The sequence below is a fragment of the Lytechinus pictus genome, chromosome 3 (assembly GCF_037042905.1).
Source record: "Lytechinus pictus isolate F3 Inbred chromosome 3, Lp3.0, whole genome shotgun sequence".
NCBI classification, from domain to species: domain Eukaryota; kingdom Metazoa; phylum Echinodermata; class Echinoidea; order Temnopleuroida; family Toxopneustidae; genus Lytechinus; species Lytechinus pictus.
Window position 1 is genome coordinate 20108959 of NC_087247.1, and position 65634 is coordinate 20174592.

Below are 65634 nucleotides of genomic sequence, written 5' to 3' on the forward strand. Positions count from 1 at the left end.
GTTGTAAAGTTAATTACTCTCCCACGTATATTTAATTTGCAAGCAATCACCCCAAAGAATAGAAAAATACCGTAGTATAAGTTCATAATTTTATTATTTTTATATGAGGTTGATCATGTCGATGATTTCACTGAATTAATTTATCAGGTGACATGAACTTTATTTCGAGTGGGGGATAAAAAGTAACATTAAGGCAACAGTAATCGTATTTTCGATTTCCAATCACTTCCATTCTTTAAAAAATAAACAAGACTCATATCTTGGTTTTGTTTGTTTGCTTCTTCGTTGTGGCATTAATGGATTCAATTAATGTGTCATAAGAGTGTCTTGCACATAAACTTTAACGTTGACCTCAAAATAACCTTTGACCTTAACAATGTGACATCCGACTGTACCATAATATGCAGGTCTCGTAAGTACACCTACAACCCAAGTTTGGGTGAAAAGTGACTTGTGGTTGCGGAGTTGTGTGTCATAAGAGAGTCATGCATGTAAACTTTAACATTGATCTCAAAATGGCCTTTGACCTTACCATGTGACCTCCGACTGCACCATAACATGCAGGTCCCCTAAATACATCTACAACCCAAGTTTGGGTGAAAAGTGACTTGCGGTTGCGGAATTGTGTGTCATAAGAGAGTCATGCACATAAACTTGAACGTTGACCTGAAAATGACCTTTGACCTTACCATGTGATCTTCAACTGCAGCAATACATGCAAGTCCCCTAAGTCCATCTACCATCCAAGTCTGGTTGAAAAGTGACTAACGGTTGCGAAGTTATGTGTCATAATGTTTGTGACAGACGGACGGACGATTCACCTCTGGTGGGCGAGACAAAAAGGGAGAAGCGCCAATACTCGGTACATCGTCAAATTAATGCCCAAAGAAAAGGAATTTTGTACAGATTGGACAGAGGCGATACACTTTAAAGTATTACCTATTATTCATATTTTGGATCATGCATGCATGATATCGCAATCATCAACTCTTGATTCTGATCGTCTGAATGTAGCTGTATTATTTTACTCATCTTTAACTTTAGGGAAATCGGATATTAGATGAAAAGTGATCGTAAACAGGAATTTTGCAAACGTCATAAGGACAAACAGACTAAAAACAAGGATTATTACGATGAAAAATAAAACATCTATCAAATTGCGCTCAACAAGTTTTAAATCTTCATAAGGTATGCGATATTGATTTCCGCCATGTTGAAGAACATGATCAATCCAATATACTGCCTTATCTACTGGGGTCATCGGTTTGTCACGGAACATGGCAGACAAGCGCTGGATATTATTCTTGTAAGAGACTCTTGTCATGATTTCACTAAGGGCGCTGTATATGGTGTCTTCTGTAAGGTTGAACTTATCGATGACAATGCCTATTCCATGCGACTCTACCTTGGCCCCGGTGTCGTACTGGTCGCTGTAGAGTGGGAAGACGATCATCGGTACCGCGTGATAGATGGCTTCGTAAAACCCGTTGTTTCCTCCGTGAAACAAGAGGGCGCGTGTCTTCGGGTGACCAAGGAGATCGTTCTGAGGTACCCATGGTAAGCTATAAACATTGGAAGGCAAGTTTATACCAGATGGGATGTTACGCAGTTGAAAGATGACCTTTTGTGGAAGACGACCAAAAGCATTCAAGAGATGTTCAAGAGCATGTGCAGGAATCGAAGTGAGGTATGTACCAGTAGTGCAGACAATGACGCCATGATTTCCAGAGCTCTGCACAAAGTCTTCAATGTCACTCGGAAGTTGATTTGAAGGTCTGGTTGTGAGGCCCCCAACGGGAATCACATTGGGTGGTAAGGCACAAGGAAATTCGACTGAAAAGTCGGTATTGATCAAGAAAAGTTCAGTCTGAGCTACCAGCTGAGGAATAGATGCGTGTGGGGCAATGTTGTATTTGTTTTTTATATTTTCATATTGACGAAAAGAGAATTCGTAGAAGAATTGCATCCAGATATGAGAAAAGAGATTTACCATGCGACCCAAGAAATTCATCTTGTTGGATAGGCCAGTACGTGGTACTGGGATGGAGGCCAATGAAAAGGGCGTGGTCGACCAACCAGTGATCCTGCAGGGTGATGATAGAGCTGACTGGGTGATGTAAGGTATGTCGAGATGTTTGGCTATGAGCAAGGGGCACAACCATGTGATATCATAAATCACGGCAGTGAAGTTGGCACTCCGGAGACGAGACATGATATCAACATCAGCAAGTAACGCTTCGCAGTCTGCTACCGGACCCTCGGTCATGATGCCGGTTGACTTCATATGAAACTTGAAGACGCGATTACTGAGTCCGTCGTAGAGATCGTGAACTGCTTCCACCGAATCAGCATGTTGGAATATTTCGAAATTGAAGAAGTGAGAAAACTTGGTGTCATTTGCACGATGGGCGTAGGCATTGCTGATGAGAAACGTTACATTATGCCCTTGTTGAACCAAGCGTTCACCTACATACGCAGAACATAGAAAATGACTTCCCTCTCCAAAGATAGCATTCATCAAAAAATTATGTCCACTTACAAACTGTCGGCAAAGAGAAAGAAACAAGAGCTGATAGAAAACGGACACCTCCATTGTGATAAAATTACTTTAACAGAAATGATGAAGCCAACCTGGTGGACTGTACTTTAACGGATGATGATGATGATGATGATGAAGCTACGATGCCCATAATTAGGTCTACCGTTGACAAGGGGCGGCGCCATATGAGTTTTCAAGAAGTGAAGAAAAAAATGGGAAAGCAGATGAAGAGTATAAAAGAGAGTTTGTGTCGTTTAACTCTATAGTACCCATATTTAAATGAAAAAAAAATGACGCCACCTTTGCGTCGTCTTGCCACCAGTAACGAAGTCTCCCTGATAATGAATGCATATCCATTTCACATCATGAAATTTCACCACCCACAGACTACTACCAGGATACTTGTCATAAGACTGTTTGATGCAAGGGTTTTATGGAGAAAAGAACGAGAAGGTCGCTTTTCTTGATGAAATTCAAATAGGCCAAAGAAAGTGTTCTATTTAAAAATGTATTTTTAGGGGAGGTTATTTATATATTAGTCAGGTCCAAATTTGAGAAAAGTAGACTGCCTTAGGCAAATCGTGTTAATGCTGAATTGACAAGTGTTTCAGCATAATTTGAGGGCGCTGAGTCCAAATTTGCTGTTTGCCAACCTTGATTTTGATGTTAAAATCCTCAAATTGGCAAAAATAATATGGCCGCCATTCTACACCCTTTTTTGCTCTATTCTGAACCCCAAAACTTGTAACAAAAATGTTTGTCAACGGTTTTTAGTACTATTTGATCTCAGGAATAACATACCAAAAATCTACATAAATCCGGATCCGGGAAAGTGGTTGTTTTCAAGATGGCGTCTAAGATGGCCGCCGTTAACTGAAAATTAAAATAACCGACACTTTATCTACCCTAAACATCTTTTTCGGTGCATACATGTATTCGATGGTGTAGGGGGTAAAAGGAAAGAGTGAACATAAGCACTCCAGGGTACCTGAAAATCCAAGATTGCGTAAAAATGGCTGCCATGGCCTAAAACTTCACAATTCATCTGTTACCTATTTCAGTGTCTTTTATTTGGGTTTTATTCATTGGTGATTTCAAGGGTCCAGAAGTAAACTGGGACAAGTTACAAGGACAGTCAACGGTCCACTATATGTCCAAAAATCCAAGATGGCTTTCAAAATTGGAGTCTAAAATAGCCGTTGTTATCTAAAAACCCTACACAGTTTGTTTAATATCTGCCTTTGGGGATATGATGTTGGTGTCTAACCCATGGTTTAATGGATCAAGAAATATGTTGGGACAAGTAACAAAGAAGTCTATGGTCCTCCATGTCCAAATATCCAAGATGGTTTGCAAAAATGGAGTATAAATGTCTGTCGTTAATTCAAACCGACACAGTTTGTTTAATAACCGCCTGGAGAATATATTTTAGTATAACCCATGGTTTAAAGGGTCAAGTATTACATTGGGACAAGTTACAAGGACAGTTAGTGGTTCCAGTATGTCCAAAAATCCATAATGGCCGTTCTTACCGAAAAGCTGGCATAGTTTGTAAAATATCAGCCTGGGGTATATTATTTTGGTGTTTAACCCATGGTTTAAAGGGTCAAGTAATAAATTAGGACAAGTTACAAGGACTGTCAGAGGTCCAGCATGTCCAAGAATCCAAAAAGGCTTCCAAAATTGGAGTCTAAAATGGCTATTGTTACCTAATAACTGACATAGTTTGTTTTATATTCGCCTGGGGTATATGATTATGTTGTCTAACCCTTGGTTAAATGGTCAAGTAATACATAAGAATAAGTTACAATGGCAATCAATGTCTAAAAATCCAAGATGGCTTCCAATAAAGGAGTCTAAAATGGCTGATGATACTTAAAAATTGACATAATCCTATAAGAATCCATCTGGGAGATATGATTTTGGTGTCTACACTATGTTTTCAAGGGTTAAAACACTTTTGGATTAGTTACAATGGTATGAAGCTGTCCAATTTGCCTATTATTCAAAGATGGCTTGCAAAATGAATCTAAAAAGACTTCCATCACCTAAACATAGTCATAATCAGGTGAACAAAATCTACACTATTGTGGTTTAAAGGCTAAAATAATAAATCGGGACAAATAACATGGATGGTCAGTTTTCCTTTTCGTCGTAAAAAGTCCAAAGCGACTTCCAAAACTGCGTAAAAATGACTGCTATCTCCTAATCATGAAACCATTATATAGGATAGTCCTAAGCACTAAAATGACGTGTCTTGAAATACTTATCAGTGAATTATGGAACTTTTTAGGTGAAAGTGTACCTTATTTTTTAAAGTTTGTTTTTCGGATGTTTTCTCTATCTTGCACCACCATCTAATTATGTCACTAACTCTTGTAAAACATATTTTTAAGAGTCTTAAAAACATGAGTCTTAAGAACAGAGACACCAAAATAGTGGCGCTAGATGGGATATGAAGTATTGTCATTTTTGTATCAATGGTGGCCAATTCGAATGTAATTTTTGGAGCGTTCTTCAATTTTTGGACAAACTGGACAACAGCGTATCCCTGTAATTCGTCTTCACCTATATTTACAAAACATATGGAAAACTAGCGGACAGAAGGTCCTCGCTGCACGCGCGCACCCTTATAACACGCAGAATTCCCTTGCATCATACCCTTTTTTCACAAACAAATGTGTATCAAGGACAAGTGTTGATTCATATAGAATTTCCGCCCCCCTGAAATGAATGTTAACAACTTCTTCTATCAGATGACCATAATTTTTTTTTAATTCAATTGGTGGGAAATGTGGCACTTTATTACATTAAAATCACTCAAAACCATCCATAGTCAGGAATATGTATTGGGATAATGGGTTTGGGGGACATTTTTATAGTACCCGGGTGGATTATATCCGTCGTCACATCGGTGGGTGATGATATCAAGAATTTCCGCCCAGATGATAATAAAGGGCACATTGTAAGGCAAATACTCATTAAAGAACCACGGAGATTGGTTAATAAAGAAATAGTGCACTTTTATCATCAAATCAGAGGAGATTTTCTTTGTGATAGTGATGTCCGAAGAGCAATCCTACACTCGACGTGCATTCAACATATAGGGCTGGACAGAGTTTTTGTGTACGTCGGTATGTTGTTCGAGTCACAGCGGTTTTCTAGCTCTTTCCATTGCAGTGCTGAACATTTTATTAGGTATGTATAAATATATATACATTGTCAGTCCGAACTATAGATATAAATATATCAGATACCGTTATTTTTGCCAACAAAAATCAATTTTATTCTCTGAAAGTTGGATATGTCTCTGAAAACTGTGACGGGTCAATTATGTATACGAGGGGTGCATCCTAGCTTACCACTGCATAGGTAAGTCTGAAAATTAAGTTTTGCTTATTCCTTTCACTTTATAATTATGTTTTAAATGTTCAAACAACAATAATTTATGAAATCGACACAAAATATTGTAAATCAACGCTGAAACATTATTTGTGTATACATTTTATCCCTCTGTAATGCTATCTCCCCCATAAAGCCACAATGGAACATTCTGCACCGCTAGTCATACGATGATCGCGAGGTCTGCAAACGTCGTCTGCTATGTTTTTACATGTCCGCTACACTGTATGCAAGTTTTCGATATGTGTCTCTAGGTAGATAGTATATGCACTTTGCAGCCAAATTTGTAAAATTTTAAGCCATCATATCATTTTTTTGCAAAACTGCACCACTGATAAACCTTAAAATTTTTCCAATGTAATTTTTCCCTTTGGAACCATGGTTTTGTATATGTTTTATTTTTTTCTCGGTAGACCCCAAAATTATTGCCACCAGGTGGATATTATATGAATTTGGCCCATTTCAAATTTACAACGTTCATTATAGACGCCACTTTGGAAGGTCATCTTGGATTCTCTGACACACTGACTATCTTGTAAACATGTCCTGATTTATTATTTGCCTTGAAAGCCTTTTGATTTTGATTTTGATGATTTACTTTAATTTTGGGAGTTGATGGTACAACGACTGCCGTTTTGGACGCTATGTTGGATTCCAGGTACCCTTGACGACCTTTTGTAACTATAACCTGTCTCAATAGACTTTGTTTAATCCTAAGTTTCATGAAATAGACATCTACACCCTAAAAGTTATGAAATTTCAAAAACTTAACCTCGGTTAAGATTTGATGTTGACTTCGCCGCCATGGTCATCGCCACCGTCGGAAAAGCGACGTCCATGACTTGCTTCTGCTATGCAGGCGAGGAAAAAATGGCGGACACGTTAAAGATATCGCAATGTGATTATGCCAGCAGCGCCCCAAAATTATCAAACATTTCATATTATTTATCAATAAGCTACTGTGAATCATGGCTTCCTCTTGGAATTGAAGATGGCTGATGAATAAATCGGACACATTATGTTTGCAACCCTGGGTATCAAAACTAACGCATAGACCCCAATTTCTGAAATGTAATCACCCATAAAATTCGTTTTAATATGGGAAACTGCATTCAAAATGCCGCCATTTTGTTTTTTGCCGATTTGAGGATGAAAACATCGGAATCAAATTTGGCAAACAGCATTTTTGGATTCACCACCCCTGAATTACCTTAACTTAACACTTGAAAAATCAGCATTAAGACAAAATGCCTAAAGCACTCTTTCTGAGCACATTTTTTTAAATCTGGACCTGACTATATATTTATTTTACGCTTGAACATTTACCAAACTGAATAGGCCTATAAATATGTATAATCATGTGATTGATTACATTGAAATGAGACAATGCCAATTTCACGTACTTTTTGAAGTAATTATCTTTATCATGTTAGGGGAGTGGTCGCTTATCGTAGATAAGTGGCGTCCTTTTAAGGAGTGATATTGTTTTGCTTTTTTACTAGCTTGCTTGTCAGGAATTCTGATTGATGAAATCCGCGTGCTTTCCTGGCATCATTCATAATAAAAATTTGGGATTCACTCTTTCTGTTAAAGGGCGGGATAGGGTGTCCTGATCAATTACATGTCCAAGAAATAATTATGCTTGGTGCACAATAAAGAAGCCTCGCCGATTGAATGGCGAGGGTCAATTATTATGGGACCCATGGAACCATTACAGATGTGTAGGATTTTGTCTACGATAGCTATGGTGGGGGTAGAGTAAATGAGAGAAGAGGGGAATAGTGCAAAACTTGAAACACGAGAAAAGGGGAAGTAAAGAAGAACAGACGACAGTGGCGAATCAAGAGGGGTCTGCCCCCTATAGAAAACTGCTTTCCAAATAAGCATATTGGAATGTTTCAAAGCGGAAGAGGTGAGAAAACTAAGGTGCGATCGAAGAATCCTAATATCAAGCTAAAAAATGATAATGCAAATGCAGAGGGGACCGACCGCTGTTGCATTTCCATTTGATTTTTGGCGCGCTCAAACGGTAGCCAGAAGCAAAGGATGCTAACGGTGATTTTATTTCTAAAAACAATTACATTCCCATCCCTACTAGACATGCCAATTTCCTATTCGGAACGACCATTTTACAACATACGGATTTATTTCATTTCACGATTCGTTGTCGTACCTCTCGACTATCTTATGGCAGAAGTCGGGATTTTCTCGGTAATTTTGATAAAGTGATAAATGCAATATTTGTTAAACAACACGAGTTGAATGTTATATAGGAATAGGAACCTCTCAGTAAATTAAAGAAAAGAAACAAAGGTATCTGCAAGGTTTTTTAAGAGTAGAAGGAGGGGTGGAGAGCAAAAAAGGTAAATGAGCGATTTTACAACATTCGGATTTGTATCGTTTCCCGATTCTGGGTCGTACCTCTCGACTTTTACGGCAGATGTTGAGGGTTTTCGGTAATTTGATAACGAGTGATAAATGCAATATTTGTTGATCAACGCCTACTGAATGCTGGGAATTATAAGAAAAAGGGAAAGGAAAGGACAAGACCCTTGACAATTAATTTATAAAAAAAACAAAGGAAGCAAATAAGTACCACTACCAGTAAGAGGGATCACAAATTAAAAAAATAATAATATATACAATTTTCCAAAGTGGTGTTACGGCACATTTCAATTAATTGCAAATTTTGGTAAATTGACAAAACGTTTCATAATAATGCGAAAACGTTAGGGAATGGATAGCTAAATGAAGAGAATCGTAATTCCCAGAAAAAAAACATTGATAAGGAAACAAGTTTGGAAGCGGAGCATTTTTCATTCGGAAGAGGGGTGGGAGTAACTTTCGCAAAATGAGATAAAGAAAGAAAGAAGTATGGGAGAGAGAAATGGGAAGATCCGGTTACGAGAACAGAATGAATAAGATTAAAGAAAGAAAAAAGGAGTAAGAGATATAAACAAATCAGGGATAAGCGAATTCAGTGGAGAAGATGGAAGAAAGAAAGAAGGACTGATGTATAATACGGGAATTAGAGAAACGGGAGATGATAGATATGACAGTAAACAAAAATCATGTAAACAGGTAAAAAAACAAAGCAAAAGCAATTTTGTGTCTCGCCCACTTATGAAAATGACCAGAAATATTGCGATTTGCGAGGGCACGCAAGAGAATTATATCGAAACTTCATTGTGAAATGACTGGGATGGAATAACACTTGTCATAAGAGCCTTGCACGTAAACTTTAATGTTGACCTGAAAATGATCTTTGACCTTACCAGGTGACCTCTGACTGCAGCATAACATGCAGGTCGCCCAAGTACATCTACCATCAAAGTTTTGTTGAAAAGTAACTTACGGTTGCGGAGTTAGGTGTCATAAGAGAGTCTTGCATGTAAACTTTAACGTTGACCTCAAACTGACCTTTGACCTAACCATGTGACCTCCGACTGCAGCATAACATGCAGGTCCCCCATGTCCATCTACGATCCAAGTTTGGATGAAATGCGACTTACGGTTGCGGAGTTAGGTGTCATAAGAGAGTCTTGCATGTAAACTTTAACGTTGACCTGAAAATGACCTTTGACCTTACCATGTGACCTCCGACTGCAGCATAACATGCAGGTCCCCCAAGTCCATCTACCATCCAAGTTTGGTTGGAAATCGACTTACGGTTGTGGAGTTATGTGTCATTAGGTTTGTGACGGACGGACGACATTTGGATCCCTAAGTCTCGCCTTCACCTCCGGTGGGCGAGACAAAAAACTAGAATATTAGCATTGGATATTGCAATAGAAAATTTTACGATTGGTATTCTAAATTCAATATCAAACATTCATATTGTTAAGTGTCCAAATGAATAATATATAGAATGAAGGCACAAAATCATTCAATTGAGAAAACTTGACCCCCCCTGTTACACCCACAAATGTAATAATCGCCCACAAATGTAATAACGCCCACAAATGTAATAACACTTTACCCACAAATGTAATAACGCCCACAAATGTAATAACACTTTACCCACAAATGTAATAATTTCACCCACAAATGTAATAATGCACTTTACCCACAAATGTAATAATTTTTGATCGCCCACAAATGTAATAATGACTTTACCTACAAATGTAATAAATTTGAAGGGATTTTGGGCGAATCTGTTCCAAACTGAAATCCTATAGTAATGCGTTTATATAGCACAAAAGTGCAAAGTCTTTTTTCCATACCCGGTTAATAAAACATTATAGTACAATTCCAAAGTCTTTTTCCAGACCCGGTTAATTCAAAAATTATAACATACGTCCAAATTCTTTTTTCCAGACCCAGTTGTTTCAAAAATTATAATGCAAGTCCAAAGTATTTTTCCAGACCCGGTCGTTTCAAAAATGATAATATACGTCCAAAGTCATTTTTCCAGACCCGGTTAATTCAAAAACTATAATATACGTCCAAAGTCTTTTTTCCAGACCCGGTTGTTTCAAAAATTGTAATATACGTCCAAAGTCTTTTTTTCAGACTCAGTCGTTTCAAACATTAGAATATAAGTCCAAAGTCTTTTTTCTAGACCCGGTTGTTTGAAAAATTATGATATACGTCCAAAGTCTTTTTTCCAGACCCGGTTAATTCAAAAATTATAATGCAAGTCCAAAATCTTTTTTCCAGACCCGGTTGTTTCAAAAATTATAATGCAAGTCCAAAGTATTTTTTCCAGACCCGGTTGTTTAAAAAATTATACTATACGTCCTAAGTCTTTTTTCCAGACCTGGTAGTTTCAAAATTATTATAAGTCCAAACTAAGATAATGATATTGTAGTTGAATAAAATGAGAATCGAGCTCAGTCTTTTCTCCAGACCCAGTCAATTAAAACTGGTGGAAATGTAACAAAGACCCCAACTCTTTTGTAAATGTTAAATAACATGGAAATAAAGCGTAGTCTTTCATCCAGACCCATATCTTTCAAATAACAAATGAATAATAATAATAATTAATTATTAATAATAAAAAAAAAAACAACGACCCACGATCTTATTTATGTTGAATAACATGGAAATATAGCGTAGTCTTTCCTCCAGACCCAGATCTTTCAAATAACAAATGAATAATAATAATAAAAAATTAATAATGATTAAAAAAAAACAAAGACCCACGATCCTATTTATGTTGAATAACATGGAAATATAGCGTAGTCTTTCCTCCAGACCCAGACCTTTCAGATAAGAAATGATGAATAATAATAATAAATTAGTAATAATAAAAAAAAGCAAACAAAGACCCACGATCCTCTTTATGTTGAAAACATGGAAATATAGCGTAGTCTTTCCTCCAGACCCAGTTATAAAAGTCATTTAAAACACAACAAAAACACAACAAAGATCCTGCAATCTTATCATCATTGAATAACATGGAAATATGGTGTAGTCTTTCCTCCAGACCCAATTATTTCAAAATAATCAAAATCATTAAAAGAGAATAACAGAATCTAAGGCCCAACTATCCTTCAAACTAAGGACCTTCAATAAATAAAAGTTTAGAGAGTTTTCTTTATTCCAGACCTTGTCATTAAAAAAATAAGATAAATTAACTCCTCATGACTAAGACTCAATCATATTCTTGTGCCTGTTCAACATGAATAAGATGATTGGGGGAGTATTTCATCAACATTTATGTTCGACAAGTTGTCAGATCTGACAACTGTTCTTGATGTTGATTGGCTAAGAAGCAATGCTACCAGTGTCGGATAAAACGTCAGACAACTCCTTTCATGAAATGCTCCCCGGGCTCTAAGTTTTGATGTTGTTTTTTTTATTATAAATTTATTTGCCTGGAAGAAAAAATGAATGTTTAATTGCATCATTTATTATAGGATGTTAGGCTGGAAGAGGGTTACATTTTTTTTTTTTCTGTTTTTTTTTTAATAAACTGGTCTGGTCAAATTTAGTATGCGTTATCACAAGGGTTTATAGTTTGGAAGATGCTGGGGTCTAAGTTTTAAGATTAATCTTTCGCTTAATTTGTATTCTAAAGAGAAATGGGTGAGGGGTAAAGACAACACTCTAAGCCCAAGCATTTTAAGTTGGTTTAATTTTGAAGATTGGTCTTAGCTGTGACTTTTTTTCAATATTTGTTTATCTTTTAAATAACCGGGTCTAGATGAAAGACTAAGCATAATACTCGTCTTATTCCACAAGAATAAGAATATGACAAAGTCATATTCTTATTCTATTTTAAGGTTGTTTAAATCATTTTTAAATTAGTGGGTCTGGAATAAAGACAACGCTCTAAACATGTGTTTTTCTACGTGCATGGTCTTAATTTGGAGGAATGTTGGTTCTAAGATTCGTTTTGGGGGTTGGGTTTTATTGATTTTTTATTCTTGAAATAATTGTGCCTGGAGGAAAGTCGATCTTCGACAATCGGTCTTCATGTTATATCACAGTAATTAGATTATTGGGTATTCGTTTTAGAATATTTGTAAAAACTACTTTATTTTTTTCAAATAATAACCTAGTCTGGAGAAAGGATGTTTGCTTTACCCATGCATTATTACAATGTTATGTAGGGGTCGTAGTATTATTTTTAAAAAGATGGGTGTGGGGTAAAGACTTTTTTTTTTTACTGGGTGAAACTTTGGAAAAATGGTCTTAGATTTGAAGTTTTTTAATTCATTTTTTAATAGCCGGGTCTGGAGGAAAGACTTTGGACTTTGGTGCTATATGAACGCATTGCTATAGGGTTTATTTTTTAGTTTTAAGTAACCGGGTCTGGAGAAAAGACTTACTCTTAGTGCATATATTCACAATATACGCCGTATAAGTTGAAACAACAACAAAGACATTAATTCCGCCAGTTTTAATTAACTGGGTCTGGAGAAAAGACTAAGCTCGATTCTCTTTTTTTTGTCACTGGAATATCATTATCGTATCTTAGTTTTGACTTATATTATAATTTTTGAAATAACTAGGTCTGGAAAAAGACTTTGGACTCATATCAAATTTTTTTAAACAACCGGGTCTGGAAAAAAAGACTTTGGACTTAAATTATAATTTGTGAAATAACCGGGTCTGGAAAAAGACTTTGGACTTATATTATAATTTTTTAAACAACCGGGTCTGAAAAAAGACTTTGGACACATCTTATAATTTTTTAAACAACCGGGTCTGGAAAAAGACTTTGGACTTATATTGTAGTTGTTTAATTATCCGGGTCTGGAAAAAAGACTTTGCACTTTTGTGCTATATGAACGCATTGCTATAGGATTTAGTTTTTAGTTTTAAGTAACCGGGTCTGGAGAAAAGGCTACGCTTGATTCTCAATTTACTCTTAGCGCATATATTCACAATATATATATATTATAACTTTTTAAATAACCGGGTGTGGAAAAAGACTTTGGACTTATATTAAATTTTTTTGAAACAACCGGGTCTGGAAAAAAGACTTTGGACTTGCATTATAATTTTGGAATTAACCGGGTCTGAAAAAAAGACTTTAGACTTGCATTATAATTTTTGAAACAACCGGGTCTGAAAAAAGACTTTGGACTTGCATTATAATTTTTGAATCAACCGGGTCTGGAAAAAAGACTTTGGACGTATATTATTATTTTTGAAACAACCGGGTCTGAAAAAAATACTTTGGACTTGCATTATAATTTTTGAATCAACCGGGTCTAGAAAAAAGACTTTGGACTTATATTATAATTTTTTAAACAACCGGGTCTGAAAAAAAGACTTTAGACTTGCATTATAATTTTTTAATTAACCGGGTCTGGAAAAAAAACTTTGGACATATATTATAATTTTGAAACAACCGGGTCTGGAAAAAGACTTTGGACTTGTACTATGATGTTTAATTAACGTCTGGAAAAAACACTTTGCACTTTTGTGCTATATAAACGCATGACTATAGGATTTCAGTTTAAAACGGATACGCCCAAAATCCTTTCAAATTTATTACATTTGTGGGTAAAGTCATTATTACATTTGTGGGCGATCAAAAATTATTACATTTGTGGGTAAAGTGCATTATTACATTTGTGGGTGAAATTATTACATTTGTGGGTAAAGTGTTATTACATTTGTGGGCGTTATTACATTTGTGGGTAAAGTGTTATTACATTTGTGGGCGTTATTACATTTGTGGGTGCAACACCCCCCCCAAAAAAAATCCCTCTCCTTAGGCTAATTGAAGTTCGTTTTGAAGCTTGACAGTTAAATCGTTATACGATGAAATATCTCCAAGTAAAGAATGTAATAATACTCTTTTTATGGTGCAATATAGTGGTTAATACTGTGATTCGGGGATGGATTATTGCAGGCAATATTTTATTGAAACTATGTTTTGAGTAGCACCATTTTCAACTCCAGTGGACGTTATTGGATTTCATGGGATTAAAAAAATTTGCAGTTTATTTTCACTTGCCCAAACACTATTCCATTTCATTTGTGAAAATAGAATTTTAGGACATGGCAATATATATATTATACATAATCATTGGCAAATTCAGCATTGTCATCTCCAACACAAATTTACTATCCCATGTGGCTTGTAATGGGGAGTGGAATATGTATTGGACTTCATTTGTCATCATCAAACAAGTCATACACGTTACCTGCCAAAAAAGTCCCCTATTGCACCCCCACCGAAAATCTCTCTGATCTCTTTTCCCTACCATTTATTTTCATCACCCTGTACTAATTCCCATTCTCTTTATTCATTCCCATGCCCTTTGCCCCCCCCCCCCCCCCATGCACCAGTACATTATCTCTCTATATACATCTCCCTCCTTCCCACGCTTCTTGCTCTTTTTTTTCTTTATCTTTCTCCCTTTCACCCCACACTTCCTTGATTTTCTCTCTCCTAATTTCCCTCTCTCTTTCTTGTATTCACCCCCCCCCCCTCTCTCTCTCTTTCATTTCATGTGTAGGTATTACTATTGTAAATACAGAAGTTTAAGACAAATGACAAAACACAAATACAAATATATTGAGAAATAAATCTAAATATTGCACATTTCAATTTCAAGGATAGTTACAATTTTTTCCTGGCCATATACAGGTTTACCTCCAATTTCTAGTATTTTAGTTACTGCCCCCAACCCTTTGCCCATTATAAATAAAAAAATTGGTTACATTTAGTGTGACTGGTGTCAATGGAAAACTTCATATTATTAACAATTGACTCGGTATTCTCTTATTTTCCCCCCCAGCTTATCAAGAACACCTGTATGTAATCGTTCCCGCCTCAATTCTTCCAAAAAGGGTGGAGAATAATATACAGTTAGACTTGAAAAATACCACTACCTTTAAACTTTAATAAAACAGAATTTTAATTTTTTTTAATCCTAATTAACTACTTAATTGAAAAACCAATTTTTTTACATTTTATTACCTACAATGTATATTATTTCATTGAAAACAGAAACTTGGCAACAACTATGATTAATAATTCAGCATAGTGTTCGACACAGTGACACAGAATCATTTGAAATAGTACAGTAATTACAACAGCTAACCACATCTTACCCCCTGTCCCCGCCCCATAAAAAGTGCAATTTTTGAAAACAATACAGCACAGCTGGTCAAAACAGTGGAACCACAATTGCATCACTAGCAATGATATGGTAAATTTGGAACTAAGATTGTATTTCTCTAACACTCATTCAATATAAATTTCAAATATTAATTGATATAAAATACGAAGGTTTCATTAGTTGCACATTTTTCAGCTTCAAAACTAGAAAGTGCTGTTCTGAAATAGAATTTTAGTACAAAAGGATTCATCCATACCACTAAAATAAACTATCTTCTGTTTATCCTAGCTTCATGAAAATTCCGACTTTAGCACAGCCGCTTTTACATGTATATCAGTTGAACACGTTTTATTCACAGTGTTCGAGCCTAGTCAAATGACATTCAGTGTCTAGCTGGAGATGGATGGATGAATGATGGACAAAGATAAATGTGGAGCAACCAACAGCTAAATTTATTTTAATGTAAAATTTTCCTCAGTTTTGTCTTGTTAAATACACTCTTTTGGTACGGTGTTCGATTAGTCACAAAGTATGGAAATTTTACCACCTACTGAGTTTCTCCGCTGACTACGTGGTCCGGTTATTTTATCATTATTAATGCTTATGAATGTTCCATTTTGTATAAAATGAAATCAAGATTCCTTGTTATATTGATATGTTTAACTATGATTATATAATACCTTTTCATTCAGTTCTGATTTATTCAATCTTAGGGCCTTTTCACACGAGAATCTTGAATCATCATTGTAATGATGATTGCAATTCGTCTTTAGAATCATTGTACCATTCCCATGTTCACTCGAAACTGTGATTTAAATTGGAATTCCTGAGCAAAGGCGGTATTGTGTCCTTGGTGACTTGTAAATCAAACCCAATCAAAGCACTGCATCGCAAAAAAGAAACTACGATGAGTGCATGACAATTGTATCATCTACGGAAGTGCTTGAAAGGTCACGTAAATTACGCCCCTCAAAAGATGTTTTGGAGCTCAACCCTTTCAGACGTAAAATTTGTACCATAATTTGAGTGAAACTTAATTGGAATTCACCTCCAGAGTAGAATTTTAATTTGTGATTAGCGTTTGTGATTCTAGTTTGGTTTCACACGTGCTAAAAATTCATCATTAGAATTATTTTTCACTGGAATCATCATTCAAATTACGATCTTTGTACCTTGTGAAAGGGCGGTTAGTTTCTCTATATATGCAAAGTAGCCATGTGAGGCAAAGCCCCTCCAGGTAAATCAGTATGCGTGACTTGCACCTGAATAGCCACCATGAACATTAATTTTGGTGGTATATTCAAGGCCGTCCAGGGACTGCAGTTTGTATGTGGCAAACATTATTATTCATAACTCAAGCCACTACAAATGCTGTCATAATTCCAAGTTTTGCGTCAAGCTGTAACCTTGTACCTCTCTAGATACACATCACATTTTACCTGCCCAATGACTTGGGGTCTCTCATGTTTGTCAACATACATGAAAGAAATCACCCAAAATCACATCTCAAGACTTCCACATATTGTTTCAGTCAGGCTCATTAATGAATTGAGGAGCCTATTTCCAGGCCTATTTCAATATCTTTGACTGCATCGATGGATGGATGAATGGATGGATTAATAGATGGATGGCTGGACAGATGGATGGATGGACGGAGGAATGGATGGATGGATGGACAGACCTCATATGTCTTGAATCCTTTTCTGATAACCCGCACGGCATACAGGACAGATCTTATGCACTCCTAAGGACAGTTCTTCAAAGGCTTCTAAGCAACAGAGATGAAAGACATGGGTGCAGGAGAGAAGGACAGTGGTTCTCTTCCCCTTTCTTGGTGAGTCCACATCAACATTTCCCTCTGATATGTTTCCAAGGGACATAATGCAGATGGGACAATCTTTCTCACCTCTCTCGACGGCCTGCAATTAGTAAAAGAACAGAAAGACTGTTAATGTTAACTATTTTTATGAAATTATAAACAAAATTCAGCAAATGAAATGGTGGTGACTCTCCTCTACATGTACAAGGGGGCCTCCATTTAACATCCTATCCAAGAGGAGTGTCTTTCACACTGCAACATAGCCTGTGTCTATGAAACAGGAAGGGGTATGTAAACACACAACTCAGACTACAGTCATTCCTCTGTGTTGGACTCGAACCCACAATCTCCTGTTTGACAAGCAGGCGCTTTAATAACCGAATGAGCAACTTGCTCCCCTTGATAAAAATAACAAAGTGTCAAGAATTTTTATCTCATATTATACACAAATACAGTTATTTTTCCAAATCACTTAATATTTTATGGTTATTAGAATTCAATAAATTCTATACAACAATGCACTTAAAAAAATAAATACTTCATAAAACTCAAATGCATATTTCCAACTATATAATGAAAGGACAGGATTATTATCATTTATTCACTCACTCACTCACTCTCAAACTTAATCATTCACACAGTACAACATGTGTCAGTCCCTTTATCATAATCCACAGAGCTAGAGGCACACTTCAGAAACCATTGACTGTTTTCCCCATCTCACATTTCAACACATGATACTACATAGCTTCAGTTCTCAACGCCACAGGGCTAGATACATTGATTGACTTGATTCAACATTGTGGAACCCCTTCATATTTCCACCATCTGACGCGTTTCTCTCACAGCTCGTATCTGTTTGGCGCCATGGGTTCATAGGCTCCATGAAAAATGATATGAATCAAAACCTTTCTTCCCAAAATCAAACGATGCAAAGGTTTAAGTAGCTACATGTTTACATGTAAATCTGCCTAAAGTATCTTCTAACATGTACAAATAAAAATCAATGTTGCACGCTTTCTATTGCATTTATTAAAAGTAGAAGAGGGATGATCTTCAAACAAGTACAGCACGGTTGATGCTTAAAAATAAAGGATTAAAAGTTTGAAGCTTTATTTCCAAATACATGTAATAACTGCATAAATCACAATGAATATAGGCAACTCATCCTCTTCCTTGTTAACTTAATAGGCAATGAGGAATGCAATTTATCCTTTAATGTATATTATGCAACATCATATGTATAGATTGTAGATAATGGCCCGTATTCTGAAGTCGGGTTTAACTTAGACCATGGTCTAACTCTGTGCTAAAATTATGTGAAGCAAAACATTTCAAAATTTAGTTTACAGTGAATGCTTCTCATGTTTTTTTTAGGTTTACTAATTATTTAATGGTGAAGACATTTGTCATACTTATCCTTCCCTGGCAGTTAAAGTGATTGGTTAACATTAGTTTGACTTTTAAAAAATCTGAGCTAGAAGGTCACACTTGTCACCTGTGTCTGTGATATGTTACAAAAATGAAGCCCAGAAAAAATTGCGTTCGAAAATAATTATTAAGTGCTTCAAAAATTGAAATATAAAGTGACCAAAAACACCATCTTAATTTCATCCCATACACTTATGTGTACTATTTAGGCGTCTATAAGACGCCTATTTACAAAATCAGGGTTTGCCTTGTAGTTTTAGCTTTTCATTCTCAATAATGATTGTTTTCAGGGTTTATTAGTTCTAATACATGCACTTGTACACATGTTTCATCTTGGTTTGATAATTTTTTAAATCGGCTGCTCACAAAGTTAAACAATACCTTTAATAATGTTTTGGGAGTCAAATGAGCTGATACATTGAACCTTTACTGTAGGAGATTTATGTAATAACTGGCTTTCCATAGTTAAACCACAACTTAAATTCAGAGTTTAAACTAATCCCGACTTTAGAATACGGGCTAATGGGTCTCTCTTTATTAAAAGGAAAATTGATCATGTTCAAACAACTTGGGTCAATATTCATACAGAAAAAAATCACAATCTACATGTAAAACTTAAAATTATCATTGAGCTAGTTTACATGCATGAATGCCTAAAAGCAATGCATATTGTGTTAACCCAGTTACAATCAATTATTGAATATTAAAAAACTAGAGGTGGGGAAACATAAAGCTCTTGTGTGCTATCCTTCCCTGGCCAACACTTTCTTAACAAAGTACCAGACAAATAAAGGAAAAGAGTAACATCGTGTGATTGAAAATGGAGATAATTTCATACAAGTACTTTCATATTAAAAGAGGCCTATACCCCGAGGATGAAACACACCAAATTATCACAAGTGCCATCACTACTCATGTTTACAAGCTAAAGTGAATATTCTAGGCGAATGGCACACTTTCCAACACTGGCTGGCCTAGAGCACTCACAGTGAATAGCCTACTTTAGTTTTCAAAGCAAAGAACCTGGCCACCGTAAGCCAAATTAAGTGAATTAAAAATCTGATGTAATGGAAACCCAGGGGCTAACATCTATACAGAATTGATAAGTTAGGACTTACAATGTAGTGGGTTGTTCTTATCTCCTTTTACAGGAGCTGACAATCAAAGTTATTGACGTCACAGCTAAATTTTGCAAGATGTGACTGAAAGGAGAATAGATTATGCTTGCTGATTTTAATGAAGGGAATGAATAATAACTGAAGCAAGGAGGAATAGCATCAATGGTCATGATTGGAGTGACAATCCGTCAAAGGAATAAAAGCTCTCTACAGTTATCAAAATTTTATTCAAAAACCCTTTAAACTTTAAAGCAAAAATAATATTGACTCTGCATGCACGTGTACCTGTCAGAGCCTGACAAAAAAAATATCTGAGCAAACTTACTCCAACGATGTTGTAGGACTAAGCCTGTTCATCGATCAGTTTATAAAATATTAACACATCTGATGGAGAGCATATGAACCACCACTGCTACAAGCCTTCTGGGTTCTGGGATTGCAGGAATAGTTGCACCATTTGCAATCAAACTGAACTCTAAGATCAAATGCAACTTGATTTCAACCAATCAAAAGATTTAACTCAGGACTTCTGTTGGGAATTTTCATTTCAAAATACAAATATTTCTGCAATGGACTGGGTCTAAAAGGGGGTGGAACTTCCAAGTACTGATTTAAGAACTAGTTCAATATTTACATCTATGGTGAACAATAATGTTTGGGGAGGAAGGGGAGGATGAGTTTCATATTATCAGCATTAGAAAACAAGTGGAGCACCTCTGGCAGCCTCGCCTGCATTCACGCCATTCAACATAGCAGCAGTGCTGACTTTGAAAACGACTATAGAATAATTATTCACAAAAAACACCATTCATATAATAACATACTGTGTTCATTGACCCTAAATTGCATTTGACCTTGATCATGTGACCTAAGACTTGTGCAAGACAATCAGTGATACTTGATTATCCCTATGTCCACATTTCATGAACTATATGTCTATATCCATAAACTTTCAAAGTTATGATGGCAATTCAACAAATACCCCAATATGGGCATAGTTCATGATCACTGACCCTAAATGAGCTTTGACCTTGGTCATGTGACCTGAAATTCAAGCAGGATGTTCAGTGATATTTGATTACCCTTATGTTCAAGTTTCATGAACTAGGTCTATATACTTTCTAAGTTATGATGGCATTTAAAAAACTTAACCCAAGTAGGTTAAGATTTCGATGTTGATTCTCCCAACATGGTCTAAGTTCAATGACCCTTAATTCCCTTTGTCCTTGGTCATGTGACCTGAAACTCAGGCAGGATGCTCAGTCAGTAATACTTAATTACCCTTATGTTCAAGTTTCATGAACTAGTTCTATATACATTCTAAGTTATGATTGCATTTCATAAACTTAACCTCGGTTGAGATTTCAATGTTGACGCCGCCGCTGCTGCAATTGGAAAAGCGGCGCCTTTAGTCTGTTGCTCTACTATGCAGGCGAGACAAAAATATGGATGGCTTACTTATGTGCATAGAAAAGGCTTCATATTCAAAACCTCAGAGACACTGATAGCACATAACATTAGGCAATGTATATACTTTTATAGAGATTTATTTTCTCAATGACAATGAAATTGAGTATGGGCTACATTTAATTGATTTATTAACAATCTTATATGACTGATAGTTATGGAGGTGCAGGTATACAAAAATCAATTTGCATGAACCATACATGGATTTTAGACTTTTATGATATGTATAAAGTTACACTATCAACACAATAATGGAATTGATTTACTACACTCAATATGTAGCAAGTACTGTTAAAAATAATACAGTTATCAATGCAGTAATCAAGATGCAACCTACTGATGGAAGTAACAGCATTTATTTCAAAATTCTGGCATTCTGGGAATCATGATTTTGATTGGCTACTAGTACTGTCATGTAATCACATGATTAATATTCTTGTTGCCGATGGCAGAGTTACCAATTGTAAGTTGTAATGTATATATTGGGCTGAGGAGTGTTTCACCACCCCCTTCCCTCCCTCCAAAAGACAAACATACAATTAATTAAAATAAAACATTTAAACATGTTTCTACCAAGACATCACATCAACAACCACATGAATATTTCAAGTACTCATTTTAGCTTTCATTATCTACATAATAATACCAGCAGCATACCACAAGAGCAAGCATTTCCTTTTAATAATAACCCATAGAGTATTGAATCTCCTTTAATTCCAAAAGACTTTGTATAAGAACCACCTAATTCCATAGATACCAAAACAAAAATAACAAAACATTTGAGGCACAATCGGATACTGTCCCCTCCCTGACTCAAAAAGTAATGCAATCCTCCATCAAGGGACATAGATATTTCATCTAAGGGGCAAAGATGTTCAAGAAAACAGAAGCTTGTTTTCTTTTAGAGTAGATCTAAATAATGCAAACAGCAAGATTTACAATATTTTGAAAAGACCCTCCCTGAGAATACACTACCAGTCAAGAACAAAGGAAGAGATGATATAGACGTCCCCTACTTCTTGATAACCTTTCCATCCTTCCTGTCTTTCAAGGATGCTCACATTTATTATTCAATCTATACTTTATTTACCTTGTATTGTATCGCTTCCCACTCATCTTCCGTGATAGCCCTCAGCAGAGTGGAGGTATCCAGGCTATGGAACACGCTTCGACTGTCGGCCACTGACCGGTCGATCTGTGAAAGAAACTCCTCCACCCTCATGTCATACGATCTGACTAACCGATCTGTGATGGCCTGCAGCTGTATTACCATGGAAACAAGAGGATGGAGGAGGGGTAAACAGGGGTGTGTCAGTTTTCTGCATTTTAATTGGGTGTAGGATTACATGTTTATTAGACATAGATAGCCCTTGTGTTGGTGAAACACACTTGTAAGGTAAGAATAGTGCAATTGAAAGAAATTCACAATTCATGAAAACTTTATTCTTTTCTTCTTTTTTTATTTACCAAAGTCAACAGACCATCAAAATAGTCTGTTGCTAAAAGTTATTAACCCCAAAACAAACAAATTAAAATAAAAACCCAATTACCTTCCACATTTTTATATTGGTTTTTCCCTGCCTAACATTTCTAGGCAATCTTTGTAACAAAGGTAAGAAATAACAAAATATTTGTATACATTGAAACATCAACATATTATAATATAAAGACAATGAAACAAATGTGATTCCTATATCAAAGTATCAAGAGATATCTAAATTGCTGTGGGTATTAACTTTTGAAAAAACAAATTCATCTCAATTTACCAAAAGGTATAATAAAGCAGAGTACCGTATACTTTGCATTGAAGTAAATTACATGTATATATTGTGCAATGTGTTCAATGACAAAAACAGGCAAATTGTATTTTCTCATCCTACATAACTAGCCATGTTCATAATTAGGGAGGGGCAAAATAGATGTCATATGACTACATTTACATATGAAGTATACTTTCTTTGCATAGAAGGCATACTTCAAGAAATCAAAATTATACAAAAACTGTACTTTTTTTCATTTTCAGGGACTTTGTGATATATTGAAATGTATTTTCTATTCTTCATTTTAAAAAATATGATACACGTTGTCTACAGGTGTGATGTTTCATCATCTTCATTCAAAGGATGTCAAACCAGATCACAGAACCAAAATGTTACACCTTTATTGTCTATTTTTTTGTAAAAGATAAACACTACATGAATTTTAAAACAGTCCAGTATATTTCATTTACAGATCTTATTCACAGGCTCTAGGATGAGATAAAAAGGGAAATGTTTAAAAACTTTTGTTCAATGTGTGCAATTGAAAATCCTCAATATATTTTTTTTTCACTCACACCAAGTTTCAAACCTCGACCTGCATTTTGCGACAAAGTGATTAAAAGCAAAGATTGGATGCTTGCCTACGGGTATGTGGTTAGTTAGCTGGGTTGTGATAGGGCAAGTCGGATATTGTGTTATTTGAGAAGATAGTCAGAGCGACAAAATTTCAGATCAAGCCAAACAATAAGGGTAGCCAAAGGCTATTTGCGTCTTTCAATTTTGGAACCTGCCAAGATCGTAGAGAAAAAGAGATGGACATTTTGATGTAACATGACTACAGGTTGTGTGTTTTGAAAATGATATATGATGAATTCCTACTTTAGAGTGAATGATATAATCTTGCGGAACCACAGAGACAATTATGGGGTTTACAAATATTGCTCTTACTTGTTCACAATTTACACAAATAACTTTCAATAAATTATATAAACATTTATAATTATGAATAGAATATACAATAGATGTTTTATACTTATTTTGATTGCTACAAAGTTTACAAGTTAAAAAAAAAAATCTATGCATCGTTGTAGAGAAACCAAGTAATCAAGGTGCTCATACTTTAGAGAGAAAATATAATGTGATATTTTCAGCATAGAATATACTGAAAGTGAATATGTGACTTCATCTTCCAGTTCTATTTCTACAAATCTGTTCTAAATGCATGTGAAGTGAAATATTTGATTTGATTTGATATAAATGTAATTGAATATTGATTATATGTTTGCAGCTCATAACATCACTACTATGTGTTGTTCAGAAAATGTATAGGCCCTTACCATAATATTGATCCTATAATATGTACATGTATGTGAACTATATCTGAGTGGGGGGGGGGGGAAACAAACGATAGGAATATTGGTTCTATTGCATTTAAAAAGCATCTAATTGAAGGCTTCACCATTCCTTTATTTTCTAGGAATTTTTTTTTATATTGTAAGTAATTCATTTACCGGTAAGTGTTCAGAATAATGCAGATCTAAATATTCAGTCTTTGTATATCACAAATGAAATTGAATTGTACAGAGCACAAAGCATTCCACAACGTGTATGGTCAACACAAAATAACAAGTTGTTTTAGATGCTTGCTAAAGAGTGCGGGAACCCCCAGACTGCCCCCTTTCCAGTTTCGCGGCCCCTTATTAGGCATGAATTCAATTTCCTTTCAAAACTCTTCTATTTGTTCAATCATCAAATTCATTGCGTTGATCATTCTATGTGATGTACTGGTGTGATAATCTTTGAAAAAATAGGATGCAAAAAGAAACACATGACTGCAATAAAAGAGGCAATTAACAATAATTCAAATATACAAGTGATATATGATTATATGTGTAGATATATATGTCAGTGCTGCAGAAAGACGATATTTTACCTCCTCTAATCTCTTGATCTGCATATCAGTAAAATATGAGAAACAAACATTAATTTAATGATATTATGATTCTGTGTGACTGTGCATCTCCTACCATTTGTACATTCCAAACCGGTCTACCTATGATTTTTTTTTCATAGGCAGACATCACACAGCAGTTGCTGTGTAATACAATACCCTTGTGGTATTAATGGAGAAACATGAATAACCTTATCATTTGTACATGTATGTGAAATATTTCAAGATTTGGGAACCTTATAATGTACTACCAATGAATGGTGCTACTTACCATAATGTATGCTTTACATCATCATCATCATCATCATCATTATCATCATCATCACCATCACCATCATCATCATCACCATCATCATCATCACCATCATCACCATCATCATCATCATCACCATCATCATCATCATCATCATCATCACCATCATCACCATCATCATCATAATCATCATAATCAACTCATTATCCATCATCCCCATCATCTTCATCATCACTACCACCCTCATCAACATTATCATCATTGTCACTGTCATGTTTTTTTAATAGCCACTAAAAAAATTACTAATAAGTATAAGAGTTTATTGCCAGCTTGATGCTGCCATGTTTATTTTGTTCTTCATTCAAGAATAATTGAAAATTTGTATTGGTAGTACATAAAAGAATAATGTACTCCATGACCATCAAGCACCTTCCAAAATTATAATTATTCATCTGGGTTAGGCTCGAAAACTAATCCTTCACTTTCACACCTTGAATCCATATACAATAAATCATTATGACACCATTCAATTTGATTTATGTGTGTTATGACAGAAAAATCAAGTTCCTTTCCACTAATATAAACATTGTAAAAATATGATGTTCATTTTGAAATAAACATCATCTGCTGATGGCTTTTCTCTGGCTTTGGATGATTCTGAATACTATTTGTGTGAGTTTCATCTTTTTATAGCCACATATTTCCAATTATCTTAGCAGATCACTGGGGATCTTGATTTACATGTACATTTAACTGGTGGATTGGAAAATTCACAGTAAATTGCGCCGGCTGTGCAAAGGAGAGGAACTTGGCTTACGCATACAGTATGTCCTATTATGTCACATTATATACAACTGAATATAGTATGTTTTGTTTTTGTTTTACTAATTTTCTTCCCTACTCATGATAAGTGCACAATGGATGAAACACAATGTGTATGATGCAAAAGGTGCCTGTACATTTCCCCAAGTAATTACACACTTGTTAAAGCAAACTCACTTTTAAGAAAATTAATAATAAAAAAATATTTCAATGAATATGAAATATTCATCATAAATACCAAAAGTATTTGTAACCATATTGATATGTTCATGTCCAAATAGACATTTAGAACCCATTTTTGATGGAAAGTACTTTTATGTAAAGCTTATACCTAATGTCTTGTATCTTGTCCCGTTATAATCATACTTAATCATATAATCATACAATAGAGATTATTCCAAGGGGAGAATGTTAGACCCCTTACATGTAGGTGCAAAACAAAGAGATTCCAAAATAGTACACCTTTTATGATAATTCTTTTAAATTCACAATAATTTATTAATTTAATTTTCAATATGTTTGTCTGTGCAATACTTTTTAACACTCTTTCACCTTCACTCTTACTTTACCTCAGTATTTTAATGTCATTTATGAGTTTTCTGTTCAGATTTTTTCAATCGATGTGTTAACTTTTAGGATTGGTAATTTTTAACAAATATCATCTTCAATTTGAATAATGAATTGATTTTGATTTTTAGAATTTATAATGAAATCTATTTTCCTCATAATGTTTGTATCTGTGTAAGGGTATCATGCTACTGTAATTATCTATATACTGTCTTCTAGTTTGAAATATAATTGTTGAAGAATTTTTGTAAGCATGCTAGAATTTCAGCCATTCGGCTGCCATGTATGCAATTGAATTTGTGAAATGAAATACCATTATTGAATTGAATTGAATTTATGAAAGGACTTCTCGCAAGTTTTATCCGACAAAGTATGTGTTATCCCACATTTATCATAAGAACTGTGCTTCTCAGCTTATCAAACTTAAGAAAAGTTGTCAGATCTGACATGTCGAATGAAAAATGTTGAAGAATTGCGTCCCAGGTATTTTAATAAATTGCAGTCATTCGTTTGATTCTAAAGAAATGTTGACAATTTAAGATCCAATAGTTATTTTTATTACCACATAAGTATTTACTTTCAAAGTTTCTATAGAAATAGAAAAACAGAAGAAACAAGTGGAGCGCCTCTGGCAGTCTCACCTGCATTACGCGATTCAATATAGTAGCAGAGTTGACTTTGAAAACTACTATAAAATAATTATTCACAAAAAACACCATTCATACATGTATAATGATACAATACTATGTTCATTGACCCTAAATGACATTTGACCTTGATCATGTGACCTAAGACTTGTCAGTGATACTTGACTACCCCTATGTCCACAATTCATAAACTATATCCATTAACTTTCAGAGTTATGACAGCAATTTAATAATTACCTCCAACATGGCCAGAGTTCATTGATCTTTGACCTTGGTCATGTGACCTGAAACTCGCATAGGATGTTCAGTGATACTTGATTACTCTTATGTCCAAGTTTTATGAACTAGACCAATACAATTTCAGAGTTATGGTAATTCAATAAATACCCCCACTTGGCCAAAGTTCATTGACCTTAAATGACCTTTGACCTTGGTCATGTGATCTGAAACTCATACAGGATGTTCAGTGATACTTGATTACTCTTATGTCTAAGTTTTATGAATCAGATCCATAATGAAAGTTATCATGGTACTTCAACAAATACCCCCAACTTGGCCAAAGTTCATTGACCCTAAAAGACCTTTGACCTTGGTCATGTGACTTGAAACTCAGGCAGGATGTTCAGTAATTACCCTTGATTACCCTTATGGCCAAGTTTCATGAACTAGGTCCATATACTTTCTAAGTTATGATGACATTTCAAAAATCTTAACCTTAGGTTAGGATTTCGATATTGACTCCCCCAACATGGTCTAAGTTCATTGACCCTAAATGACCTTTGGCCTTAGTCATGTGACCTGAAACTCAGGCAGGATGTTCAGTAATACTTGATTAATACTAAGTCCAAGTTTCATGAACTAGGCCCATACACTTTCTAAGTTATGCTGTCATTTCCAAAACTTAACCTTCGGTTAAGATTTGGTGTAGACACCGCCGCCATCAGAAAGCGGTGCCTACAGTCTCACTCTGCTATGCAGGTGAGACAAAAAAGAAATGAAGTGAAAAATTTACCTTTGCTTCATAAAATTTCTGTCTCAACTTCGGATCCTTGGGTGGAACAGTTTCTCTCAACTTTTTGTACCAGGAACGGACTACATACCCTCTCCAGCAGGCTTGTATCCTGTATTAAAAGCATAATACTAACAATGAAATACTATACACTCTACATAAAGAAGGTAAAATTAATATATGGTAAAACAGCGATGCATACATCCTCTGAATCAAAAAGGTAAAATCAATATGAAAAGGTTGGACTGCATGCCCTTGCTGGCTTTCTTGTGTTTATCAAGATAAGGTTAGGTTAAAATAAGTCTATAATTGAAAATTCATTAACCATGGGTAAACTCAAGCATCAATTATTCAAAGTATTACCAAGACCTGTTTAAGTTTGGTTAATTATATACACCATGTTCTTTTTCAAAATCAAATACTATAGTTTAATATATACCAACAGCATTCATCTTATATTCTATTGATTAATCCTTATTCTTCCTTGTACTTGGGATTTATCAATCAATGAAATATTTCTTTAATTTTTAAATTCTTACTTGCAGCTTGTGTTGTTTTGCAAGTCTTAGCAACAATTGGTCAACCCAAATGCATCTCATTATGATAAAATGATGGTGTGTGTATTATGAAATACACAAATTCAGTTGGTGTATTCAGTTACGGTTATTCCAGAATGATTAAAAAACCTACAACGGGGTTTTAACCCCTATATGATTAAAACCGCCTTTACAAATTACAGCCCAATTATTCTTGTGAGAATATTTTTATTAGATCTGGAGCTGACCTCGTGGCACACTGATGACGATGATAAGTAGCACCTTCGTGTATGACCCTGGTTTGGTACTGTTGCTTTCGACACATGGGACACGTCTTACGACCAGTGAATCTCTCAAAAGCTTGAAGACAATTCTATAACATACATAAGCATTGGATGATTTTCTAATTTTAACCAATTGAAAGCCATCAAATGATCAAACATGTATATCCCTCTTCTATGGAAGGTTGATGGTTTGATCCCTGGGTGGGTCACATCAGAATTATAAAAATGGGGCCATCTGCCTTCTTGCTACATGCTCAGCATTTAGATTGGAAAAGGGTAATAATAACATATTATGCTATACAATACTAGAAGAGTACTTCTATATACTAAAATGGCTACCCTGGGTATTTATTCTAATTATTATATCACTGAAGTCTTATTTGGTAGTGTAATGTTATCTCAAATAATACTCATAAATTATAAACTGCACGATAATGCAGAAATAATAATCTAAGAGTAGCATACAAGACAAACCAATATAAAAGATTTTGCTAAACAAATTATTTCAAATATTCAAAACAAAATCACAGAACAAAGGAAAAATCTACCTACTTGTGAAAATAATAGAGTTGAAATGTTTATGGAATGTATTTAAACTCCCTGATTTTACGTTTTAATTCATATTCCCAATGTTAACAGTGCATGCCATGGAACTTACCCGATGGAATACATGTGAACATGACAGCAACACCTGAGAGGAAGATAAAAAATAACAAAGTTTTGATCATTCTAAGAATACTTATGCACTCTACATTCACCAACTTGGAAAACCAATATTCAATAGCCTTATTATTGATTGTTCGTACTCTCTAATTAATCCAAACAAACATAAACTCACTCTAATAAACATCTACATGCATTTATAATTGGTAAAAACTCAATGAACTGTACTATTTACCCCAGGTTTTGTTTTCTTTATCAACTTGCCTTGTATAGGTAATTTTGTTTAAAACATTACTTTAATTCAAAAGCAGAGGAAGGTTACATATAAACAAGACAGTGATATTACAACAAAAGAAAGAGAAAGAACACAAGCAGAAATATTTATCTTCCCAAATAGATGTAAATTCCAGTTTAAAATTATCTATTCCCCTCACCCCCAACGTAGCATGCCCCTCTAGCAACACTATAGACTGTACCTGTTGATGAAGACCAAAGTCTTCCTTACAGACAGCACAAGGTTGGATGGAATCATCTCTTTGATTAGACTGGTCTTTGACCTTAGCCCACTGATCCTCTGACAAGGGTTGCTCTGGTGCATCAACTATCCCCATCTTCTGGGCTGGAATCATTTCATACAAAGGACAGAAAAAATAGAAGAAATTTATTAGTTTTCCTGAATTCTATATCGAGAAAGATCATAAACACATGTACATGTACAATTAATGCACTTATTATCAATTGTTTCTGAACAGAAAGATGAATTTTGTCTTCAACTGATTACCTTAATTCAGCAGATTTTTATTACACAATACATAATTGCAAGGAAATCCTGCTATTGACTCAAGGAATACTTGTAATATAGAGATTTGAAAATTAGAACTTATTCTTTCATATAGAGTCTTAAAATTCAATTTCAATATTGTGACAAAGATAGAACAGAACCCGGGGGGGGGCACTCGACCAAAAAAGTGGTAGGGGTGTGCCGCGGGCGAGGCAAAAAACGGGGGCCTTGGAGCGGGCTTATTGTAAAAAGGAGGGTCCTCGGAACGGGCTTCGGAACTACAAATGTTTGTGAAAACGGGGGTCCTCGGAACGGATCTCCGTATCTCTGTGAGTGCGTATGCATCCCTATGGAACGGGCAATCGTGCATGACGCAGCTAGCGCGGCCTCCGCCGGGTGCGCTCGCGCTTAGGCGATGGTCGAAAAGCGCTCTACGGTCGCTTTTCACCAAAATTGTGGCTGATCAATGCGACCGGAACGGCGTAACGAAAAATATGCGAAGCTTTGGAGCGGATTTCTTTCTTCTTTTTTCTCGATAAGAAGGAAATGCTATGCCTTGGAGCGGCTTCTTTGTTCTTTTTCTCAATAAGACAAAAAATGCTATGCCTTGGAACGGAAATTTGAGCGTGAAAATGGGGGTCCCCTCCGCGGCACATACCCACTATGCATTATATACTGAGTGCCCCCCCCGGGGAACAGAATACATAATTTGCTACTGTCACATAGATTGAATTACTTGAATTTTTGCTGCTGTCACTGGTTTCGTTAGTCGACATAACTATTCTATTCTACATTCAACTTTTAAACTAGCAAACTTCTGTTTCTGTGATAAGAAAATCAATAATTTGATTTTGCAAGATAATTTTCAGGAAATTATGACAAGACTAGACATACCAAGAGTAAGCGGTTTAGGCTTCGGGTCCAAGACATATTCCTTCTCTTCTGCAGTTTTCTTGGAATTCTTATTAACCTTTTTACCCCTCCCAGTGTCTACAACCGCCTTGGCAGCTTTCGACGGTTTCTTTGCAGGTGGGAACTTTTGAAGAGGCCTTTTAAAAGGGTCCACAAGAGAGAGATTCTGCATCAAGTGGTCTTGAATTGCCACAGCAGCCAGTGCTGTACTACTCCCCTGCATTAGTAAAAACAGATTGACTGCAGTTAGCATACTTTTCCTTGATTAATTACCTGTCAAATTGCAAATGTTCTAATATGAAAAAAAGAGTAAATTATGCCAACATTTTGCATATATGTAGGTCCTTCAAATGAGAACATTAGAATGGTATTAACCCTTTCCACACATACTTTGCACCGATGCACACTCGGTGCCGCGTAACCTTTGCATTTCACGCTCAAACAAACAATCCATTGGGTGATTTCAAGTTCGGTGTTCGGGGTTGGTGTTGGTGTTGAGAGCGTAAAAAGGCCGCTGAACCGAGCTCCAACACCGAGCTGGGTTCAGAGGAATGATACCGATTGCTTTATCGATAACACATGACGTCAGGCCTCTGCGCTGCGCTGCTAAATCATCTCAACTTCACGCGAGAAGTCTCGACGACGAAAATGAAATCGGAGAGAAATGCATTAAATTCTCATCGTACAGAATACCAATGTTTTTATTAATTCAAGAATTCGAAAGAGTGAACATTATTCTTCATCAAAATATATACAGCTCAAATGATTTGTGCTCATCTTAACTGTAAAAGCTAATTTTACGGGGATGTTTCATCGTGTTCGCCGCCTGTTCACGAGCTTGAAATTGCCAACACCAACACCGAACTTGAAATCATGACTTTCCCAATCCCTGGGGGTTGGTGTTGGTGAATGGGAAAATTGCACGTAGATCGTCAACACCAGCCGCAGTGCTGGGTTCAGCAGACGACATTCAACACCAGCATTCAACACGAAATACAGAAATACGTCATATTTTCCGAGGTCAATCCCAACACCAGCCTGATTTCAAGTACGGTGTTGTGGCTGGTGTTGGTGTTGTCACAACACCAACACCAGATTTCAACACCGTACTTGAAATCACCCAGTGTGTCCCTCCCTGAAAATAATTCAGCACAGAGGGGTTCATGGCCCAGCACACAAAGAGCTATTAAAGCTACATGTATATGAAGGACTATCCTCAATAGCCCGTATTCTGATAGCAGGTTTAAATTAAACTCAGGTTTAAAGTTGTGGTTTAAGTATGGATAGCCAATTGTTGCATAAATCACTAACAGTAGAGATATCATACTTCAGCTCATTTGGCTCTCAAATCATTCATAATTGTCTAGGAAGCATAAATAGATGATTGTCTTCACCATCGATGAATCCGGAAAGAGCACAGTAAACATAAGAAACATACAACTTAATAAAAATTTTGATACTTTTGGCTTCCCATACTTAAACCACAACTTTAAACCTGAGTTTAAATTAAACCCGACTTCAGAATACGGGCCTATATGTTAAGGGAGAAAACATTTAATTCTTTTCATCTTTGTATTTTACACTTAACTGATTTCAGGACATGTTAGCAGTGCATTGACAAAAATGGGAACACTGTACAACGTTCTGTTATTAATTTCAACATGCATACATGTAGGTTGGGACTCTCCTTTACATAATACCAACATTTGCATCCTTTTAGATGGACGATGTGTTTTCCAGATGCATTCACACAGGTCTGCAATAAATACAGCAGTGAGGCACGCTTACATACAGTAGGCCTATAGCAGAGATTGTTAGACATCCTTTGAGATTGCACAATCTTATCCCAGACAGAAGCTCTTATCAACATCATAGCCAAGATTTTATTTTGGAGGGGGTGCGCTTGGGGGGGGGGGTGGCATGAGGGGGGATTTTTCCCCCTCCATTGCAGAGCTTTCTATACTTTGTCAAATTTAAATTGGAAAAATATCGCTCTCTCTTTTTAATACTTTTATCAGCTTAAATTCAATTGACTTTGTTGTGATTATAAATGCGGTTTTCAAATAAATTGTGAACATGCAAAAAAGGGGGATAAGATGGAGTAATGAAAATAATTCCATTTCCCCCAAAATGGGAAAGAGATAGCATAAAAACCTCTTATTATTATTTCATTTTTTGGAAAGACTTCCATACGTACCCCCCCCCACCTAAAATAACAAAAGATTGTCGCACGCATTGACTTTTGAACGCGCGATGCGATATGTCGAACGAAGGGCAGGGGATGTCGAATCTCGGCCGTGAAACATGGCAATAAATTTTAAGATTATATGAATTATTGAGATGGAATCTGAAAATGAATATTGAAATTAAAAATAGACAAATATATCTAACAAACATCACTTTGTGAAAAGAAATTTTACAACAAAATAAATTGCAGAAATTGTAACTCACTGTTATTGTTAACATATGTCGAATCTTGGGCATGTTACTCTACCTCAGTTTGTTTGGCTAATGAAATTGGACCCAAGGCTAAGCCAGGTCGCAAGTAGACCAAAAGCTTTGGTCTCTGTTCCGCTGAGGGACCCCCCTCTCTCTCTAGTTATCTCTCTATCTATCAAACTCGCATATACAAGAGAAGAATCTTACTAATCAAAATATTGCGAGCTCAAAGCACGAGCTGACATTTTTTTAAATATTCAAAACTGATAGAGAGACACATTTTAAACAATCATGAAACTTATTAATCATGTATTAGCTTACCAATCGAATCATTCGATTACGACAAGATCTGAGAATTGAATGTTTTTAGGAATTCATTCAAAGCATAAAATTGTATCTCAACATTAAAATAAGGCGGGCGCAACGCATGAGCTAAAGCTTTATATACCAATAAAAATTTTGGACATTTTAAGTATTTTCAGTAATCGTGAAAAAGATTGATATTTCATGAAAGCTCAAATCCCGAGGAGGAATATTTATTAATTGACTTTAAAAAAACTGTTCTAAGCCCCATTTAATATTTGATTATAAGTCGCGTTAAACAGTAAAAGCGGAAAAAAAATAAAGTATTTTGTGTTCCTCTATCATAATTCTCTTTCTCTTTAACCCTGGTTCCTTTTTTTTTGGGGGGGGGGAGTATTTTGGTTTAAAAAAAGAGAAAAAAAGAGAATTGCTGGCTAGTGGGTGTAGTGGTAGGGACACCCCCCCCCCCCCCCGTAGTTACGCGTTACGCCAATTTGGGACCAAATGATCCTACATGTCCGAGGCGAAACCTGTGCAATCAATTAAACATTGTTTTTTTTTTAATTAAAGCTTGCGCTGTGTAACTTCAATCTCTTTCACCTAAATTTGCGATGAATGCTATAATTATAAAATATATAATTATCAACGTCTGGCGAAAAGAATAACCAACCGATCAGCTGACGAGAACGCATATCACGTGATCTGCATATCAGCTTCGATCGCGAGGCAGAAGTGAAGAGCAACTGCCAAGAAAATCAGCAAAAAGTCGTCAAAATGTAAGTTCCCCTTTATTTCTTTCAATTTCTTTTGTTGTTGATAACAACTTATATGTACCCACTCACACAACATGCGAGGTTAGTATACATGTACTAACCTCGCACAACGCATGTCATTTCATAATGAATTTTGACGTTTTCATTCATCTCACGAATGGGAGAATATGAAACACGCCTAAATCTTCACAATATACTAAATTTAGTCATCTTAATCTTATAATGTAATCTAATTTTAAAAATCAGCACGAACTTATCTATAAAAATGGATTTTAAACGCTTACCTCCAAATCTCAGCCAGTTACTCCGTCTGATCCTTAATACTGCAGTGGAAATTACGCAAACAACAATCGAAATGCGAATTTTTCCTATCGAACAGTCTAGATTCAAGTCGCCGGCGCATAATAGGAAATTGTACCAAAAATCAACAGGTTGCATGTCACGCATAATCGCTGATGGCGCTACATCATAAAATAACGCTGAACAGCGAAAAAAATGCGGAGCGCCTAGAACGCAGCCAGCAGTACAGCTGATCTGACGTAAACGACGTAAACAAGCAAGTTTATTAAATAATATCGCGCGCCCTCTCTGTGCGTATAGAAAGAACCAGCGAATCGGGGCCATGCCTGCTTCGACATCAAGAAAAATCATCGATATAAAGTACCAGAAAGACAGAGAGGAATTGAAATTGGCTTCATATCGTTTTGTAAGTTTCATATCCAAAGCTTATCTGATCTTAAATCCATATATATTGCTAATTTAAAATATATAGCCCGAAAGGCATTGCAAGTGCCGTGCAAGTGGTTATCCTGTGGACGGCGGCGGTAATGTACCCATACTATAGGTGATATGTACCCTGGCTTGAAATAAAATTGCATGTTAGATTAAGAATAGGGCCTAGGGCTAGGGCCTATAGCTCGTACTTGAAATATAAAATAGAAATATCATCTTCCCAAAGATTCCTAACCCAAAATACTAGTGATGTCGCCTATGAGCTCCATACATGTTAATGTTTGGACCTCATTGGTACTAGGAGTGATCTAAACTAAAACTAGCCTTGCCTGGCCTACCAGTGCCACTAACAGAGACCACAGCACAATTTGCTACATGTGGGACTTAAATTAATTAAAGTAAAAAGACCAACTTCGCGCTACATTGCACAACTCAGCTCACCTTTGGCAGTCTTGATGGATTGTTTCCATTAAAACGTGAATTACTGTAATGCTGAGACCCCATCTTGATGTAAGGTTGAACTACGGGTAAATCACATTAAAAATAAAATACACAGAACTTTAATAGTCAGGTCTCGATCTTCACTAGTTAGAACTTAATAGGAGTCTCAATTCGTTGTTTACCGTTGTTTAGCGATCAATTATTCCACTCGCTCCAAATCGGAGCTCCCTCTATCGTCTTTTACAATATAGGCTGTGCAGAAGCAATTTGGTCCAGTAACTTGCTTTGAATGTTTTTTTCGATTCACTTACATTACACAATTTTTCTCCTAATATCCATACATTTATAAATTTCAATTCATCAATCTTTCCCACTTTTTTTTCACCCTTCTTATATATTCATTCTTCAAATTTCTTGTCTTACACTTACCAATTTCCTCTCAGAATAGTAGTGTGTGTGTGTGTGTGTCCTTCTAATCTTACTTTCAGTTTGTTTTCCTCATATTTTGTTGCATCGGGGGGGGGGGGGGGGGGTCTTTGCCATTGATTAGAGTGGTACAGCATCCTTGAGAAAAAAAAGCAATAAAGAGTAGCATTTTTCGCAGTTAGGCGCAGAACATGAATAAAGTGTCAAAAATAGAAAAATGAAAAAAGACTGAGCCCCCTAAAATCCTAAATCACTAGCTAAAACGCTATTGAAGGCTGTGTGATGGCATTGACATGAAATCCCTGTTTGAGCAAATCTAAGTCATATACGTGCACAAATCTGTGTTTAGGGTGCACTTTTTTTCAGGGCAATGCATGTAGATGCTGTTCAATGGAAGTGACACCCTCCCCAAGTCCATTGGTTTGGATCGCTTATTACCTACACTGCATGACTTTGACCCATTATTTCTCTTCCTTTCACCTTACATCACTCACTGAGTCAATCAACAAGCACTAACAATGCAATCACAAAACAGGGTTCAAAATCAATGTACTGAACATGTTAAAGAAATACTTTAATAAAAAAAAAATGCAATCATGAAATTGAATAACTGCCATATAACAGGTCAACAGCTAGAGTAAAACTTCTATACATAATGGCATAATGCCGTAGAGAACAGAGTTTTCAATTTTAAAAAATTCAACTACATGTATAATGCTTTCTCAAGATGTACAACAGTGTTGTCAGACAATTCATTTAAACAGTGTGAATTAATGTAAACATTTATACATTTGAAAAACTTTTATTAACTTTTAAACATATTGCAAATAATTTAATTAACTTGTGTACATTTTTTCATTAAACTTCAACCATCTTCATACTTTCAACACTTAACATTAATTCCACTATTTCAATTTGATTCGCAGTTGTCACATGTACAATGCGTTTGTCAACATTATAGTTGGCGCCTCCTTATTTGTTTGCAAAGCAACCATTAAATAAATAATCTTTTTGAAATAATTTTGATATCATTGTTGTACACGCTGATTCTTATACAAAATATAGATGTTCTTTTATTCTAATTAAATATTTCTGAAAATAACCTGCAAAAAAAAAGAATTACAAAGAAACAGCGAAATACTGTCACGATCATGATACTGATATTACTTCATAGAACTTTCCAAAGCCAGAATTAAATTCATTAAAATATAATCACCCACTGCCATGAAATATACAATTGCTTTAAAAGAATAACCCAGTATATATTCACCAATTTTGAACAGTTCATTCAATGTGAATATGAAGTTATACTAATTGAGACAATGCATGATCTATTCTAAACCATATTTCCCCTTCCCTACATGTATATCCAAGTAAATTCCTTAATAGAACCGCTGCTGATTGTTCCCTTAAATAAGAAGAGAAATTTTATGACCTGAGTTGCCCATTCCTACATGATTGGAAGACAACGTAACTTATTCCCAAAAATAAATTCTCCTGAATAAATAAGTGATTTAATTTATTTCTTCCAATCTTGGTTCAAATCTGTATTTTAATTTTCATGTTCTCGATTTTGACCAATTTTCAAATGATCAGAAGAGCAAGGTTTTTCTTGTTCAAAGATATGTTATATGTTAGTACAATTTAAACATATATACATTCTTAGATATAATAATATAAGAAAACACTCTAATTGTATAAAAGTATCAAAGGTCTGGAACTCATATACATCAATAGCAAACTGTTGTTTATCACTCAAATAATCAATAACGCTGCTACCCTTGTTCAAGTGTATTTTGGATTTATGATAATCAAGAAATGAAGGAGTGTAAGTAAAGAAAAATCATCATTATCTATGGAAAGCAACACTCCAATAATAACCTAATAAAGTGGTTTGAACTGTGAGTCATTTTAGTCAAGACACTTTTTAAACAAAAATATATTAACACATCCTTTACAACTTTTGAATAAGAGGCAAGATCCCTTGAATGACAGTAAAAAAAAATCAAAAGAATTATGATATAGCTAATATAAAATACATTCAGAACATGGCAGTCACATGGTTTATCTACAAAGATGGAATAACATACTTTCATTACTCAGTAACAAGGCAAATAAAAATTGTTACAGATTTTAAGATATTATTTTAAAAAAATCATTCCTGATTCATTTATGTAGAAGATGAAATCATTTAAACCATTGTTATTGTACATTTGATTTCATAATTACAAACATAAAGAAAAAATACAAATCCATGTACCCACAATAAACAGGGAATAATGATTGATCATATTTCCTTTCAAGCATAATCAATTAATATTGTTTGGCCCAATCCAATACAGATATAAATATAATTCTGAAAATGATCTACACTCCTATATAGTACACTCATTCAACTTCATTTTGGATTCCTAAACAAGTACATGCTCACAGCATTATATATCAATAAAAAATAACGATTAAAACTGTGACTACAAATGGAAAAAAAGGCTAATAAAGCCGAAGATTGCATATAACCTGGTACAGATAGAGGAAAGTTCAACTCAAGCTAAAATCAAGATGAAAATATAAGAAAATACCCTGCTAAAGTAAGCATTGAAACTAGAGTCTCATATCCTTTGTACATGTGTGCACTTACTGTATTCTGCACTTGCAAAGCCCCCCGTCCCCTTTACTTTTAAATAAATGAAAGTAGTTCAACATTATACATTTTAAAACATTTAGACAAATAAACCTGTATGGATAAAATAAGATATTTCTGATGATGCCTTATCTACTGAAAAAAAGATGATAAAACAGTTTCCTCACACAGATATCTATTTTATCATAATGAGAAATATTGCATAATCAATAGTATCAATATACATCAAAATTATCATTGCATAGCTTATGAATTGTTTCCAAATTTAAGTGTATCCCATTCATTAATATAGTGTTGCAAGCCTTTTAAAACGATTTGTTTATATATATATTTCCCTATAGAATATGAAACTCTCTCTAAATGTCACCGCATACCCTATTGGATTGGTCTGTGACCCAAGTTTGTCATGAAACATAGTAGAATTTGATGTTAATATTGAGACATGGAATATCTTTAATACTGTGTAATGTTCTAGATCATCAAATTAATATCTATGTTCAAATATTTTTCTAACTATGTATCATCCTTAAAGGCTTATTAGAATAAAAGCAAATTTAATCAACTAATTTTGACCTTCACTCTAGAATAATGTCTTGCAATCATCCAAAATCGTTATATCAATATTCTTACAGTTGATATGAAACTCAAATCAAAAGACACTTCACATTTTCAGAAAATGAGTAAAATTCGATTTGTTCCAAAATCTGATCAGGACCAGCAATGAGGTGTATGGTGGCCTTAAGAAACTTTATAGAAATCTTTATAATGCAATGATGAATTGTCTCTAATTTTTACAATTTGTTGTCAAGCAATCAGTTATTATCATAGGGTCATAGAGGATATTTAACCATATTCCATAACAAGTGGAATGCCCCTGGTGGTCTCACCTATATAACGAAATTCAATATATATAACAGCAGTGTTGACTTTGTGAACATTATTCAAAAAAATTTCTTCCAACTAGAATGTCTATTAATGTTCATTTATTGAATCATGCAAGAATGCACCAATGATGTAATAATGATCATGTCATTACTGCAAATAATCTACTTTAGGGTTAAAAAAAAAAGAACATGCTGAACTTGATTTATGCTAACAAAAATATCTAAAAATAATATCTAAAAATAACTTACAATTAACAAAAAGCTAGGGCATCATTAATCTTGAACCTATCATTTTCTAAGATCAAAAATTGATGCAATTAAGAGCCTTAGGATATTCATTCATGATAAGTATTTGGGGCTCTCATTTGGCTATTCATTTGTTTCTCAGAAAACACTCAATCTTGAGATAAAGTAATGGTCACATTATCCTTGAATATGATTATGGTTTTTCACTAAGCACTTTGTATTGCATTATAATTCCCATAATTATGTTTTGAAATGTTAAAGTCAACAGAAAACTTAAATATTTCATAACAGGGACAAATCCTAACATCTTTATAACTTGAAACACACATCAATACTGGGGATTGGAATAGAAAAATCCCAATTAATCCATCAACTTGTTGAACACATGATAATCACTTTCCAGGAAACAGAGAGAGAAAAATCATGTTAAGGCTTGAAATTTCTTGTTTCTTTTTTTTTTACTGAATGGTCAAAGATATAATCTTACTTGATCATGAGATGTGACCAATCATACCAAAGTGTTTAAAAAACCCTACATTTCAAAGCAGATGGATGAAACCAGATGCCACCAATGAATAATGATAAAAAGTCTTGAATCCTATTCAAAATTAAATGAGCCTCACCATTTCTGGGAGGAAATTCAAGAGCTCCTTATTGATGGGAGGGATGTGTTTTTCTTTGGAGAGTTGAAGAGCACACCACAACTTGGTTCTTGCTGCGCTGGTGGCCTGATGGAGATTCTTGATCTTTGTAACAATGCTTCCATCTCCTACAATAACACACAATAATCAATAAAAGTGAACTCATGGCTGGATTTTTTTCATGAAAGATAGAGTTTGTTAAAACCACACAGAAGGTAGAAAGTGCAACAACTCAGCTGAAGTTAATTTAAAGACCTGGTAGGTGTTTCATAAAGCTGTTCGTAAATTACGAGCAATTTTATGAACAATTCTTGCTTTGAATTTTACTTAATACTAAGAAAATTTGGTGCACATGATTACCAACACTGCCAGTTCATTGACTTGGTCATGTGGCCTAAAACTCAAGCAGGATGTTCACTGATGCTTTATTACTTTTATGTCTAAGTTTCATGAATTAGATCTATATACTTCCAGAGTTATGATATTTAAAAAACTTGACTTTGATAAGATTTTGTTTTGATTCCCCCAACATGATAATAGGCATTTATATAGCGCCATCTATCTAGAAATATTATATTCCAAGGCACACAAGAAAAGAAAGAAAGTTTGGGATGAGTGTCAAATTGCCAATAACTTTTAAATACTGTTAGAAAAGATAAGACTTCAGTTTAGATTTGAAGGTCTCCAGTGATGGTATAATTCTTAAATTTAACGGCAAATTATTCCAGAGAGAAGGTAATCTAAGTTCATTGACCCTAAATTACCTTTGACCTTGGTCATGTGAAATGAAACTCACAAAAGATGTTTAGTGATACTTGATTACTGTTATGTTTAAGTTTCATGAACTAGGCCTATATACTTTCTAAGTTATGGTGACATTTCAAAAGCTTAACCTTTGCTTAAGATTTCCATATTGATTACCCAAACATGGGCTATGACCTTTGACCTTAATCATGTGACATCAAACTCTGGCAGGGTGTTGAGTAATACTTCATAACCATTATGTTTAAGTTTCATGAATTAGGCCCATAACATTTTAGTTATGGTGACATTTCAAAAACTTAACCTTCGGTTAAGATTTTGATGTTGATTCCCCCAACATGGGCTAAGTTCATTGACCCTAAATGACCTTTGATCTTAATCATGTGAATTCAAACTCTGGCAGGATGTTTAGAAATACTTGATAATTATTATGTTTACTTTAAGTTTCATGAACTAGGCCCATTTCCTTTTTGATTTATGATATTTCAAAATGTTAACCTTAAAAAGTAAAAAAATTCCGGCAGCATGAGTCCCCCCCCCCCCCCCTCCCTCCAGAGCCACGAGTGATCTTGAAATATTGCAGAAAAATTGAAAATGACTGTATACTGTGCATGCCTATTACTAATTACGTAATCATCATCATAGTTTGCTAAATTAGGAATTGAACCCTTTCTTTTTCCAAATAGTCCTTACACTAAATATTATGAGTCAGCTGGTTTCCATAGGCAACATGTTACATTAACAAATTTCCCACAAAACTTTTTGTGAAATATTGTGCCATACTGCAGTCTTCTGAATAATGATCATTGAGTGGATCAAATTTCTTCAAAGGATACAGTATATTCCACTTGTTCAGGTTACCATTGCATTCATCCTGGATTCATGCAATATCATCCATAACCTGTGGAATATTCCAGTATCCCAATCTGAGTCAGCCAGTAGAAATATTTTCTTTTCAGATTATTAGTATAAAAAGCTAATTACAAGAAAAATGCATACCTTTATCCTGAACATTCCTTCCATGGAGAGTTTGACACATTTCAGCTGTTCGGTGTGCTTCAACAGACTGTATGGCTGACATCCACATATCTAGGCAAGCCTCAATGTTTGGATGAAGAGCCTTGGCATTCAGACCTCCAATCTTGCTCAACAGAGTAGTCATCTGCATGAAATTAGATTAAATTAAGAAAACATGAACATAAAATAACTTTGTGCAATAGGTTATGATTAAAAAACTCCACCTTTCTCCTCCCCTTTCTCTTCTCATCAACCCCTTCTCCCCCCCCCTTTGGCATTCCCTTTGAAAAACTCCGAAATCTTTTGGCTTGTTTCTACAGAGAATCATTAAAAACAATTTATCTTTTCCAGAATGATAAAACTGTATCGCCCGTAAACCAACCTGTTTCTACAGAGCGAATAATCCAATTAACTCAAATTCCGTCAACACGGCAATAACCACCTCCCAGAGGTGGTTATGAGAAACCGTATTTTGCGCGATGCGGCTTATCAATAAACCACATCGCGTCTGTTTCTACAGGGAAGTTTTCCGGAATTCAGGATACTTTCGCGGATAATACCGTTTGTGACGATTCTCTGTAGAAACACGCCGATTGTTGGTTGTTGGGTGAAAAATTTAGTTTACATAAAATTTAAGAATAGTTAATAACTACCTGTCTTCTTAAAGCATAGTTGATTTATGACTGAGAATTTTTTGAAATTTTGATAATAAAAATAATATTTATAATCACCCTGCTGTGCTCTCTGTACTCTTCAACAACAAGTTGATCCAAGGCAGATGGGTTTGGTGGTAATGGAGGCACTGCAATGGTATTAGAACTTGATATGCGCTTCCCTGGATTCATTTTAACTAGTTCAGTCTCAGTCTATACAATGAAAGGAAAAATATTTATGATTATTAGAAAATAAATATTTTTCTGATAAAATGAAAAAAACAAAAACTGCAAAAAAGGTGTTGAAGGGCCGATTCTATAGGATTAAATGTTCATGAGCCTAATCTGATCATCTATGCTCTGAGATACATGGGCCAGGTTTGAATGGGGTATACCTAAACTGGTTTACTAGTTATCATGAGAATGATATATCTTCAGATATAATGAATGAGTTAAGGACCTTTGCCATCTTGCTTGGACCTTGATTCCCCCAATTCAATTTTTATTGTTTCTTTAAATGCATATATGATATGATCTGTAAGCGGTTCATAAGTACTGTAAGAACAAAAACAGGAGCGAGGGACATACTGAAGGACAGGTAACCTCCCTAAAATCTCAAGAATTACCTACAGAGGGAGGAGGCATAAAAGATAAACAAGTGACTACCATGCTTGTGATAACAAAATGCTTCACTCAATCGGTAAATACGGTTAGCATTGAAAATCACTCTGCTATCTTCATAAGATGTAAACATTGTAGGAACTGAAGACTGAATTCTGCCTTGTAGATTATTTCATTGTCTTCAAGACTCTTAGGCTACATTTGGGGATTTATCCTGTTCTTTGGAGATGTTGTTAAAACAGAGCACCCCGCTATCCTGTTTTAAGTTTTAAAAACTCAATCTGCTATCTGTATAAGATGTGAACATTGTACATGTTGCAGCTGAAAACTACCTTGAAAATCATTTGTCTTCTAGACTACATTTAGGAATATACTGTTCTTTTGAAAGTATGGTGAAGTAGAGGCCCTTTTATGATTTGTTTTATTAAGTTTGTCTAAAAATACACGGCTATCTGTATAAGATGTGAACATACTAGCAAATGAAGACTGAAATGTGTGCTTTGTTCTATTCACTTTCCTAGGCAACAAACAGCAAAATAATCTGTTCATTGGAAAATATGGTAAGTAGTGGCCGCTTTATAACCTGAGTTTATTTCTTTTTTTAGTTTTCATGTGAATCACTTATGAATATTTTAAGCTCCTTTCAATGGAATACTCTTTGTTCTTTGGAAAGTTAGAGAAGCAGCTATCAATTTTTCAAGTATAGAAGCACTTAAACCCCCTCCACACCACTATACTTTATAGAGCAGATACTACATGTATACAAAAAGTGAAAGTCCCAGCATTTTAGGTATTCAAAAATGAATGAGAAATACAGATGATTATTGTAAACAAGTTTCTGCAAGAATTCAACAAACATTTTAATTGGTTGTTAGATCATGTAATAGAAACATTAATGAACGGTTTGTTTTTATTTAATATTTTTTCCACCTTTTTATTAATGACTTATTTTTTTAAAGAAACTTGAAGTTCATTTCTTTCAGAAAGTCTCACCTTTCTCCTTTCCTTTTCCAGATTCTGTAACTGGTACTGGCAGTCTTCAATTGCTGCAGCAAGCTCCCCATTTAGTATTGGTGATGTTGGTGACATTGGGCTGTGAGGCAGGGAAGCATAATTCTCAGTAAATGATGTTGACTGCTTCATGTTCATGTTGAGTGATTGGTTTCTTTTAACCCAACCTGGAACATGACTTGGTCTGCTGCTATATGGATAGCGAGTATTATAGTTGTTGCGAGGAAACCCAGCTGCCATTTGGGCATCGTACTTGAATCTAGGATTGGTCATGTTGCGAAACATGTCCTGCTGATTTTTCCACTGCTGTGCTCTAGCATATTGAGACATGTCAAAATCTCTGGGATTATTGAAGGGAGGCCGTTGGAAAGGTTGATGAAAATTTGGCTGTTGAGATGGGTAATCATCTTGGGAATGGAAACTTGGGGATATGGGAGGTTGGGTAACTGGTGGTGACTGGACAGGTGAGCCTCGTAGATTGTTGCCATTGTTGAACCTACCCATTGGTGAAGACAACTGAGGGTCTTTTTGGACACCCATCATTTCAGCCATATTGATAGGAGAGGCTCTATTTGGAGGAAACTGGAAGGGAAAGTCTTCTCTTGAGGGTGGCATGTTGTTGAACTGCTGTTGATTTTCATAGTTGTATGGAGTTGGTTTCGCATCTAGCTGTGGAATCTGTGGACTGCTACGGTTCATGCAGGGAGGATTCAGGTCTGTCTCAACCCTGGGTAGTGGAATATTTGGCCAACCAATTTCATCTCCAGAACTGTAGCTTCCAGCAAGAGAGCTGTGTGGAGAACCTGTATACATGTTCTCACTTTCAGCTGCAATGATTTTTTTTTAAGTGGATAAGCAAATAAACAGGATCACAATTTGTCAAGTGTATTTTGAAAACAGAAGCAATTAGAAAATTAATATCTTTTCACATTTCTCTCATTACAATTTTTTATTGAAAATACAAAGGAATTATATACGTTATGGCATTTTGGAAATATCCATAGTAAAACGTTTAACATACACTTATTTCCTACTAATTACCAGATTTTTCTGACTTATTCTTAATGACAAGATTGAATGGATGAATCAACTAGGGGACAAGGAAAATTGTAAATTAATGAATGAATGTCAAGTTTAATATGCTATAATAGCCTTTATCAAACCTATTTTGAAGACAAAAATGACTAGACATTCTCACATGCTATTAATCTGCTAGCTTTTACAAAAAAACTTACCATTCAACATCTGTCCATTCTTGTTCTGTTGCATCCAATTGAGTGCCTCCTGAATCAGCTGGGCAGATGATACACCACTGATGTCAGGGATTGCAGCTTGCTTCCATGGAGGAATGCCATTTTCAAAACTAATCAGATAAGAAGATAATGGACAGATCTCCAAATAACAATCTAATTCAAAGTAAGTAGGGAGAGGGGGAAATACAAAAACTAGAACTATCACTGAAGGTGATTCATACCCCCGCTATACATTGTTTCCATGACAACAGTTTTCAATGCATGGAAAAAATATGTCTAGCCTATTTTTACCACAAGATCAATTTGTGAGCTAAATATCATAAGAATTGGTTGAAAACTGATGAAGTAGTACAAACCGCAATATTTTACCTAATTTTAGGCATACATTGTTACCATGGCAACACAATTTCCGACACAAAATATGTGTCTCACACATCTTTACCTCAAAACCTATGTGTGAGATAAATTTCATGAGAATTGGTAGAAAATTAATGAAGTAATAATTCAAAGTGCAAGATTTTTTACACAATTTTCACTTCATAGTTAATATGCCATATAATGGCAACATGATTTCTGACACACACAAAATGTCTTGCACATCTTTAATACCCTCAATACTAATTTTTGTGCCAAATTTCAGAATTGTTTAAAAACTGGGGAACTAGTTCACACTACAATATTTTCACCATATTTACTGTTACCATGGCAACAAAATTTCAGACACATGCAAAAAATGTGTCTTGCACATTTATACCCCAACACCAAGATGTGTTCCAAGTTTCATGAGAATTGGTTAAAAACTGAGGAAGTAGTTCAATGCGCAAGATTTACGACAGACCGACTGCCCGCCCAACTGTATACTGATTTCTATATACCCCTTCAAATTTTGTTTGGAGGGGGCATAATAAAGACAGAGGTATCATATGACGCAAATTTATTGATGTGAACCAAAAGTTCCAGTGTAATAATTTACTGGGATTTGAAAATTCATGAAGTGTCAATCAGTAGTAAATGAGTCACATACTTACCGTATATACTTAAGGGCAAAATTTTCAATTTTCAGCTTTGAACTTGTTTTATACTTTGATTTTCTCTTTTTTTTACCTAAATCAATCAACTCCTTTTTTTTTTTGGGGGGGGGGGAAGTGAACTTCCCTTTGAAAGTGTAGAAGTACCATAGTCTGGTTTTAACTCTTCCCTATAATATTAAACAGGTCTTTTGTTTGAATCCAGGCTATGGCATTAATTTTCTTAAGCAAGATATTCATACACAAGACATTGTGCTGCGCTCAACCCAGGTATAGTAAACAGGTATCCCACTGGATTACCCAATATCTTTCAAACAATGGAAAAAGCATAGTACGCTTTATAATAGGTAATTTCCATGTTTGAACAAAATGCATCCTAGAATACTTCACAAACACTGGATACTATAATGCTGTACTGGTTAACACTGGAACAACCTAGAATCTCCTATGGGGATTGTGCCATTTTGCAGATCATTAGAAAACAGAAAATTGTTTACCAGTTTCCAGCTGAAAGGGTATCTAGCAGCTCTTGCGTCAGAGAAATCTGGGCACCCAGGTTGTCGTTTGTCACACAGTCTTCTTCAGTGGCGAGGATCTTAGTAACCAAGTCCTCAAAGGATCGGTCTAAGGGACCTTCAGATGCTTGGGTATCATTTGGCATGACTGCAGTCTCGGTCTTGCTGTAGTTAAATTATTTTCTGCAAACTCTTGAGAGGTGGAAAGAAAGAGGGTGGGGGGAGAGTGGGTGATTTTTGTAAACTTTCAATCTTTCAGGCAGCCTCAAACAACAAATTTTGGAAAGAGGGTTTAACAATTAAAATGAAACTTAATGATGAAAATACTATTGTTACATTAATTCTAATTAGTCAAATATTACCCGTTTCTTTAAGTGACATGGAACATCTCTGATAGTGACAAAGAAAGACAATTTTTCTTCCTTGGTTATTTTTCAGTTGAACTAGAGTCAACTGCTGCAATGATAATTTATTTATGATTAGATCTAGAGCTCAATTTCCTATTTCTTCAAAGTATTACTGTTTTACGCATTGGATGTGTAGACATCCTGGTCTAGATTACGGATATGACAATGACATTTGCAAGGAAAAAATTCTGATTTTTTTTTTTTTAAATCATCTAATTTGTCACACCAGTGTACATGTAGAACTCTGAATTTATCTTCTCAACATAAACTTATATGATTATTTTAGAGTGAAATGCATACATAGATCTATTCAACAAGATTTATAACCAACAAAGGAGTGGGCAGGCAAAACATGGGTCAAAAATACTTTTTTTTTGTCATTTTGATATGGCAACAGTTTTTTTAATGTATCTCAACATGAAATGACAATATTTTTTGTCTTGGGTCCGAGAAAAAAGTGTGCCAGGCAAAAATTTAAAAAATGGCCGCCAAAACCCTCCAAAATCACATTTTTGGCAGAAACTTCTTTATTTGGTGGTCTGTTTCACATGGCAGATCTAATTCTAAAACCTCAGGAGCTCACTTCTATGACACTATATAGTGTATATTCAGACCTTGTTATATGTCATGGTATTCAATACATGGACATATGCAGTGCAGTATGTACAGTACATTGTAAACCATATAGCCCCTATGGCTAAATTATTTATATTTTTTTATTCTGTAATAAGATTTTGCAAATATCTGTAAACCCCGATTTAGAGCAATAAAAGCAATTATATAGCTATATAAAGCTGCTTGCTACTGTTAAACTCATATTGCCTAATATCCAAGAACCACAACACGATGAAACCTACTTTTTGACCCCCAAAAATTGTAAATTTAGGTAAAATCACCTTTTAACTCTAAATGGTTTAAAAGAACCAATTTTAGAAAAAGCAAATTGCCTGCCCCCCAAAACATATGAATAGACACCAAAACCAGAGAAACAGACCACCAATTAAAGAAGTTGTGGCCAAAAATGTGATTTGGGGGTTTGGATTTTGGCACCGGCACACTTTTTTCAGACCAGAGACAATAAATGTTGTAATTCTATGTTGAGAAAAGATAAAAGAAACACAAAAACCAACAAGTGGAACGCCTCTGGCAATCTCGCCTGCATTACGCAATTTAATATAGCAGCAGTGCTAACTTTGAAAACTACTATAAAATAATCATTCATATAATGACATAATACCACGTTCATTGACCATAAATGACATTTGAACGGAGACTTAAGACTGTCAACTACACCCATGTCCACATTTCATTCACTCTATCCATAAACTTTCAAAGTTATGATGGCACTTCAACAATTACCCCAACATGGCCTAAGTTTATTGACCTTAACTGACCTTTGACTTGGTTTTGTGACCTGAAACTCACAGGGGATGTTCAGTGATGCTTGATTACTCTTATATCCCAAGTTTTATGAACTAGATCCATAAACTTTCAGTTAGGATGGTAATTCAACAAATACCCCCAACACGGCCAAAGTTCATTGACCTTTAATGACCATTGACCATGGTCATGTGAACTGAAACTCGCACAGGATATTCAGTGGTACTTGATTAACCTAATGTCCAAGTTTCATGAACTAAATCCATAAATTTTCAAAGTTATGATGGTAATTCAACAAATACCCCCAACTTGACCAAAGTTCATTGACCCTAAATGACCTTTGACCTTGGTCATGTGACCTGAAACTCAGGCAGGATGTTCACTAATACTTGATTAACCTTATGTTCAAGTTACATGGACTAGATCCATAAATTTTAAAAGTTATGATAGTAATTCAACAAATACCCCCAACTTGACCAAAGTTCATTGACCCTAAATGACCTTTGACCTTGGTCACGTGACCTGAAACTCGAGCAGGATGTTCACTAATACTTGATTAACCTTATGCCCAAGTTTCATGGACTAGATCCATAAATTTTCAAAGTTATGATAGTAATTCAACAAATACCCCCAACTTGACCAAAGTTCATTGACCCTAAATGACCTTTGACCTTGGTCACGTGACCTGAAACTCGAGCAGGATGTTCACTAATACTTGATTAACCTTATGTTCAAGTTTCATGAACTAGGTCCATATACTTTCTAAGTTATGATGTCATTTCAAAAACTTAACCTTCGGTTAAGATATGGTGTTGACACCGCCACCATCAGAAAAGCGGTGCCTACAGTCTCACTCTGCTATGCAGGTGAGACAAAAATCACCCGTTTATAACCCACTCCTAATAATTATTGATGAAAAATTCTGTCAACAGATAAAAAATATGAAAATTAGAGGTGGGCCCAAAGGGCAAAAAATTGAGATATTTCAGATTTAAGTTTTCTCATTTGGAGCAGAATGTTGTCCTGATCAATATGACACCATTTTAAAGAAAATTGGGTGAAAAATGGTAGTGTGGACCAAAAAACAAGGGGCGTGGTCCAAAAGTGCAGTCATCGCCTCTTGAGAATGGAAAAAAGTCCTCATTTTCTTATTCAAAGATCTACTACTTAGCTGCTACTGGTATCTATATGTTTATTATTCAGATAGATCCACAGGCATTGTCAAAATTCTCAAACCACTCTAAAAACTATTGAAACAGGGCCTTTCTGGTTTTAACCCTTTAAAGCCTTAGGGGCCATTATGGCCCCCACCTCATTAAATTTTGCGGATCAATTGAAACCACTGTGTTATATGCTAGGCCACTGAAAAAAGTAGAAATAATAATATATTTATTTTTATGTAGATAGGCAAGATCTAAGATCTATTCTATTGTTTCAGGCATTTCTAATATGTATTTCTTTGATTTTTTTTCAACTTTAACTTGTTTTAGTGGGGCCGAGATCTAGATCTAGACCTAGAAATCTAGATCTAACGTTAGATTCTAGTCTACATCTAACTGTTAGGCTATATCTATATCATGTTTTTATCTTAACCTTTCTATTCAGTAAGATTAAGAAAAATTGAACATTTATAGCTAATAAAATAAGAAAAAAAGTTAGATCTATATATAGCCTAGATTACAGGTAGATCTAGATCTAATTGAAGAGTGGATGGAAATGCTTTCTTCCATACGTTTAGTCTAGTCTAGACTCCGAGTCCTAACATTAGACAAAACTGAGAAATCGGTCTCCTCCATTTTACAAATATTTAGACCTAGATCTAGACCTGGCAGTGGCAGCCATCTGTTTCAAGGAATTTTTAACATAAATTCTCCTCGTACACAGACGGCTCGTGATCGTGCAGGTTAGGGTAATGATGCAAAATCCCCCGACGGGGCTCATCGATTTTTTACTTTATTTTATTTCATAAAAATAAAGAAAGAACTGGACCAAAGATTATTAAGTCCTAGGCCTATTCCGTTTTGGCCTGAAATGCACCAAAACAGGAAAAAATAAACTTCGATCTAAATCTAGGATCTATTCTAGGTCTAAAAGGAAAAAAAAACAGTGACTTACTTTGGCTGTCGAAGTAAGTCACTGGTTTTTTTGAACTCCCACTTCCCGTTTAGCCTATTCGAACTAAACATATGGCCATCGAGTCCCTGTAACTGTAAGTACATACCATACAGATTGAGTTAGAACTTTGTTCTCTGTAATTAGTGAGTGGAGCCAACAGAGTTAGATCTAACGTTAAAAATAAAGGAAAAGTCCAACGAGCATAACACTGAAAATTTCATCAAAATCGGATGTAAAATAAGAAAGTTATGACATTTTAAAGTTTCTCTTAGTTTCACAAAAAAGTTATATGCACATCCTGGTCAGTATGCAAATAAGGAGACTGATGACGTCATCCACTCACTATCTCTTTTGTATTTTATTATATGAAATATTCAAACTTTCTCCTCATTGTCAAGTGAAACAACGATTAATTCCTCCTGAACATGTGGAATCAGTATTGTTTAATACTATATGGTTCAGTCAAGTTGGTCCTTATTGTCAAATCTGAAAAAAATGAAATATTGTATAATTCAAACAATAAAAAACAAAAGAAATAGTGAGGGACATCATCGACTGTCACATTTGCATGTCACTGAGCTGTGCATATCACTGTTTTGTGAAAAATAAGCCAAATTTTTAAACGCCATAACTTTCTTATTTTACATTCGATTTTGATGAAATTTTCAGCATTTTGCTAGTTTGATTTTTCTCTATTTATTCAAAGCAACATTTTTCTGTGGTGGACTTGACCTTTAACAGGTAGGCCCTAACTTTAGTTGTTCTAGATCCTCAAAGTTAGAACTTAATCTAGATCTCTAACAGTCTGAACGTTAATTAGACATAGAACCTAATAGATCTACATCTAGATCTAGGCCTAAACGGCGGGCTAATGTTTATTTAGATCTAAGTTAACTTTTTTAGTTTTTGTCTAAAAAATCCAAAGACAAACACAAAGTCAAAAGAGACGGCCTCAATTTTCATCCCTCAACCTCATTGGCTCGAATTCACAAAGGTGGTTTTGAAAACCCACGGTTGAATCCATGGTTTATGCAGACTTCCTGTATACGCTTAATTTAGCGCGTATCGGGCGCATGTATAAAAATGCTGATACGCGCTTTTGTCACAGTGCGCCAAATAAATTGAAACCCGTTACCATGGTTAGATACGCTATTTTATTCACGAGTCCAATGTTTGAAGAGTGGACTCATTAATAAAATAGCGTGGATAACCACGGCAACAGGCGTCAATTTGGCGCACTGTGTCTGTGACAAAAGCGTGCATCAGCATGGACATTTTTTAATATACGCGCTAAAATCAGCGTAATTTATACAGGAAATCTGCATAAACCATGGACTCAACCGTGGGTTTTCAAAACCACCTTTAATGAATTCGGGCCAATATTCATGACCAGAGTGACACCGGACAGAGACTACTCTAAGTCTAACCCAGGGAGCTCCGGCCCGCAAAGCAGGCCGGAGCTCCCGACCCTGGCTGGCTGGGTTAGACAGAGTCACACTCAGTCTCAGAGCCCAGACACCCGTCCAAAATCCCTTACCTAACTAAGCCTGTCATAACGACTTTTGGAGACCATGAATTTGCATTATAAAATATTAGTCTAGTCTCTAGATCTAGGCCTAACTGTTAACGCTATAGGCCCTATATAACTTAGTCTTAGGCCCTATTTATTAATATTTTCTAGTCTAACCTTAGTCCTTACTTTACTTTAGAAGTTTAGCCTATGCTATGGCCCTGGCCTAGGGCCTAGGCTAGGCCCTAGACTAGAGCCAGAGGCAGAGGCTAGACTAGATCTAAGTTATTATTCTAAGTTAGACCCTAGGCCCTACGGCTACGAGTACGACTACGAGTCGGTGTATGGCCTGGGCTAGGCTGGCTTTACCTCGAGCGAAGTTTGTGCAGGCTCCACTCCACTTCACTACCGCTCCACCTACCCGGGTAGGTGGAGCGTAGTGTAGGCTGTAGGCGTAGCGGTAATGAAGTGGAGTGGAGCCTGCACGAACTTCGCTCGAGGTAGGCTGGCCTCAGCCTCAGGCTCAGGCTCGGCCTGTCGGCGAGGCACAGTCCCACACAAACGCCATTCGTGCCACACTGCACTGTGTGTAAACGTTGCCGTTGGTGATTGCATTGCCATTATTGGCAATGGCAATGCCATGGCATTGGCATTGCGCTGGTTCGATTAAAAATAAAAAGTCGGTACCGGTAGGCCCCCTCCCTACCGTATTTTGCACATCCGTCACTCAGTAAGGGCAATTTACCAAGGGGCTCGACTCGAGATCTAAAAAATATTGTTCAAAATTATCATTATAATAATAATAATAGTTTAACTTAGAGTGGGCAAAGAAAGTTGAATAATTAAAGAATCGATGGAGTAATCTTACCTTCTTGTGATCAAACCTGCTGCTGCGCTGCGATAACTAAACATGATAACTGAGAGCATCGCTATGTGACGCGCGCGTATTCATAACATGGGATAATTTGATTGGGTGTTCCAGCGCGAAAACCGCTCGCGAAGTCTGCGCTAATCCCAAATCCCGGACCCAAATGCACTGTGATTGGTCGCCTACGTAATATTTGCATATGTAATTTGCATGATACCGCGATCGGCCGGTTAAAATCAAGCAGCTATAGGCCACGTTCGCGTTACGATTTTGGAAAATCGCATTTTACTCATTTTTTGAAAATGTGAATGGATATCATTTTATTTGAGATTAAAATCAATTGAAAGAATACTAATACGGTATAGGGCCTAACCATTTTGAAAGATTGCAAGCCTTTATTCTGGAGTAAAGGCCAAATTAGTTTCAAATTGTAGCCAATCGTACGACTTTTATAACGTCGACCATTACGACTAGATATTAAATTCGCTTTTATTCTAAGGAGGATGATATAACATAGAGATTTGAGTATAGGTATTTGTACGATGATTTAGAACATTAGGCCTACCCAGTAAGATATTCCATGTCTCGATATCAGCATCAAATATTCTACTACATTTTATTCTGAAATCGGGTTGCAGATCAATCGTAAGGTGTGCGGTCGCCTTGTAAATAGAGGAAAAAATTAATCATTATAACTGCGTTTGTGACGTGTTATGAGCGCGAGGCGCCGAGTAATATAATGAATTGAATTGTTATACAAATAATGAATGTTTATGAGTGCAATGGACAGAATACTTCATGAGATGAAAGATGAAAAGATCCATTCAACGAGGCGTAGCCGAGTTAAATTGAATTGAAATTAATTGAATTTAATTTATTTTCATACTTCACAAGATAGCAAATAAGTAATAACATAATACAATTGAGAAATACATTTGATTACATACAAAATATAACATGTATAATGGCAGTAAATAAAGTGAAATATATGAAGGAACCTGCATAAAAAGCAGAGCTTGTAATGTCGGCAGGTTCCTTAAAGTAATTATGAAATTAGTAATCAAGGAGATCGGACACTAAAAAAAAAATCAGACTACAAAGGAAAAGCCAAAGATTAGCGGAAAATCGCGGGATAAAGAATGAGAGGGAAAGTGGACAAAAGTGAAATAGAGGGGGGGGGGATGAGCGAAGAATGAAAAAATTCAAAACTAGGCAGTATACCTTTAAAAAGGTACAAATCAAATACATTATATATAAATGGATCATTCATTTCATTTTTCACCGAATGAACTACAGTGCGCCCCCCCCCCCCCCCCAAATAAAAACTATACACCCTTGAAATGGCTGTCAAATAAAAAATATCACTTTGGGGGACAGACTTATATTATATGGAAAGCCAATAAAGTCAACTTTCAAATCACACCAAAAAGTTGGAAAACTATTCATGCTTGAGCGAGCACTGCCCACTGAAACAAAGGGTGTGAAAATTATGGGCTGGGCTGGAATTAGCCTTCCAAATTTCTTTCAGGTTTTTTTTGGAACTTGCAAAGTTGAGGGTTTGGTGATGAATAATGATCAATGATTGTGATCAGTTTATTGTTTGAGACAATTTCATGAGTTATTAAATTTCAAATATGCATGAATTGCAATTTTAGTGCATTATTTTTACTTTATTCATGTGGATCTCAGCAATGTGTTCATGACAGTCCGGAGAATAAGGTGTGAAGTAGGTGAAGTAGGTTGATGGGATAAAGGTCAACATAATATTTAGCAACCCCTCCCTCCATCTCTACCCCCCCCCCCCCCCCCACTTCTCTCCTCCTGAGTGACTAAGCTTGGCTATAGGCTGGGCAGGAATTAGCCTTGCAGTTTTTTTGAGAGGTATAGTCCTTTGGAACTTGCAAAGCTATATATCAATCAGATATGATTATTTACGTCTGGGACCGACCTCTAACGTCACCATCCGAAAGACGTGACCGGGGCTCGAACCTCTGCATCAATTTGTAACTTCCCCACACAGCTTGGATTACAGGCGCACGCCACAACGCCCAGACTGTAATGATGTATATAATTATATGGCCTCTTTTTAAGCCATATCTGCTGTCACATAATGTATATATACGTTAACGGTAGCTCTTTAGATAAAAAAGCGCTTGGATTTTTTTTATGGGGGGGGGGGGGGGGCTCCCGGCCGGGGCAAATCTCTTCCTCCCCTCCCCACATGGCATTTACGCATTACTCTTTGTAATGTAAAGAAGGGTACCTGTTCAGTGAATTTACGCCACTTAATTTTTTTTTTTTTTTTTTTTTTTTTTTTTTGGTTGTTGTTGTTGGTTTTTTTTTGTTTTTGTTTATTAAAGCTTCTAGCTTAAATATTCCACTCTACCTGTTACGAATCGAACTTTTTACTATTTTGATGTTTTTTTTTTTTTTTTTTTTTTTTTCTTCATGACACTTTTATACACCTTGCCTACCTGTAAATATGTTGCCTTGTGCATCATTGTATATATTTTACATATTTCCTGTCTCTCCTTCCTCCTTCCTTTATTTCTCACCCTCTATACCTGTACATCGAGCACATGCATGCATTTACACTTTTCCTGTATGTTTATGTGCTAGCCAGCCAGTCCTACCTGTATCATGTTGCACATCTCATGCTAATTCAACATCCTTTTTTGTTTTACAATGGCTCAGTTTGAAGAAGATATTTGTAATTTTTTTTAAGATAATCACTGTAGTATAAATGGTAACATGCATAATGCTGTCCCTGATTGTAATTATTGCACAGAAAAACAGTTTTTTGAATTAGTTTGTAATACCAGAATGAGCACTGACCTAACTCTCCTTCATATGAATATTCGCAGCTTGTGTAAGAACTTTGATAATGTATTAGCATTCAGCAGTAATATCAACCCAGGGCTTGTCCCTATTGGCGTCTCTGAGACTTGGTTTTTCAGTGAAAATGATATGAATCTCTTTTCTATTCCAGGTTATGATATAATTTGTAATAATAGGAATAATAAAAGAGTTGGTGGTGTTGCAATATATGTCCCTTCTCAGTTAGATTATCAGGTTTGTCATGATCTTAATTTAATGACCGATCATTTGGAAGCTGTATTTATAGAAATTTTGCTTCCTGGTAAAAGAAATGTTGTTCTTGGAGAAATCTACAGACCTCCCCATGGTAATTTTACAAGTTTTATAGATGACATTCAAAATATATTGGAAAAAGCTTTGCTTTCTCATAAATCGTTATTTTTGATGGGGGATTTTAACATAAATCTATTACACTGCAATGATAATGTTCACGTTGATGACTTCTTGAATCTGTTAATGTCCTTTTCATTGTTACCTTTAATCACAAAGCCTACCAGAGTGACTGATACATCTTCCACACTTATTGATAATATTTTTAGTAACTCGCAACCAGCTCCGTCTTCTGGAGTAGTAATTTCTGACTTATCTGACCACTTTCCTGTTTTTACTAAACTAGCTTTAGGACAATATAAGGATCCAAATATTTACAACACCCATACTCGCCAAAGCAATTCTGAAAATATCGCTCGGTTCAGAGAAGCGTTAACTTCGGCTGATTGGAGTGACATACTCTCAGACCAAAGTGTTGAGAGTGCCTTTGATAATTTCATGAAAAAATTGATGGTTCTATATGACGAGAACGTACCTGTGATTAATTGTACAAATAAGAGTCGATTTAGAGTTCCACGTATGCCGTGGATTACCAAATCTTTGTTAAACTCAATTAATAAGAAAAATAAGATGTATTACCAATATAAAAAAACAAAGTCAGCATTTTTGTATAGGAAATATTCAGCATATAGAAATACTTTAACTGCTACATTGCGTAATGCAAAAAAGCAATATTACTGTGCTCAATTCCAAGCGACTTTCAATAATATTAAGGATACCTGGAAAGTGATCAGAAATGTTTTTAAAGCGCCACTTAAGGTTTCAAAGATAAAACAGGTAATCATAAATGATCAAGTTGTGGATGATAACAGTGTTATTGTAGAAGAGTTCAACAATTATTTTTGTAATATTGGTCCAAATTTACAGGCGGCTATTCCACCCTGTCAAAAAACCTGTGCTGACTTCTTGTCTGAGCCTACTTTGGAAAGTCTTTTTTTTTTTGCCTACAAGTGAGGTAGAGTTGACTGATGTGGTTAGATTAGTCTCTCAAAAGTAAAAAGAGCCCAGGCTGTGATAATATTAAAAATGAACTTATTAAACATGTTATTGTAGGAATCTTGACACCTCTCACTCATATCTTTAATCTTTCAATGTCAAATGGCATTGTGCCTAGAAGCATGAAAATTGCAAAAGTTGTGCCAATTTTTAAAAAAGGCAACCCTGAATTGTTGACCAATTATCGTCCAATTTCTTTGTTGACATCTTTTTCAAAAATCCTTGAAAAACTCATATATGCAAGGGTCATACAATTCTTTAAAAAGTCAAATATCTTTTCGAATTTTCAATTTGGGTTTCGCGAGAAGCATACAACTACACATGCCATTTTGCACTTTGTTGATAAGGTTGCCACTGCCTTGGATAAATACTTGAGCACAATTGGTATATTCTTGGATTTTTCCAAGGCTTTTGATACAGTTGATCATAAAATTTTGCTACATAAGTTATCCCATTATGGAGTGAGAGGTGTTGCCCTTGAGTGGTTTAGGAGTTATCTCACTGACAGGAGACAATTTGTATCTTTGAATAGAATTAATTCCAGCTTGCAAACTGTTACATGTGGTGTACCTCAGGGGTCTCTTCTAGGACCTCTCTTATTCATACTGTATATAAATGATTTTCAAAATTCATCAAACAAATTATCCTTCATTTTCTTTGCTGATGATTCTAGTTTATTTTTTTCACATAGGAATCCTCTAACCCTGATAGAAACAGTGAATTGTGAATTGAAGAATGTTATCTTGTGGGTTCAAGCCAATAAATTATCACTTAATTTTCAAAAGACAAATTATATGCTTTTTAGCAATTCCTTAAAAATGCTGCCTGGCAATGTAATGTTTAATAATGTCTGTCTTGAAAGAGTAACCTCAACTAAATTTCTTGGGTTATTTATTGATGAGAAATTGAACTGGAAACTTCATGTAAATCATCTCTGCAAACTGTTGTAAAAAAATACCGGTGTTATATACACTCTTAAAACAAATCAGTCAAATTGACTAGACCAGTAGTCAGCTGGGAGCAACTGATATGGCAATCACTGATATTCACATTTCTGACATATTTTATAGTCAGAAATAACTCTGTTCTAGTACAATATGACTAGAAAATAGTCAAATATGACTAGAATAACAGTTGCTCCCAGCTGACCCTATTAACTAGTCATTTTTGACTGATTTGTTTTTAGAGTGTACAAGTTGAGATCAGTTTTTCCTAAAGAAATTGTATTTATATTATATTCCTCATTAATTGTTCCTTACTTAAACTACGGTGTGCTTGCCTGGGGCAACTCACTTAAAACGCAATTGCAAAAATTATTCATTGTTCAGAAGAGAGCTATTAGAAGTATATGTAATGTCAGTTATCGTGCCCATACAAATGTTTTATTTCATGACAATCACTTATTGAAAGTGGAAGATATTTACTTTATGCAGCTAGGATCTCTTATGTATGATTTTGATTCAGGAAGTCTCCCTTCAGCCCTGGCACTGATATTTAAGAAAAATAGTCAAGTACACAATTACAATACTAGACAATCTTCCACTCTCCATATATCTCGTGCAAGAACAAAGTTCACTTTGGGCACTCTAGTTTGCACTGGACCCAGGTTTTGGAATGCACTTGGCCCTGACATTACACATGCTGTCAGTTCTACAGTGTTTAAACGAAAATTGAAATCTTATTTACTGAGTAACTATGGAAGTGATTCGTAAAGCCTATTTTTCGTGTGTTATTTATCAGTTAATGCTAAATTATCAATACTTAACCCTAATTCTCCCGGGGGGGGGGGGGGCCATAATGGCCCCCCCCCCCTTGACAATTTTCGCGATATATCTGCTGCGCAAATTTTTTTGACCTCGCCGCTCACTGACTTTTTACTTTCAAGTCTCGCGCAAATTTTGAGACCAAATTTGTGACGCCCGGGTACACGGTTACGACATTACGCAACATTATGTAAGTGCATGTCAGACCCAAAATTGCTCATAAACGTGATTTCATGTACAAATCCAATGCAAATTGTGTATTTAGCCAAAATTCATAAATGTATCATTATTTCTACTTTTACTGATTAAACTGAATTAATTTTGCCTTGTTTATGATCAGAACTAAGTCTGGAATGATTTCCATTGAAAAAACAATAAAAAACAAAAAGTAAAAAAACAAAGAAATACATAAGAAATTAATAAAACAATAAAATACATAAGAAATTGATTTCCGAACCGAAGTTTTTTTAATTGCGATTGTTAAGATTGCTACAAAGAATTTTTTTACCAAAAATTAGCATTCTAGGAGCTTTATTTAGTGAATTATAGCAAAAAGTATGATTTATGCATAAATTAGCATAATTAATTCATATAAAATAAAATCTCATTATTTTGGAAAATTTTACCATACAGCCTTGTAGATTACATCGCACACTACCAGTGTGCAAATTTTTGCGTCGCTCGCGCAATCGGCGGCCGAGATCTTAAGGGGGGGGGGGGCCATAATGGCCCCCCCCCCCCGGGATTGACAAGAATCAAAATACCCCGGGAGATTGAGGGTTAACATCCCCCCTTTCCCGGGCCTGGCTGGTCTCTGTCCTCATGTCCCCTTTTTTGTCCCTTTTGTACATAAATGTGTCCCTCAGCTCTCCCCTCCTCTCTCTTTAGTTATCATATTATATTATATTGCCATTTCTTTGTTGTTTATCCAATGTTCTTTGAATTCGTAATGAGGAACCTTAATTTACAAGCATTGCTTCACTTAGGTCTCCTCGTCTTCCTTTAAAATTATTTCTTTTCTGTCTTAAGCTGTATAATGTATTTAAAAACAATGTTTTCTGCATACTCTGTTTTATATATACCTGTTTTATCATGTACTCTGCTCATTGTTTCATACACACTTATATGTTTGTCATGTATTCAAACTCAAAGTTGGAAGACAAATAAAATGAACTTATGAACTTATGAACTAAAGGCCAAGACCATATACGTTCCCACTGTCCCACGGAAACACTAGCGCGTTTTCGCCCAGCGTCGTACGACGCTATCTACGACGTAGAACGATCTCTTGGTTCGTGCGTCCGTCGCGCTCAACTCTCGCTTGTAAGCAGTTTCGCAAATCGCTGAACGCGGCCGGATCGACCGCCAACATATGCATTGTATATGTTCCTACTATGTGCACACAACTGGCAGTGCCATGTGTCTTGCAGTCGCGTCGTCGACCGAGCCATGCAACGGCTTTTCAATCATATTTCAATAATCATACTCGTTTAAACTTCTACTGTAACATTTTGAAATTATACTTAGCTTGATTTTAGTATAATTGAAATGGTACTCACCGAAAAACTCGCATTCGAGTCCATGTTTTGAAGCTTTCAGCTATCAGTGTAGTCAGAGTAGAGTACAACATGTGCATGCACGCGATTGGCGAATGTGTTTACATCGGCTCAGCTTGCTCGCTCTACAAGCGATCTGATTGGCTGTTGACGGCTGTTGACAAATCCTACGTTCTAATGCGGACGCCCGCTAATTTGCGGAAGAACCGTCCGTGATTTGAGCTCAAGAACGCTCGGGCCTCTGTTTCCATGGAAGTTGGCGATTTTTGCACACGACCCTTACGTTCTACGTCGTACGACGCTGGGCGAAAACGCGCTAGCACTATTTGGTCCATGGAGGTACTAGTATACCACTTTATCCTTTAAAGGGAAAGCTCACCCTGGCTGAACTTCGCTGAAGAAAATTTTGTTGTGAAAATTAATACCAGAGAAAATAATGTAAACTATTGGTGCATTAAGCTACATAGGAAAATCCATCGAAAATTAAGAACGTTATTAAAATTTGATTTAAGCGGGTGTCAAAAAATTTGATATACTGAAGGTACAATAAAAACCATTTTCATTTTTCTTTTTTTATAGAGACATTTCATTTCATTGATTTTTTTTTTACTTTACAAAAGTTGCTCGCGCGGCTGTAACGTCGGCGGCATATTCACAAATTTAGAAAATAAAATTCTAATAACTACATTTTAATCTTTGATGGATTTTCCTCAAACCTTCATCAATAAGTTTAATACCCTTTTTTTGTTATCTTTACAATAAACTCTTTCAGAGTTTAAACCTCCCCTTTAATTTTTTTTGTTTTGTAATAGTATTTATTAAATTCATTCAGTTCAAAATCATACAAGTAATAGTATATCAACAAAACACTGTCAAATAAATATTCATAATACAAAAAAAAATTGTACCAAAAAAAAAATATAACATTCAAATCGTCTAGAACAAAGTAAATACTTATAGTCTGTAGAAAGAAAAAAAATACAGATATAACAAAAAAAAAAAGAATTTATATCGACTCAATTGAACTGAATGAGTATTAGAAGCGATTAGAAGTATAAACACCCTCATCCCAACTGCCCCCCCCCCCCATATCCCATCCAAGCCCAGGAAGCGCGGCCTGCTTCCCTCCCTATAAACCCCGGCTACCCTCCATTTCAATCTGCTTTCTGTACCGCAACCATGATCTAACTTGCGCACCTGAATATTCACTCCAAATGCAAAAGAGCCACTCCGGCCCCCAATATCACACCCCTAGCTCCCAGAGAGGGATAAGAGACTAGTAACTCCAGAAGCGAGATCCTATCCCCGAGAGCGCGCCATAGCTCCATCTGGAGCGAACAGCACATATTTATTTTATATATATATATATTTTTTTTTGCATTTTCACTCCAGAAGGAACCACAATGCACCTCAAAGACACAAAGCCCACCCCAAATGACTGCCCCGACCCACTCCAAGAGGAGTGCGACTACAGGGACCAGACCTGGACCAGACCATCTAACTCGCATTTAGAGTGTTTCATAACTGTATACTTGAACTTACTTTGCCCCAGCATCCCTAGAAAATAAACTTGTCCCATTTTCTGAAATGATGATAGACCTCTCTGTTCAGCTAGTTTTTCTTCTAGTCTATCTTGTATTTTTTCCCTTAAAGGAGAATGAAACCCTTGAAACCAGCTGAATCCATATCAAAGAGAAAAATCAAAGAAACATATTGTTGAAAGTTTGAGGAAGATTGAATGAATAATAAGAAAGTTATGAGCATTTGAATATTGAGATCACTAATGCCATGTAGATCCTCCCATTGGCAATGCGACCAAGATCTGTGATGTCACACACGTACAACTCCCTCATTACTTTAGTACTTATTTCACTTATATTCTCACTTTTATAGAGTCTATCACAAGGTGAGGTGTTCTCTTTATGAGAGGACAAGTACAGAGGTTTCACAACTTTATATCATTGATGAATCGTTTGTCATATGATTAGAATTAGCAAAAAGAGATGTTTTGGGGTATATTTTCAGTGTCCAAAAGGGGAGAGTTGTTCATCTGTGACATCATAGATCTTGGTCGCATTGCCAATGGGAGGATCTCTATAGCATTAGTGATCTCGACATTCAAATGCTCATAACTCTTCTATTGCTAGTCCTATTTTACTCAAACTTTTGTTGATCTTATTCTTTGATTTTTCTGCTTTCACAAAAGCTAGTTTGCTCCAAGAGTTTCATTCTCCTTTAAGGACGTTCCACAGTTATGTTTGTGCGCATTATGATCTGCGCATAGTTTACACTCTGCGCGCTGACGTCACAATGGATGAACAGGTGATTATTAACAGCGGGTATGAACTGATTTTTCTCATCTTCTGCACTTTAACTGCAGATCTGATGCGTTATTTCATGAAGATAAAAAATTGAGTTATTCCATGGACCATTCAAAAAAATATTCTCTATATAATTTCAAAATACTTTACTTTGCAGTGCTGCCAAGAATCACGAATATTACCCCGAGTTTGAATAAATGGTAGAGTGGTTTTGATTTTTTTCTTCACATAGATACTAAGCATTCGGCGCATTTTTGGTGTTTTAAAAAGCACATTTGCTCTAGTAAAAATGCTGATAGTTTAAAAACAAGCACATGAACCCCTTTTTTTTATGTTTGTACCTCTTAGGTATACCTTCCTCTACAACTCTGCAAATTTTGGTGAAAATGACATGGATTTTGAATATAGTGCAGCATTTATTGTACGTTTGTATTTTGTTACTGAAATTTTACATTTTTTAGATTGGGATTTTGTTATCTTTTACGCCATTTTTAAGAACTGACAGTGCTGTTAAACTTAAAATTGCAAACAAATAGCACTATTAATATATTCTCCATTCTAACGATACAATTATTAACTCTCTTGCGAAATTTGATGACTTTTCATGTATTTTGAATGAGTAATGGAGGTTTAAACTCATTGTAGTAATCTTGGGCGGTCTAAAAATGCCAAATTCTTTTGAATGCGCAATTCTTAAGAACATCAATTTGGGTGAACTTTGAAGCTCTATAGCAAAAAATCAAGCACATGGACCTATGTTAATTTTTGCATATTTCGAATATTAAGGTTCTAAAGTATCTATGTGCAAAGTTTGGTGAAAATGACATGGATTTCACTTTAACTGTGGAACGTCCTTAATACTCGGGTTAAGGGTCGGTGGATCTTTTGTGTTACTACTATTTTTAAAATCATATACTTTATTATGATCATTATGTGATTTAATAATTGAGCCTCTCCTCTAGTTGAACCTTCCACGCCTATGTGAACGCCTTTTTGATCTATATTTGTAATGATATATAGGGAGTTGAAGCATGTTCCCACATTCTTTCCATAGTAGTTGTTATCTTATCACATGAAACAAAATATATGATCATATGTTTCTTCTTCTTTACTGCAGAATGAACATAAATCATCTGTTGTCATTTTAAATAAATATAAATATTTTTTTTGTGTATAGTATATCGTGTAATATTTTATATTGAAATTATCTGAGTCTACTGTTCAGAGTGGATTTTTGTGGTCCTAGAAAAATATCCGAAATATCTCTTTTGTTATATTATATTTTTCCTCAAGCTTTTTAAATGCTTGGGGTATATCCGTTTTCATACTTACAAGAGTATCATATATTCTTTTTGATGATGTCTTGCAAGTCAAAAATCCTGCCCTTTAATTGAAAATCCAAAATCAACTCTCTATGGAACTTTGACCCTCTTTTTTTCAGCGAGTCCTTCCAAAAGTATGGAATGTTATTAAAAATTTCGAGCATCGTTTTTATTTCAAAACGATCCAAACCCATTTTTTGAAAGGTCGAAATAGACTTCATCTTCCCATCTTTATCTACAATGGAGTTTATAAATATTCTTAAAAAACAGCTTTTCATTATAATGTATTTGTCCTTTCAAACGGATGAACCTGTT

General features: G+C 35.5%; 3 protein-coding genes across 3 annotated transcripts in view; all 3 read right to left on the reverse strand.

The window, feature by feature from the left end:
* The window catches only part of LOC129256477 (UDP-glucuronosyltransferase 2A1-like), a 4210-nt gene extending 1468 nt beyond the window's left edge, over window positions 1-2742 (reverse strand). The window contains exons 1-2 of the mRNA XM_064097857.1: window positions 2682-2742; window positions 1-2631 (exon numbers count right to left, since the gene is read on the reverse strand). The exon at window positions 1-2631 is cut by the window's left edge and continues 1468 nt beyond it. Of these exons, the coding sequence (XP_063953927.1) occupies window positions 1025-2593 (1569 nt within the window). The 5' untranslated portion in view covers window positions 2594-2631; window positions 2682-2742 and the 3' untranslated portion in view covers window positions 1-1024. The remainder of the gene's footprint in view (window positions 2632-2681) is intronic.
* A 12175-nt stretch (window positions 2743-14917) lies between these two features.
* On the reverse strand, window positions 14918-36406 carry LOC129257672 (RING finger protein 32-like). The gene is made up of 8 exons (XM_064096595.1): window positions 36177-36406; window positions 31471-31705; window positions 30272-30414; window positions 29791-29823; window positions 29097-29221; window positions 28316-28424; window positions 22394-22564; window positions 14918-17387 (listed from the first exon to the last, which is right to left on the reverse strand). Exons 1-8 carry the CDS (start codon window positions 36237-36239, stop codon window positions 17151-17153), a joined length of 1116 nt encoding a protein of 371 aa, XP_063952665.1. The 5' UTR covers window positions 36240-36406; the 3' UTR covers window positions 14918-17150.
* Window positions 36407-37148: 742 nt separating this feature from the next.
* LOC129257671 (uncharacterized) lies at window positions 37149-54237 on the reverse strand. The gene is made up of 7 exons (XM_064096596.1): window positions 54155-54237; window positions 47857-48066; window positions 46314-46441; window positions 45061-45905; window positions 43525-43659; window positions 42776-42938; window positions 37149-41142 (listed from the first exon to the last, which is right to left on the reverse strand). The coding sequence occupies exons 2-7, from the start codon at window positions 48018-48020 to the stop codon at window positions 40982-40984; spliced, it is 1596 nt and encodes a 531-aa protein (XP_063952666.1). The 5' UTR covers window positions 48021-48066; window positions 54155-54237; the 3' UTR covers window positions 37149-40981.
* Between the last annotated feature and the right edge of the window lie 11397 nt (window positions 54238-65634).

Coding starts and splice junctions, on each gene's coding strand:
- LOC129257672 (XM_064096595.1), bottom strand. CDS start 36,239: ATGGGGTCTCAGCATTACAGTAATTCACGTTTTAATGGAAACAATCCA. Junction 29,824..30,271: donor ACTTTGGTCTTCATCAACAG/GTACAGTCTATA, acceptor TCTTCCTCTCAG/GTGTTGCTGTCATGTTCACA. Junction 22,565..28,315: donor AGAAATTTTATGAAGCAAAG/GTAAATTTTTCA, acceptor ATGGTAATACAG/CTGCAGGCCATCACAGATCG.
- LOC129257671 (XM_064096596.1), bottom strand. CDS start 48,020: ATGCCAAATGATACCCAAGCATCTGAAGGTCCCTTAGACCGATCCTTT. Junction 45,906..46,313: donor GAATGGACAGATGTTGAATG/GTAAGTTTTTTT, acceptor AAATCATTGCAG/CTGAAAGTGAGAACATGTAT. Junction 43,660..45,060: donor TGGAAAAGGAAAGGAGAAAG/GTGAGACTTTCT, acceptor TTCATTGTATAG/ACTGAGACTGAACTAGTTAA.